At 46.5% G+C, this 72089-nt stretch overlaps 1 protein-coding gene across 4 annotated transcripts; it reads left to right on the plus strand.

Annotated features, from left to right (window-relative positions):
* Positions 1-3978: 3978 nt before the first annotated feature.
* On the plus strand, positions 3979-53500 carry RAB11FIP5 (RAB11 family interacting protein 5). 4 transcript variants are annotated; one of them, XM_044294460.1, is made up of 8 exons: positions 13973-14087; positions 14801-15196; positions 29944-30398; positions 32795-33440; positions 39046-39434; positions 41352-41436; positions 47700-47901; positions 48902-53500. In XM_044294460.1, exons 2-8 carry the CDS (start codon positions 14841-14843, stop codon positions 49103-49105), a joined length of 2337 nt encoding a protein of 778 aa, XP_044150395.1. In that variant the 5' UTR covers positions 13973-14087; positions 14801-14840; the 3' UTR covers positions 49106-53500. The 4 variants fall into 4 exon arrangements, with proteins under 4 accessions (XP_044150379.1, XP_044150395.1, XP_044150370.1 ...); XM_044294444.1 differs by lacking the exon at positions 13973-14087 and adding an exon at positions 3979-4266 and having other exon boundaries at positions 39046-41436; XM_044294435.1 differs by having other exon boundaries at positions 39046-41436.
* The last annotated feature ends 18589 nt before the right edge of the window (positions 53501-72089 follow it).

Genomic DNA, 72089 nt, shown 5'->3' on the forward strand with positions numbered 1-72089 from the left:
GCTGCAGTTTTGTTGCATTGTGAATAATACTGCATATATCTATGTACAGTAATCTCCTGAGCGCCCTCTAGAGGTGGATGCATATATCTGTTGTGGGGTTTCGCTCTGGTAGATAGGGTAAGCGGGCACGGTACATTGGCAACACACAAGTTCTTAACTGAAAACGTCAGTGTTTATTCACACGAGGCAATTGTACAAAACAGCACGTAACTTTGCAGTCTTGGTGTTAATTCACACACAATGGAAAGTCCATATAACACAAGTCACCTTGCTGGCAGTTCTGCCTCCAGTAGTCCACAGCAGTCTTTAGGGGGCCTGTTTCCCCAGCGTGCAGCTCTCAGCCCTCAAGCAAGGCACAAAGTTGGCCTGGCTCATCCACTTGAGAGGGGAGTAGTCGGTCACCAGGTGGAACTTTCTCCCCAACAAATAGTAGCGGAGAGACTTGAGTGCCCACTTGATGGCCAGGCACTCTCTCTCCACTATACTGTACCGGGTCTCCGCTGTAGTGAGCTTGCGGCTTAGGAAGACAATGGGATGCTCCTCCCCGTTGACTTCCTGAGACAGTACAGCACCAAGGCCTACTTTGGAGGCATCCGTTTGTACTACGAACTACCTCTTGAAGGCGGGCGTAACCAAAGCCGTTGACCCACACAAGGCCAACTTCAAAGCGGCAAAAGCCTCTTCCGCCCAATCATCCCAGCGAGCCATCACTGATTTTCGTCCCTTCAAAAACCCTGTCAAGGGCACGGCTAAAGTAGCAAAGTGGGAAACAGACTTCATGGAATAGCCCACCATTCCAAGGAATGACTTTATTTGCCTAGTGGTGACAGGTCGGGCCAATTCCTTATCGCCTCTATTTTGTTCACTTGGGGTTTGATGACTCTGCACCCAATGACGTACCCCAAATACTAACCCTATCGCACTTTTTTTTGGGTTAGCGGTTAGGCCAGCTTTCCAAGGGGAGTCCACTACAGCCTGCACTTTGGATAGGTGACTTTCCCAGTCGGTACTGTGGATGACAATATCATCCAGGTAAGATGAAGCGTACCGACGATGTGGACGAAGTACGATGTCCATTAGTCGCTGAAAAATGGGAGCACATGCAGACCAAAGGGTAAGACCTTATATTGATACAGCCCCTCAGGCATGATGAAGGCAGTTTTCTCTTTGGCAGCCTCCGTTAATGGCACCTGCTAGTACCCTTTCGTGAGGTCCAAAACAGAAAAATAAGGGGCTTGTCCTAACCTCTCGATGAGCTCATCCACCCAGGACATGGGATACGCATCGAATTTGGAACCCTCGTTAAGTTTTCCGAAAGTCGTTACAAAACCGCAACATCCCGTCCGGCTTCGGTATCAATACTATAGGACTGGCCCATTCACTTTTTGACTCCTGAATGACGTCTAGCTGCAACATTAGCTGCACCTCCTCTGATATGGCTTGTCGCCGAGCCTCGGGTACCTGGTATGGTTTTAATCAGACTTTTGCCTGAGGCTCAGTGACAATTTCGTGCTGGATTATGGAAGTGTGTCCAGGGAGGTCCGAGAACACATCCGTGTTCCAACTAACGAACTCCCTGGCTTCCTGAGTCTGTTTAGAGGAGAGGCTGTCAGCAATTTTTACTGTGGCAGCCGCCTCTCTTGCATCAGATAGAGGGGCTGGTACCTCTTCTCCTAGAAAACCCAGCCGCGGGCTGTTGTCAGTACCAGTCTCCCTATTTTTCCAAGGTTTGAGCAGATTCACATGGTAAACCTGCTCCGGCTTTTGCTGCCCTGGCTGGTGTACCTTGTAGTTTACATCTCAAATTTTTTCGAGTACCTCATAGGGGCCCTGCCACCTAGCCAGGAACTTACTGTCCACGGTTGGCACCAGAACCAAAACCTGATTACCCGGGTTAAATATCCGGACCCGAGCCTGCCGAATATAGACCCGACTCTGGGCTCGCTGAGATGCCTCCATATGCTCCCTAACAAGAGGCAACACTGTCTCTATTCAATCTTGCATCTAGGTAACATACTCAATGACACTTTTATGTGGAGTGGGTTGTTGTTCCCATGCCACTTTGGCCATGTCCAAGAGACCGCAAGGGTGTCTGCCATATACCAGTTCGAAGGGCGAGAACCCAGTAGAGGCCTGGGGTACCTCTTGCACTGCGAACATGAGATAAGGCAGAAGGAGGTCCTAGTCCTTCCCATCTTTAGACACTACCTTTTTCAACACATTTTTTTATGTTTGGTTAAACAGTTCTACCAGACCGTCCGTTTGCAGATGGTAAACAGACATCCGTAGTTGTTTTATTTGCAGCAACTTACAGAGTTCCCTCATCACCTTGGACATAAAAGGGGTCCCTTGGTCGGTCAGAACCTCTTTAGGTAGTCATACTCAGGAAAACATCTCCATTAACTCCTTAGCTATGAGTTTGGCCGAGGTATGTCGCAGTGGCACCGCCTCCGGGTACCGAGTGGCGTAGTCTAAAATGACTAAGATGTGTTGATACCCTCTGGTGGACTTCAGTACTGGGCCTATGAGGTCCATAGCTATTCGGTCAAATGGTACTTCGATAATCGGGAGAGGCACTAGGGGACTATGGAAATGCGGCTGGGGGCTAGTTATCTGGCAGATCGGGCAAGACTTTCAAAACTCTTCCACTTTTTTGAATATGCTGGGCCAGTAAAACCGCTGTAGAATACGATCATGAGTTTTCTGCAGCCCCAGGTGACCCCCGAGAACGTGTTGGTGGGATAGCTCTAACACAAGCTTGTGATAATATCACGGTGGGGAGTGGGGGAAACTCCCCATCATATGATAATGGGAATGCCGGGAAGCAGCTAGGCCAGGATACCGGGATAAGGGAGCAGGTCACCTCCTAAAGGGTCCCTAACCCTCGCCCTAACTCCTCACTGTATGAGCGGACCTGGATGGTAGGACGGCTCATACCCAGGATACCTAGGACCCCGAGTCGCCCTGATAATCCCTCACATAGGAGCAGGGGAGAGACAACCTGTTCTTCCAAGACATGGAAGAGCAGGAATCTCTGCAGGCCTAACAGCAAGGAGAGGAGGCCAAGTGGAATGGCAGGTAAGTATCCAGTGGTGGGGATAACCACTGAACCAAGAACCCAGGATGGCATGCTAACTTACCTGCCGCAGCTGCTGGATGGCACAACAGAAGACCACACCAAGGTAAACTGGAACCCAAACAAACGTACTGCAATCCAAACACCAAACGGATGCAGTACGTACTGACACACAGGAACCAGCATTCCAGCAACAGCTCACAGACTTGAATTCTGGTTCACCCCTCCGGGAAACCACGGAGCCCCCTTCCGGAGGCACAACAAGCGGTACAACTTGCATACATGCCAGACATAACTGCAAAGGAAAAAGGGGGTCAGTCAGCACATCCCAAAGCGCAAGAGCACCAAAGGGGCTTACACTCAGTGCTATGGATGCTGCACTGACTGATAGAAGTGGAATATTTTAATTAATATGGGGGGGGGGTCTCCCCATTTGGGCCCCTTCTGTTACCCAATGCACCAACAGATCTATCAAGGCCCGCTTCATCCTGAGGAGTTTATGTTCAGTCAGCAAACTGTGTCCATATTCAGTGTCACGCATCATAGATGAAGGTCAGCGCACCAAGGATAGGATTAGCATGTACTGACGGATCAATCTGCAAGGAAAGGACAAAGGCTTCAACAACTAGACAGACTGTCCTCACACTGCACAGTACCACTTCTCCTGTCCTGTATACTGGGTGTATTCCTCTGTATCTGCTCTTATGCTGTATATATATACACTGCACAGTACCACTTCTTCTGTCCTGTATACTAGGTGTAATCCTCAGTATCTGCTCTTATTCTGTATATATGGACACTGCACAGTTCCACTTCTCCTGTCCTGTATACTGGGTGTAATCCTCAGTGTGCTGGAGTCAGTCGACGGGTGTGGTTGTGTCTGGAGGAGCTCCTGCTAATTGCTGACAAGTTACCAGGGATTTTTCCATCTATTCCAGCCCAGGCCCTGCCTCTCTCCAGGGAGTTGGTAGGATCCTGGGCAATGAAGTGACTGAAGACCCAGGATCCTGCTTCCCGTGGTAGGCCGGTGGGAGGTAGGGGAGGTGAGCTACCGGCCACAGTTCCATCTTCCACCCCGGGGATCGGAAGATCCAGCAGGAGTCGTGGGGTAGCGGCCCCTGCAGCCCCCGGAGGTGAAGCCGTGTCCATCGCCGGCAGTTCCAGGAGGGCGGACAGTAGCCCTCCAAGAGGTACGCAGAGTGCTCCTGGGGGTGGGCCAGGCTCGGTTGAGGCTGACTGGGGCAGCATTAAGTCCCAGGAACTAATCGCCTACCTCCGGGAGTATGAGGTAGCGAATAGGACCCTCAAGAAGGTTAGGGAGAACTTAAAGCTTGAGAGGGGGAAGGTTGACAAAGCGGCAAGAAAAAACAGGCCAGAAATATCAAATAAAATAAAAGGCTTAAAAGAAATTATTAAAGAACTGCAAGAAAGAAGGGCGACATTCTGGAAAACAGTGGTCCCTTTAAAGAAAAGCTCAAGAACGACGAAAGGTTCAGTGAAATGTTTGGAAGCCGAGAACAGCAAGAAGATGACTCCTCCTAGTGAGGAGGAAGAGTCAGACATGGGGGGGCAACCTGCAGAAACTGGTATTGCCACAGGTATCACCGCAGAGCAGGTATGCCTGCCCCCCACTAGTTCTTATGAGGAAGGCGAGTACAGTGGGAACAGCGGAGTTGGGGGGCAGCTTATGGCTGAAATACGCCACCTGGAGTCCCCCAAAATTGGTAAAGATTTCTGTTTTGGTAATGAATTACCTGAAGATGAGCCAATAGAAAGACAAAGACTGTAAAGCCAGAGGTGAGGTATGTCTATGTGACCCACCAAGCGTGCCCTGGGCCGGCTGCAAAGCTTTAGATCAGGCAAAGTCTTTTGATCGGGTTAACCACGAGTACCTCTGGGCAGTCCTTCTGAAATATGGCCTGCCGGGGGGTTTGTCGATTGGTTAAAGATCTTGTATGCAGGGGCAGAGAGTTTCCCGCTGTGAACGGTTGGTCTGGCAGCCCTTTTGAGGTTGGGTCTGGAGTCCGCCAGGGTTGTCCATTGAGCCCGCTCTTATACGTGTTTGCGATTGATCCTTTTATTAGGAGGATTGATCGAGGACCGTTAGCGGGAGTCAGGATTAGTCTGGAGGAGCCAGAAGCCACTCTGAGGGTGGTGGCGTATGCCGATGATGTCACTGTTTTCGTGTCCTCGGGAGGGGAGGCGGAATATGTGATGTCGGAGGTAGAACGCTACTCGGAAGTAGGGTCCGTGATTAACCGGGATAAGTGTGAGAGTCTCTGGCTGGGAGGGGGTGATCCATCTTTCGGTTTCTTGGACACCCTCCCAGAGCCCCAGTCGTCAGCCAAACTCCTAGGCATTCAATTCGGCCATGGGGATTATCCCACCCAAAATTGGGACAGCAGGCTCACGATCGCCGCTCAGAAGGTTGACCAGTGGAAGGGTTGGTCTTTGACCCTTAGGGAAAGGGTGAACCTGATCAAGACTTACCATCTCCCTTTGCGTATCTATTTGGCCAGTGTATGTGTCTTGCCAGAACCTCTCTGGACTTGGGTTTACAGTCTGTTCTTTCAACTGTTATGGGGGAATAGGCTGAACCTAGTCAAGAGAGAGGTGACATACCGTACGAGGAGATTAGGGGGGTCGGGTATGGTCAACCCAGTGGTGTTCCTTGTGAACACCTTTGTTAAGATCAACCTGGCAAACCTCTGGAAAGAGAGGGCTCCTCCGTGGGTACTCTCTTGCAGGGGTTGGTTTCGGCCTTTCTTCCAGGAGTGGGAGACAGGAGGGCAAGTGAAGGATTTACGTACACCTCACGGATATCTTCCGGCTTATGTCACCCCGATTCTGAAGGTGATCCGCCGGTGGGGTTTGGGAGTGAGGGAAATCAAGGCCCAGTCAAGGAGATCCCTTGACGAGCGGGTCTTGTTGACCCACTTCCAAAAGCCCCTGGCCCTTAAGGATTGCCCAAGCCGGGATCTAGACAAGGGGTTACAGTTGTTAAATTCGGCAAGGATACCCTTGAAGTTTTGGGACTTGGCTTGGCGCTGCTTTCACGGGAAGCTGTATGTAAGGGGCAACTTGAGGTATAGGAACTCTGATGAAAGGCGTTGTCCCCGGGAGGAGTGTGGTGACATACTGGAAAGTATGGAGCACTTCCTGCTTCAGTGTCCCTTTAATACAGAGGTATACAAATGGGTGGGCGAATACATTGACTGGCCTAGGCTAGCCAACCTCTCCTATGCGGAATGGGCTTATGGAGCATTTAAAGGTTTGGGAAGAAGGGACCCATGCACGGCTTTTATAGTTAGCATAGTGGTCAGGTACTTCACATGGAACGCACGGTGTTTAGTTTCAACCCAGCAGAAAGTCCTCCCTGTGGAAGAGGTGTGTAGGAACATTCTAGGTGACCTGGCGAAGGTTCGCTCTCTTGAGTGCGAGAAGGTGGATACGGATGGGGTCTCTTACCTCTGGAGAGGCTTCACCTTTGATGTGCCTTAGCCTCAGTAGCACTTTTCCTGGTGTTGGGCTGAGGCTTTCACACTAGGTTTTTGTTTTGTATTTAAGAAGAGTTTTTGAAGAAAGGTTTGCAAATGACTGAACTTGGGCCTTCGGGTGGATTTTAATATTGGTTTGTATAGATTGATATGGTTGTTATAAGATGTATATATTGTATGATAGGGTAAGTAGGGTGTATATTCATATTTTTTTGTGTGGGGAGGCCTGCATCCAGCCCTGGACTATGCGGACATAGGAGGACATGAGGCGAGGGGCTGGGTGTGGGTGGTGGAGGAAGGGCTGGCCTCATGGAGCGACAAGAGGCGGAGGTTGGCCCTGGGTGAAGGTGATGTGATAGATAGATTGGTAGGGTTAGTATAGGTTTGTGTTTTCTCATATATGTGTGTGTGTAGGCAAAAAGAAAAAAAAGAAAAATATAAAAAAAATATATAAATATAAAAAATAAAAATAAATGTATTGTTATTTGATATTTCTATTATGATTATTTAATTTGTGTTGATTATTATTTATTGTGACAAGTTGTAATTTATTTTCTGTTATAAAGAATTTGTATAAATTTGTATATAGTCGTGGCTCAGCCGGATGTTTTCGTTAGGCTAGGTTTCATTTTCTCTTTTTAGTAAGTATAAATGAGATAGTATGCATGTAGCTGGGCCAGTAGGGTAAGTGTATATAGTTTATACCTTTGTTTAGTATCTTGTTTGGAAATGTTATGGCAAAGTTTTTTTATTTTTGTATAAAATGAAAAAAGAGTTCCTCAGTATCTGCTCTTATTCTGTATATATATATATACAAACCGGATTCCCAAAAAGTTGGGACACTAAACAAATTGTGAATAAAAACTGAATGCAATGATGTGGAGATGGAAAATGTCAATATTTTATTTGTAATAGAACGTAGATGACAGATCAAACGTTTAATCCGAGTAAATGTATCATTTTTAAAGGAAAAATACGTTGATTCAAATTTTCACGGTGTCAACAAATCCCCAAAAAGTTGGGACAAGTAGCAATAAGAGGCTGGAAAAAGTAAGTTTGAGCATAACGAAGAGCTGGAAGACCAATTAACACTAATTAGGTCAATTGGCAACATGATTGGGTATAAAAAGAGCTTCTCCGAGCGGCAGTGTCTCTCAGAAGCCAAGATGGGTAGAGGATCACCAATTCCCACAATGTTGCGCAGAAAGATAGTGGAGCAATATCAGAAAGGTGTTACCCAGCGTAAAATTACAAAGACTTTGCATCTATCATCATCAACTGTGCATAACATCATCCGAAGATTCAGAGAATCTGGAACAATCTCTGTGCTTAAGGGTCAAGGCCGTAAAACCATACTGGATGCCCGTGATCTCCGGGCCCTTAAACGACACTGCACCACAAACAGGAATGCTACTGTAAAGGAAATCACAGAATGGGCTCAGGAATACTTCCAGAAACCATTGTCAGTGACCACAATCCACCGTGCCATCCGCCGTTGCCAGCTGAAACTCTACAGTGCAAAGAAGAAGCCATTTCTAAGCAAGATCCACAAGCTCAGGCGTTTTCACTGGGCCAGGGATCATTTAAAATGGAGTGTGGCAAAATGGAAGACTGTTCTGTGGTCAGACGAGTCACGATTCGAAGTTCTTTTTGGAAATCTGGGACGCCATGTCATCCAGACCAAAGAGGACAAGGACAACCCAAGTTGTTATCAATGCTCAGTTCAGAAGCCTGCATCTCCGATGGTATGGGGTTGCATGAGTGCGTGTGGCATGGGCAGCTTGCATGTCTGGAAAGGCACCATCAATGCAGAAAAATATATTCAGGTTCTAGAACAACATATGCTCCCATCCAGACGTCATCTCTTTCAGGGAAGACCCTGCATTTTTCAACAAGATAATGCCAGACCACATTCTGCATCAGTCACAACATCATGGCTGCGTAGGAGAAGGATCCGGGTACTGAAATGGCCAGTCTGCAGTCCAGATCTGTCACCTATAGAGAACATTTGGTGCATCATAAAGAGGAAGGTGCAACAAAGAAGGCCCAAGACCATTGAACAGTTAGAGGCCTATATTAGACAAGAATGGGAGAGCATTCCTATTTCTAAACTGGAGAAACTGGTCTCCTCGGTCCCCAGACGTCTGTTGAGTGTTGTAAGAAGAAGGGGAGATGCCACACAGTGGTGAAAATGGCCTTGTCCCAACTTTTTGGGGATTTGTTGACACCATGAAATTCTGATTCAACATATTTTTCCCTTAAAATGGTAAATTTTCTCAGTTTAAACTTTTGTTCCGTGATTTATGTTCTATTCTGAATAAAATATTAGAAGTTGGCACCTCCACATCATTGCATTCAGTTTTTATTCACAATTTGTATAGTGTCCCAACTTTTTTGGAATCCGGTTTGTATATATATATATATATATATATATATATATATATATATATATATACACTGCACAGTACCACTTCTCCTGTCCTGTATACTGGGTGTAATCCTCAGTATCTGCTCTTATTGACTTCATGACTATGAAAATTGTAGATTCACACTGAAGGCATCAAAACTATGAAGGCTTTGCACACTCTTGGCATTCTCTTGATGAGCTTCAAGAGGTAGTCACCTGAAATGGTCTTCCAACAGTCTTGAAGGAGTTCCCAGAGATGCTTAGCACTTGTTGGCCCTTTTGCCTTCACTCTGCGGTCAAGCTCACCCTAAACCATCTCGATTGGGTTCAGGTCCGGTGACTGTGGAGGCCAGGTCATATGGCGCAGCACCCCATCACTCTCCTTCATGGTCAAATAGCCCTTACACAGCCTTGAGGTGTGTTTGGGGTCATTGTCCTGTTGAAAAATAAATGATGGTCCAACTAAACGCAAACCGGATGGAATAGCATGCCGCTGCAAGATGCTGTGGTAGCCATGCTGGTTCAGTATGCCTTCAATTTTTGAATAAATCCCCAACAGTGTCACCAGCAAAGCACCCGCACACCATCACACCTCCTCCTCCATGCTTCACGGTGGGAACCAGGCATGTAGAGTCCATCCGTTCACCTTTTCTGCGTCGCACAAAGACACGGTGGTTGGAACCAAAGATCTCAAATTTGGACTCATCAGACCAAAGCACAGATTTCCACTGGTCTAATGTCCATTCCTTGTGTTCTTTAGCCCAAACAAGTCTCTTCTGCTTGTTGCCTGTCCTTAGCAGTGGTTTCCTAGCAGATATTCTACCATGATGGCCTGATTCACACAGTCTCCTCTTAACAGTTGTTCTAGAGATGTGTCTGCTGCTAGAACTCTGTATGGCATTGACCTGGTCTCTAATCTGAGCTGCTGTTAACCTGCGATTTCTGAGGCTGGTGACTCGGATGAACTTACCCTCCGCAGCAGAGGTGACTCTTGGTCCTTTCCTGGGGTGGTCCGCATGTGAGCCAGTTTCTTTGTAGTGCTTGATGGTTTTTGTGACTGCACTTGGGGACACTTTCAAAGTTTTCCCAATTTTTCAGACTGACTGACCTTCATTTCTTAAAGTAATGATGGCCACTCGTTTTTCTTTACTTAGCTGCTTTTTTCTTGCCATAATACAAATTCTAACAGTCTATTCAGTAGGACTATCAGCTGTGTATCCACCCGACTTCTCCACAACGTCACTGATGGTCCCAACCCCATTTATAAGGCAAGAAATCCCACTTATTAAACCTGACAAGGCACACCTGTGAAGTGAAAACCATTTCAGGTGACTACCTCTTGAAGCTCATCAAGAGAATGCCAAGAGTGTGCAAAGCAGTAATCAAAGCAAAAGGTGGCTACTTCGAAGAACCTGAATATGACATATTTTCAGTTGTTTCACACTTTTTTGTTATGTATATAATTCCACATGTGTTAATTCATAGTTTTGATGCCTTCAGTGTGAATCTACAATTTTCATAGTCATGAAAATAAAGAAAACTCTTTGAATGAGAAGGTGTGTCCAAACTTTTGGTCTGTACTGTATATGACATGGATTGATAATACAGCACTGTGCCCAAGGCTGTACAGTATCAAGTATAGATCCACATAATTGTATAGGCACGATATTAATGATACTGGGGTACATGGAGGGGAGGTGTAGTGACTGGGGGTACAAAAGGGGAGGTTCAGTCACTAGGGGTGCAGGGAGGGGGAGGTGCATTGACTGGAGGTGCAGTGATCGGGGGTACATGGAGGGGAGATGCAGTGACAGGGTGTGCAAGGGGTGCAGTGGCTGGGGTGCAGCGAGGGGGAGGTGTAGTGACTGGAGCTACAAGAGGGGAGGTGCAGTGACTGGGGGTGCAGTGCCTGGAGGTGCAGCGAGGGGAGGTCTAGTGACTGGGGGTACATGGAGGGGAGGTGCATTGACTGGGGGTACATGGAGGGGAGGTGCAGTGACAGGGTGTGCAGGAGGTGCAGTGACTGGGGGTGCAGGGAGGGGAGGTGCAGTGACCGGGGGTACAGGAGGGGGAGGTGTAGTGACCGGGGTACAGGAGGGGGAGGTGTAGTGACCGGGGTACAGGAGGGGGAGGTGTAGTGATTGGGGGTACAGGGAGGGGGAGGTGTAGTGACTGGGGGTACAAGAGGGGAGGTGCAGTGACTGGGGGTGCAGGGAGGGGGAGGTGTAGTGACCGGGGTACAGGAGGGGGAGGTGTAGTGACTGGGGGTACAAAAGGGGAGGTTCAGTCACTAGGGGTGCAGGGAGGGGGAGGTGCATTGACTGGAGGTGCAGTGATCGGGGGTACATGGAGGGGAGATGCAGTGACAGGGTGTGCAAGGGGTGCAGTGGCTGGGGTGCAGCGAGGGGGAGGTGTAGTGACTGGGGGTGCAGCGAGGGGGAGGTGTAGTGACTGGGGCTACAAGAGGGGAGGTGCAGTGACTGGGGGTGCGGGGAGGGGAGGTGCAGCGAGGGGAGGTCTAGTGACTGGGGGTACATGGAGGGGAGGTGCATTGACTGGGGGTACATGGAGGGGAGGTGCAGTGACAGGGTGTGCAGTGACTGGGGGTGCAGGGAGGGGAGGTGCAGTGACCGGGGGTACAGGAGGGGGAGGTGTAGTGACCGGGGTACAGGAGGGGGAGGTGTAGTGACCGGGGTACAGGAGGGGGAGGTGTAGTGATTGGGGGTACAGGGAGGGGGAGGTGTAGTGACTGGGGGTACAAGAGGGGAGGTGCAGTGACTGGGGGTGCAGGGAGGGGGAGGTGTAGTGACCGGGGTACAGGAGGGGGAGGTGTAGTGACTGGGGGTGCAGGAGGGGAGGTGTAGTGACTGGGGGTACAGGGAGGGGGAGGTGCAGTGACCGGGGGTACAGGAGGGGAGGTGCAGTGACTGGGGGTGCGGGGAGGGGAGGTGCAGTGCCTGGAGGTGCAGCGAGGGGAGGTCTAGTGACTGGGGTACGAGAGGGGAGGTGCAGTGACTGGGGGTACATGGAGGGGAGGTGCAGTGACAGGGTGTGCAGGAGGTGCAGTGACTGGGGGTGCAGGGAGGGGAGGTGCATTGACCGGGGGTACAGGAGGGGGAGGTGTAGTGACCGGGGTACAGGAGGGGGAGGTGTAGTGACCGGGGTACAGGAGGGGGAGGTGTAGTGACCGGGGTACAGGAGGGGGAGGTGTAGTGATTGGGGGTACAGGGAGGGGGAGGTGTAGTGACTGGGGGTACAAGAGGGGAGGTGCAGTGACTGGGGGTGCAGGGAGGAGGAGGTGTAGTGACTGGGGGTACAAGAGGGGAGGTGTAGTGACCGGGGTACAGGAGGGGAGGTGTATTGACTTGGGTACAGGAGGGGAGGTGTAGTGACCGGGGGTGCAGGGAGGCGAGGTGTAGTGACCGGGGGTGCAGGGAGGGGAGGTGTAGTGACTGGGAGTGCAGGAGGGGAGGTGTAGTGACTGGGGGTACAGGGAGGGGGAGGTGTAGTGACCGGGGTACAGGAGGGGAGGTGTATTGACTTGGGTACAGGAGGGGAGGTGCAGTGACTGGGGGTGCAGGGAGGGGAGGTGTAGTGACTGGGGTACAGGAGGGAAGGTGTAGTGACTGGGGGTACAGGAGGGAAGGTGTAGTGACCGGGGTACAGGAGGGGGAGGTGTAGTGACTGGGGGTGCAGGAGGGGAGGTGTAGTGACTGGGGTACAGGAGGGGAGGTGTATTGACTTGGGTACAGGAGGGGAGGTGTATTGACTTGGGTACAGGAGGGGAGGTGTAGTGACCGGGGGTACAGGAGGGGAGGTGCAGTGACCGGGGGTACAGGAGGGGAGGTGTAGTGACCGGGGTACAGGAGGGAAGGTGTAGTGACCGGGGGTGCAGGAGGGGAGGTGTAGTGACCGGGGTACAGGAGGGGGAGGTGTAGTGACTGGGGGTGCAGGAGGGGAGGTGTAGTGACTTGGGGTACAGGAGGGGAGGTGTAGTGACCGGGGTGCAGGAGGGGAGGTGTAGTGACTGGGGGTGCAGGAGGGGAGGTGTAGTGACTGGGGGTACAGGAGGGGGAGGTGTAGTGACTGGGGGTGCAGGAGGGGAGGTGTAGTGACCGGGGTACAGGAGGGGAGGTGTAGTGACCGGGGTGCAGGAGGGGAGGTGTAGTGACCGGGGGTACAGGAGGGGAGGTGTAGTGACTGGGGGTACAGGAGGGGAGGTGTAGTGACTGGGGGTACAGGAGGGGAGGTGCGGTGACTGGGGTACAGGAGGGGAGGTGCAGTGACCGGGGGTACAGGAGGGGAGGTGCAGTGACCGGGGGTACAGGAGGGGAGGTGTAGTGACCGGGGTACAGGAGGGGAGGTGCGGTGACTGGGGGTACAGGAGGGGAAGTGCGGTGACTGGGGTACAGGAGGGGAGGTGCGGTGACTGGGGTACAGGAGGGGAGGTGCGGTGACTGGGGTGCAGGAGGGGAGGTGCGGTGACTGGGGTACAGGAGGGGAGGTGCGGTGACTGGGGTACAGGAGGGGAGGTGCAGTGACTGGGGGTACAGGAGGGGAGGTGAAGTGACCGGGGTGCAGGAGGGGAGGTGTAGTGACTGGGGGTACAGGAGGGGAGGTGCGGTGACTGGGGTACAGGAGGGGAGGTGCAGTGACTGGGGGTACAGGAGGGGAGGTGCAGTGACTGGGGGTACAGGAGGGGAGGTGCAGTGACTGGGGGTGCAGGGAGGGGAGGTGCAGTGACTGGGGGTACAGGAGGGGAGGTGTAGTGACCGGGGTACAGGAGGGGAGGTGCAGTGACTGGGGGTACAGGAGGGGAGGTGCAGTGACTGGGGTACAGGAGGGGAGGTGCAGTGACCGGGGGTGCAGGGAGGGGGAGGTGCAGTGACTGGGGTGCAGCAGTAATGAGCAGCCCCTCCTGCAGTGAGCTGTGGCCGGCACTGCAGAGCACCCTCCTCTGCTGCAGATCTCCTCCCCTCCCCCTCCCTCTCTCCTCCTCTTCTTCTGAGCAGCAGACACACAACAAAGTTTTGCAGTAGGAGCTGCAGACCCGCCTGCTGTGCCCCCGGACCCCCGCCAGATCGGCGCAATGTGCTGCAACTGAGAGGTGAGCCCCGCCGGCAGGGTGCTGGTGCTGGTGCTGGTGCCGCCTGCGATAAGTGCTGCATCATTCAGTGGGGCTCCGCTATACACACCGTGCACTGGGGGGAGGTGGTGGGGCTCCGCTATACACACCGTGCACTGGGGGGAGGTGGTGGGGCTCCGCTATACACACCGTGCACTGGGGGGAGGTGGTGGGGCTCCGCTATACACACCGTGCACTGGGGGGAGGTGGTGGGGCTCCGCTATACACACAGTGCACTGGGGGGAGGTGGTGGGGCTCCGCTATACACACAGTGCACTGGGGGGAGGTGGTGGGGCTCCACCATGGGGTAGGTGGTGGGGCTCTGCCATACACACCGTGCACTGGAGGTAGGTAGTGAGGCTCTTGCAGTGGTGGACATGGGGGTGGAGTTGGGGTAGGGATGGCATCTGGTCATATGTGAAACCTTACCAAACTTACCATAAACTAGAAGAAAATAGTGGTCATTTTGCCCCATGGACGTTCCAAGGTGGACTTGCCTCCCAGTGGACCTCACATGTTAGTAATATTGTCCCATGTGTCATACGGGGTGGGCTTGTGGACCTTACACACAGACATGTCTCCATAGTGCACTGTGACATGGAGTAACCAAGTGATCTTGCGTAACTTGTGGAGCGATTTTTGGTAAGTCGACATGGTCATCTTGTATGGTTTACCTTAGCCCTCTCTTGTTTCAGGTACATCTGGTTCCAGGACTCGCTTACCCCCATCCTCCAGATGTTTCTACGGCCCGAACCCGAATTGGGTTGGCTCCCCACCCATGTGCAAGTCACTATCCTGCAAGCCCGAGGGCTGCGTGCTAAGGGGAAGCATGGCACCAGTGATGCCTACACCTTGATCCAGGTTGGACGTGAGAAGTACAGCACCTCAGTGGTAGAGAAGACCACAGGATCTCCAGAATGGAAGGAGGAATGTTCCTTCGAGCTTTCCCCCGGAGCCATGGAAAGAGGGGAGAACTGCGAGCTTCAGCTTATCGTCATGCATCGAGCCCTCATTGGTATGGACCAGTTCCTGGGGAAGGTCAGCCTTCCTCTACAGGAGGTGTACCAGGAGGGCCGCTCGCAGAGGAACCAGTAAGTAGCCATTAATCATTGGCGCTCATTTCAGGCGGTATCGACCAGCATCTCTGCCCCTTATAACTCTATCAGGCTACAAGTAACCTCGGCCACCACTTCTGAGGGATGAATGTTCCTCATAGAGACTCCAATATGGTGGTTTACTGCCATCATGTGGTCCATAGTCCTTTCTAGAGGCAGAGTTCAGGTGTGAAGCTGGTCCACGAAACTCAACCGATTTGTGGCAAAATAAAGGGGGTGGAAGTCCTGGCGCTGTATCGGCAAAACCAACCACCACCATGTTGGTCTTTTTAACAGTCAAGAACATTGTGGTCATCTCTGGTCTGGTGACCCTCAAAGGAGCTGTTGCCAAGCCCCATCTACCTTGGTGACATCACTAGAACCAAGTGATTATGAGGTGTCTGTAGGGGTCATCTAACCCAGTGTTTCCCAACCAGTGTGCCTCCAGCTGTTTCAAAACTACAACTCCCAGCATGCCCGCACAGCCAAAGGCTGTCCAGGCATGCTGGGAGTTGTAGTTTTGCAACAGCTGGAGGCACACTGGTTGGGAAACACTGATCTAACCTACATGATACTAGTTACCTGACAACATTTGTCTCCAAATCCAACGGCCTCATGAGGGACAACCTTATTTCTTATCACTCCCATCTGGCCAATATGGCCACTGTCTATAAACACCCCCATCAATCTCCACTAAGTTAACCCTGTGAGGGTTGGGAGATCAGAATAGCCAGATGTTTCAGGTTTATGAAGGGTGGAGTTCCCCTTTAAATGGGTTTTCTATGGACCAGGATGTGCCCTGGAATCTACAGTGTTTCCTTGATCTTTGTGGACTCATGTCAACATGGCCGCTGTTCGTTGCCATCATCTTCCGTAATCGTGAAGGAGGGGCAGTGCGTGACACTGGATCATAGTCTGCGTCAGGGGATGTAGCAGAGTTTCTTATGAAACTAGGATGATCTATGTCTCTTTGATTTCCCCTTCTGGGAATTGTAGTTCGACATCAGATAGGAAATGATCATATCGTTCCAGGTGACGGTCCTCCTGGGCGTCTATAGGCCCTCAGTCAATAATATTTTAATAGTAGTACTCCTGTATCCCATGCAGTGTCTCCATAGAGTCCTGGCTTAAAGGGTTAACTCAGTTTAGCTTTCTAATGTTTATAGGGGTCTCTGTGGAACCCCCTCGACCTAAAATGAAATGATCTGCTGTCCATTTTAGGGCTTATCGCCCTAAATATCTTCAGGCTGCACCTACATAGTAGTACATGTCTGGAGGGGTGACCACCCAGGAGAGGAGAGTGGAGGCTGTGATGCAGGGCGGAGCAGAGGACTCTGTGGGAAACTGGTGTAAAGGGAAACTGGCTTAGTTGCCCAAAGCAACCAATAAGATTCCACCTTTCATTTTTCAGAGCTCCTTTGGAAAATGAAAGGTGGCATCTGATTGGTTGCTAGGGGCAACTAAGCCACTTTTACTTTGCATCGGTTTTAATGAATACCCCTCTGATTTTCATTGGTGCCATGAGTGGCCAGTCCTCGTTTATCAAGACTGGTTGCTGATGGCAACCAGTTTCCTGTGAAAGCGAAAGCTGCACTGTGATTGGTTGCTATGGGTGATGAGATCAGGTTTATTTCTCTCATGAAAACAAGCCCTGACCATATGCCCAATTTGGGGCGTATGGATGTCATGGAGGGAGGGGGCCCATGTTTGAGGCTCGTACCCTGACGAACCAGAATGGAGAGCCCCTGTAAGGAGTGTCGTCTTTTGAGGCAGTCAAAACTGGTGTAAAGCAGAACTGAATTAGTTGCCCATAGCAACCAATCAGATTCCACCTTTCATTTTCCAAAGGAGCTCTGAGAAATGAAAGGTGGAATCCGATTGGTTGCTATAAGTAACTAAGCCAGTTTTGTACATCTCACCCCCATCTCACAAATGCCATCAGTTTGCATACATTTTGACGGATCCGGCGCGGGAACTGCCTGCCGGAATCCTCTGCCGCAAGTGTGAAAGTACTCTACTCTGTTCACATCTGTGTTGTGCCGCAGGATCCCTCATCTTGAGTTTAGGTTTCATGTTGTTGTTTTGAGGTTTCGTTTCGTACCTGAGGCGGGCTGAGCGTAGATTCCAGCGTCCTTCCCAGAATCCTTTGCTCAGGGTTGGTCTGGTCGACCCCCTCATGGCCTCGGTGAGTGGTTTTGGGAAGGGCTCAGGAGATGAGGGAGCCTTGCTTTTCTTGGAGCGCGTCCTTTGTGCTGCCTGCGCCCTGCTCGTATGGGACTGGAGCGGGCAGGAAGCGGAGAGGAGATGCTCTATTTTGGTCTGGTTATTTATTAGGACGGGGCACGGTATGCGGCCAGGAATGTCTGCTGACCGAGGCAGCGCGCTCGCAAAACCAAACCCGTGTGTGTGTCTGCTCCGGGCCCAGCCTGTTCTGACCCCCGGCTTATCTGTGTCTGGGAAAGCTTAGTGACCCCTGATTACAGCCTGCTTTCCCACATCCAGTCCATTAACCCAGCTTTCCCAGATGATGATGCAGTCCATTACCAGCCGCCCACATGACACATACAGAAATAATCCGCACAAACAATCAGTTGTCTGTTCCCTTCTAACCTACTTATGTGATCAGCCGGAGGGCGGCACTTTTACTTCACCGGACGCAGGCCATACACTTATTACCTATCCAAGTTCTTCTGACCGCCAGCAATACTGCAAAGAAAGGGTATACATGTCATACAGGTTATATAATTCTTCATATAGGGCGGTATTATAGTGGTTATATTCTTGTACATAGGAGGCAGTATTATAGTAGTTATATTCTTCTACATAGGAGCAGTATTATAGTAGTTATATTCTTGTACATAGGAGCAGTATTATAGTAGTTATATTCTTGTACATAGGAGCAGTATTATAGTAGTTATATTCCTGTACATAGGAGCAGTATTATAGTAGTTATATTCTTGTACATAGGAGCAGTATTATAGTAGTTATATTCTTGTACATAGGAGCAGTATTATAGTAGTTATATTCTTGTACATAGGAGGCAGTATTATAGTAGTTATATTCTTGTACATAGGAGGCAGTATTATAGTAGTTATATTCTTGTACATAGGAGGCAGTATTATAGTAGTTATATTCTTGTACATAGGAGGCAGTATTATAGTAGTTATATTCTTGAACATAGGAGGCAGTATTATAGTAGTTATATTCTTGTACATAGGGAGCAGTATTATAGTAGTTATATTCTTGTACATAGGGAGCAGTATTATAGTAGTTATATTCTTGTACATAGGGAGCAGCATTATAGTAGTTATATTCTTGTACATAGGGAGCAGCATTATAGTAGTTATATTCTTGTACATAGGGAGCAGCATTATAGTAGTTATATTCTTACACATAGGAGGCAGTATTATAGTAGTTATATTCTTGTACATAGGAGCAGTATTATAGTAGTTATATTCTTGTACATAGGAGCGGTATTATAGTAGTTATATTCTTGTACATAGGAGCAGTATTATAGTAGTTATATTGCTGTACATAGGAGCAGCATTATAGTAGTTATATTCTTGTACATAGGAGCAGTATTATAGTAGTTATATTCTTGTACATAGGGAGCAGTATTATAGTAGTTATATTCTTGTACATAGGGAGCAGTATTATAGTAGTTATATTCTTGTACATAGGGGGCAGTATTATAGTAGTTATATTCTTGTACATAGGGGGCAGTATAATCAGTGATAGATTGTAGAGCTATGCTTTGTTTGTGAGTACGTGGAATTCCTTCCCCCATAGAGACATAATGGGAGGGTCATTGTGATATTAGGACACCCTGTGTTATAGTCCTCCACCGTGTATCTCAGCAGTCACTGGAGGATGACTTTTCTTGTTGGGCCATCCTGATGGAGTTTACAGGGAGGACTCCGCACTTGGGTTTGATCGTTGGGAAGGATTTTCTTGTCTGCTGATTAGTCGGGGGCTTTCCTCCCTGGCGGCGGGGTTTACACGTGACGCTTCCTCGTTTTCTCTCCTTCAGATCTTTATTTACTCAGCTGGTTCTTTCTCTTCTCTATTTTCAAATGCAATGAACAGATGAAAGAGGTCACATTAATCCCCGGGCCCTCCGATCCATGAAGCGGTGACATTCCTGTAATCTGGCATCGATGGGGTCTAAGCGGTGCCGGATTATCAGACGGTCCTGTGTTATGGGCTTCCGGAGTCTCATTTGTGGTCTCTAGAAGGGGGCACTCCACCCAACCTTTAGTCCTGGTTGTGCAATAGCCCATGTTACTGGTGTCGGAGGTTCCCTGCAGGTTGTCAGTCTTTCTGCACTCGGCTGGAATTTTCCAGTCCATCTCTCGTCTCGTCCTCCTGAGACATTCCACACTGTGCTCCCAGCTCTCGCTCCTGCGCGGCGCCTTCCCGCTCCCTATGTTTAGACTGTTCCCGACCTGTAAAGACACGTCTCGGGGGCTGTAGTTCTTGGGACTAAATTCTAATTTCAACCATTTAACTCCCTTCGAGGTACCTGGTGCCTCACGCCTCAATAATGTTCATGGGTTTCAGAATCCTCCGCATTCTGGCCTTGCCACCTCCTGAAGGTCTGCAGAGAGCCTGATAATCCGGCACTTAGCATTCAGCTGCATGATGATTCAGGATGTCACATGACCTGGACCGAGCAGAACTAATGTGACTCCCCCTGATGGCCACACGGGGGTTAAAGGGGTATCCCGACCACCGACTGTTATGGCAGATGTGACGCCTGCGTTCGTTGCACCCCCGTTCTCCCTATACTAGGGTTGTGCTGTCAACGTCAGTGGGTGGAATACCCCGTTAATTCACAAAAGTTTTTATTTTATTTTTTTATGGTGGTCTGATAATCCGCAATGTCCGATAATCCGGCATCTGACAGGTCTGATGATATATCCAATGCGGCGGTCATCTCCCCCCCCCCCCCCCACGGTGAAGTAGGAGGTGGCAGTATGGGTTCTGTGGACTCTAGTGGTTCAGATGTAGCAGAGCTGACAGTGTCCTTTTTACTATTATGGTCCAGGTCATGTTGCACTGGTATCGCCTTGTCTTACATGGGACTGCAGCTGTGTGCTATGTGGTGTTACACAGGACTGCACGTCAGCCTAGTAAACAAGTTCCATGACAAACAACGCTCTGCTACAACGGTGCGTACATTGTGTCGTATAGGGCGCTGGATTAACCCTGACTGTGGATGACACCCTGCGCCCTTGGGCTCTGCGTGTACCGGATCCATGCATCAGAGGACACGGTGCTCGTCCTTACACGCTGCGGGCCCATGACATGTCCGCCCCGGGACTACAACCCTCATGTGAGCACACCCCCCTCCCCCGCTGCTGATCACTTTGGATTTTCTGGCAGCTGCAGGGTGAAATGTGGGAATTTCTGGTAAATCCATGCGCCCCCGCCCCGCGGCCGGGTGTTGGGGGCTGATAGGTTAGGAGGGGCGCGCTCCCTTTTGTTTCCAGCTGTCTCCGCAGGTTTTTCCTATTTTCTTTCCCTTTTAAGTTCCAGCGCTCGTAAAGCGTTCCCAGGCCCCGTGTCGCATACCTGCTGCTTCCAGCCAAGAAACGCGTGTGAGCTCTGCCTAAAACACGAAACAAACAGGCCTGGGGGCGAAATACCCCACCCTACACCCATCGCCTGCCAGATTATCAGATGATCCGGATTATCAGACGTCATCGAAAAGCACAAAAACCTCCGGGGAGGCGAAGCAAAGTAAAGTCTAATGCACTGGACCGTCAGATGATGGGACTTTAGTACGGTCTACCAGGTGGGCGGGAGGGGGGGGCTCCGACAACTGCCGTCAGTTCCTCTCTCCGGCTATTGCTGTACTGAATTAAGAGTGGGGATTTTATGGAAAGTAACTGCTAATAAAGCTGTGGGGAGAGTATGAGTTTCGGGTGGAGTTGCCCTTTAAGATGGACTGGGGGGAGGGGGAGGAATTCGCACCGTTCATGTTTCCTTGCCCGTTATTTTGCTGTGTGTGGAGGACTACAAGTCTAAGCATGTCTTCCCAGACCTTTACCTGGACTCTCATAGCCAGCAGAGCTTAGCCGCTGATTAAGGGGGTCCACAGGAGCGGGGGCGTGCCCCCTGGAAATATTTTTTGCAAAGATGCTGGAAACCTTGCTGGACAGCAAGCGGAGATCTTACAAATGGTGCCGAGCCTTTTAGCTCCTGCGGTCTGATGGCGATGGTCTCATGCGTCATGGTGTCTAATGAACTGAATGTCTGCCAAAATTCCTTTTAATCCGGGAATCCTGCTGATCCAGTATACGGGGGGCCGCTCCGGGGTGCACGCGCAGAAGTCAGCAGTGGGCGTCATACCACAAGAATTGTCAAGTCATTTTGCTTACATTTTTTATTTATTTTTTTCCTGAATTATTAGTTATTTATTTTATTTCCTCCAGTCACTCATAGAGCTGCATTGAAAATGTCTTCTGGTTGCCCATGGAAACAGACAGCGGTTTAGCTCTGCCCTGATGTCAGACACATCACCTGATGGCTCAGCTCTAAACTGTCTTCTCAGCTTCCACCAGGTGCTTCTCTCTAGTAACAGGAAGGTGGATGAAATGTTGCTGCAGCTCTAGATGTGTCTGGAGTGTAAGGCAGCAAATCAGTCTGTGTTTTGTCTATTTTCCCCCATGCTCTACACTGCAGCTCCTCTTGTTTAGATTTGTTGTGTAGCAGTGCAAGTACGGGAACTGCAGAATCTATGGAGGTACCTTCCTATTGGAACGTTCTGCACATAGGCGAGTGCCGGCTTAGCGATTTCCGGAACTTTCATGGAGGTGAATTGAGAGGAGGCTGCGCTTGCGCAGTGAGATCCACATTTACCTTTATTGCTCGTGCACACGGCCGTGTCCTTATTGCAGCCTGCAAACATTGGGTCCACAGCACACGGGCAGCAGCAGTGTGCACCCCTCACGGGTCCGAAATCGCGAAGGTCAGTGCGGAACGGAGGCACGGAAGCACTACGCAGTGCTTCCGTGGGGTTTGTGTCCGTACCTCCGCACCACAAAGTAGTGCATGCTGCGAGTGGGTCCGAGCTCCGCATGTGGCAGCCCTACCGTCAGTGCCTGTGCAATGCGGACTAAAATTTGTGGGCCGCACCACGGGCCCGGCCGGCACCCGAGCGCTGATAGAAGTGACTGGAGAGCATGGCATGCATGTGCGGTATGTTCTCCTTCGCTTTCTAGAGAGAGACGCCGGTCCCACCTCTTGTTTGCACCTATCTGACACTGGTGGCATGTCCTAGCGATACGCCACCCATGTGTGAGATCGGCCTACCCCTTTAACCCCTGACATCACACATCTTGCCATGTCCCTCATGGATGCGGATGTTGCTCCTTGTGCTCTGGGTCATAGGAAGCTGTAGTACAAGGAGAGATACTACGTGCAGTTTGGGCTCTTTAGTCACATGGTGATAATGTCATAGTTATTTGGCGGTGGTCCATGGCCACCTCTGTTTCCTAGCGGCTCAAACCCACCGGTGTTCTCCTCCTCCTCCATGGTGGGCCTGTCTGCCAGCGTTCCTCTCATCCTCACAGGCAAAGGCCTGTCTCTGCTGTGCCTATTAGGTGCACACACCCTTTGCACCAGTGAGGGCACACCTTAATCTTCCCAGGAGTGCTTAAAGCATCTTTCCTTGTGGGAAGGTGCCTGAACAATAGCTTCTAGTCCTCTAGTGTCCTGCAAAGGTGCACTTTCTACATTTCTCTGCCCAAATTCTGCCAGTTTCCCAGATTTGATCCTTTGCTACCCCTGACCTGACCTTTGCCTGATCTCCATCCTAACCCTGGGCTGGCCACCCTGACCTTGGCCTGTTTATCGGATTGCTCATACTTTGCCTGCCAGGATCTCAGCCTGTGACTGCGATTTTTGCCTGATCCCTTGATGCTCTGCACCAGTGTCTCTTGGCCCACGTTGTTCTCCAGTCAGTTAAGCAGACACTTCTCCAGAAAGTAATGTCCTGGTGGTTCCCCTGCAGAAGTCTCCAGGTCACTGTACAGGGGAGAAAGGATGAAGACGAGAAAGCCGCACGGATAACGTTCTTAGGATTAACCCCAAGTCAAATCTGGTGACACAACGGATTCGTTTCAGGTGACATCTCTTCTTTCTCCAGGCCTGGACTTGTGTCGTGGACATGGATCAGGTTATTTGATTGTCCTCGGGGCAGAAAGTGCATCACGTAGCAGTGGACATTATCTTGCTTTGTTCTCCCTCCCCCATCCCATTGGTGACCCCCTGGTCACTTACCTCTGTACCCGTCCTGGTCGTGCTGCTTTACTGGTTTGTGCTAAATTACAAAATGTTATTAAAGGAACATTTGAAGGTATGAATGATAAAGGTGTGTGGTGTGTGACTGCTGGGGATCGTCCGTGGCTTCTTTTTAGGTATTTTTTTTGTTGTTCTGGGCACATGTTCAGAGAGTGAGTTCTCCCAGTCTTCCCCATCTGCTATCTATAGGATCCTATTTTTAGGTTGCAGATCTTCCTGTTACAGGCGACCACAGGAAGCGACCAAACCTAAACATCAGCCAGAGGACGGTGGATGGGGTGAACGTATCTCACTGCAGTCAGATCTGACCGCTGGTCGACGAGCGGCCGCACAGCATTTACAGCGGCCAGGAGGATCTTCATGGGAATAAATTGAAGAATCGGGCATGTTGGATTTCAACATGTCTATTCCTTCGTTCCTGCAGGAGGTAAACCGCTTCCCGTTGAAAACGCATGCCAGCCGGGAAGTTAGGAGGAATAGCTGCGGGTCAAAATGAGCAGGCAGCAATCAAATTTGTAGTCGGTAATTACTACGGGTAGGATGTCCACGGCATAATATTGGCTTGGTTAATATGGTGCTCACAGGTCCAGATGGTGACCCCTTATGTGTTCTCTTCTGTACGGGGTGACCCCCGATATCCTGGGACACGACTGATATATTGACCCTTATGGAGCAGGTGACATCAGTTCGGTCCATGTATGTTGTATTGTCCAGTGGTGACATCACCGGTCCTCTTGGATTGCTGATTGGCAGAGAGGATTATGGAGGGAGTTATGTTGCTGCCTTGTTCCCTCATCATTCTGCACTCAGTCCCCCATAATGAAAAAGTGAAAACATAATGTTATTTCTATAATCTATTAAAAAAACAAAAAACAAAAATTTCTCATGGACATAAGTTTTCAGACCCTTTGCTATGTCACTTGACATTTCACTCTGGGGCCTCCCATTTCTCTGGATCATCTTTGAGATGTTTCTACACCTTTTGATCTGGAGTCACCTGTGGTACATTCAGTAGACTGGACATGATTTGGGAAGACAGCCCTGTCTAGCAGCTGACAATACATATCAGAGCAAACACCAAGCCATGAGAAGGGATTGTGTGGAGACACCGATCTGGAGAAGGGGACAAAAACTGCACTGAAAGTTCCAAAGAACACAGTGGCCTTCATGATTCTTACATGGAAGTTCGGAACAACCGTGACTTTACTTAGTTTGGTGGGCAGCCAGCTCTAGGAAATCGGGGGAGAAGGGTCTTTGTAAAAGAGGTGAACAAGAACTCAATGGTCACTCTGGCTGAGCTCCAAAGATCCTGTGTGTAGATGGGAGTAACTTCCAGAAGGTCAACCATTGCTGCAGCATTCCACCAATCTAGGCTTTGACAGAGTGGCCTTTCCTCAGTAAAAACACATGAAAGCCGCCTGGAGTTTGCAAAAAGCACTTAAAGGACCTCCTATGAGAAAACAGATTCTCTGGTCTGATGAAACCAAGATTGAACTTTTTGGCCTCAAATCTAAACGTCACTTCTGGAGGAAATCAGGTCCCTACAGTGAGGAATGGTGGTGGTTGCATAATATTGTGGGGGTGTATTTCAGCAGCTTGGACAGGGAGACTGGTCAGAGTTGAGGGAAAGCTGAATGGAGATATTCTTAATGAAAACCTGATGCAGAGTGCTCTGGACCTCAGACTAGGTCAAAGGTTCACCGTCCTACAAGACAATGACCCTAATCGCACACCCAAGACAACTCTGACTGTCCTTGAGTGGCCCAGCCAGAGCCCTGATGGTCTGATGTTTGGTTTGATATGGATGCTGTCCCTGTTTACTATGGTTACTGCCAAGGAGATTACCATCATGATCTTTGAGGGAAGTTACAATAAATCCTTTTACTAGTAATAGCTCTGCAGAAGAAGCACCCATCACATGAATTGTGACATATGGGTCATTGCTTCTTGCAGAGGTTTCCTGTGCAGTGTCATTAGTAGTTGTGTAAGTGTGCTGTGAAGGAAGTGTCTAATGCCACCCTCTGACCACATAGTGAAAGCTGTGTGACCCAGATAGAACGAGTGGGAGCTGCGTCATGCATGGGTCTGGATGCTCGCTCTTGTTGATGCCGTTTGTTTGGGAAGGATCGTGTGTGGAAGTAATCATGGTGTTGTGTTCTATTGCTACCTGTTATCAGCCATATGAGGCTGAATAAGAGTTCTTTGAGTCTACTATAGGGTCCATCAGCTTCTCCAGAGGCAAGCTGAGCTTGGTCCTTGTTTTCCTAAAATGTTAGGCATCCATTGATATCATGTGTGGAGACATCTTCATGGGATTGCCTGTGGTGGAAGGTTATGGAGGGAAGGCTGGTGCAAGAAAGAGGGGCGTAGAGTAGTCCCTACTTTATCATGAAGATGAGCCCAATACCTATCTCCAGTCTTCCTAGCCCAGCACACTGGCTGTATTAAAGGCCCTGCCACTTCTTAACCATCTCTTAGCTTCTAAAATGAAAAATAAAACAACTTTGCAAATAGTCTTTATTAGAAATGTCCTACCGTTTTGTGATTTGTCTCCATGGTAACAGACTACAAACAAACCCGTGTAGTCTGATCCAGCAGTCAAATTGCCTTCTAACTGATGCCTTTTCCTCCTGCTAACAGACCAGTTGTATGTTGGGGACCTTTTACAAGGGCCAATGATCGTCCGGGTGATTATCCATAGCAATGCTCTTTCCCAATCGTTGCCCAGTGTAAAGTGTCATACTAACGATCGTGTTTTCACCTGTTCAAAAAGATCCCTTACACGGGTGCCATTCGACTTGTTATACCGTTCTGGCCTGAAATCAGCTCATCTAAAGGTTTGGTCCTACACATTGGATGGCTTGCTCTGACGGCTGTCCCTGGGGTGAGCAGCTCACAAAAGCTTTCCTAGGTGTTGTCACATGCAGAATATACAATCAGTGATACAGTCCTAACCTCAGTATCTGAGGAAAGGGATTTAGGGATCATTATTTCAGAAGACTTAAAGGTAGGCAGACCATGTCACAGAGCAGCAGGAGATGCTAGCAGAATGCTTGGATGTATAGGGAGAGGCATTACCAGTAGAAAGAGGGAGGTGCTCATGCCGCTCTACAGAGCACTAGTGAGAACTCATCTGGAGTATTGTGCTGAGTACTGGAGACCATATCTCCAGAAGGATATTGATACTTTGGAGAGAGTTCAGAGAAGAGCTACTAAACTGGTACATGGATTGCTGGATAAAACTTACCAGGAAAGATTAAAGGACCTTGACATGTATAGCTTGGAAGAAAGACGAGACAGAGGGGATATGATAGAAACTGCTAAATACATAAAGGGAGTCAACAAGGTAAAAGAGGAGAGAATATTTAAAAGAAGAGAAACTGCTACAAGAGGACATAGTTTTAAATTGGAGGGGCAAAGGTTTAAAAGTAATATCAGGAAGTATTACTTTACTGAGGGAGTAGTGGATGCATGGAATAGCCTTCCTGCAGAAGTGGCAGCTGCAAATACAGTGGAGGAGTTTAGGCATGCATGGGATAGGCATAAGGCCATCCTTCATATAAGATAGGGCCAAGGGCTATTCATAGTATTTAGTATATTGGGCAGACTAGATGGGCCAAATGGTTCTTATCTGCCGACACATTCTAGGTAAATGTTTTCAAATGTATTGCCTGATGATTAGCGGCCGGATATTAGAATTTTATTTGCACAAAGATGTGTTGCAATCATAAACCGTATCTTTACTGCAGCGCCAAAAACTACCCCTATGATGGTGCCTCATCAGATGCTGGCTGCGAGGGTGGGAGGTCCCTGGATGCCGCTTGTCGGGGTGGAGGAGCCGAATGCTGGCTGCGAGGGTGGGAGGTCCCTGGATGCTTCTTGTCGGGGTGAAGGAGCCGAATGCTGGCTGCGAGGGTGGGAGGTCCCTGAATGCCGCTTGTCGGGGTGGAGGAGCCGAATGCTGGGTGGGAGGTCCCTGGATGACGCTTGTCAGGGTGGAGGAGCCGAATGCTGTCTGTGAGGGTGGGAGGTCCCTGGATGCTGCTTGTCGGGGTGGAGGAGCCGAATGCTGGCTGCGAGGGTGGGAGGTCCCTGGATGCTGCTTGTCTGGGTGAAGGAGCCGGATGCTGGCTGCGAGGGTGGGAGGTCCCTGAATGACGCTTGTCAGGGTGGAGGAGCCGAATGCTGTCTGCGAGGGTGGGAGGTCCCTGGATGCCGCTTGTCGGGGTGGGAGGTCCCTGGATGCCGCTTGTCGGGGTGGGAGGTCCCTGGATGCCGCTTGTCGGGGTGGAGGAGCCGAATGCTGTCTGCGAGGGTGGGAGGTCCCTGGATGCTGCTGGTCGGGGTGGGATGTCCCTGGATGCCGCTTGTCGGGGTGGAGGAGCCGGATGCTGGCTGCGAGGGTGGGACCACCGGATGCCGCTTGTCGGGGTGGGGGGTCCCTGGATGCCGCTTGTCGGGGTGGGGGGTCCCTGGATGCCGCTTGTCGGGTTGGGGGGTCCCTGGATGCCGCTTGTCGGGGTGGGAGGTCCCTGGATGCCGCTTGTCGGGGTGGGAAACACTGTGAGGGCATAGGTTCAGTGCTGATCATGAAGGAACTGACTACTAAACCATGGACGGCTGGACGGACATTGTATCTGGAAACTGGTGATCAGAGCCAGGAATAAATCGGGCTCCTCTAAGATCTTCCTGCAGCAGCGCTATCCCTATGACAACACTCCCTGCCCCATGTTTTGGCAGTCCACTATTGTAGCAGGAACCTGATCTATCACCATTGTACAGTATATGCGCCCCCCCCCATAACCTGATGTAAATGCCCTGCACCCATTACATTACCCCCCCCCCCCCCATGGCTTTACTGCGGTCTTCTGGGTCCCCCTTCATGTTATCATCCTGGCTGCAGCTCACCATCTGGGCGGGCTGATTCAGCAAGAAGTCACTGTTATCTCCTGTGCTGTCAGCAGTTGTGGCCACATGTGACCGACCTGTCATCAGGATAGTCGTCATCATTAATTGTATAGAAATATTAACTCCTTCACCCAGTGGCATCAGCAGTTTCATGGAGCAGCTGCTGCTTCTGACGGCCCAGAATGCTGTGTGAATGCCCCTCCTGCTCCTCTTTGTGGGGGCCCCCTGGCTAAGTAGACTGCGGTGTATGCACCCACCTCAGGACCCTCACCTTATTTAATACTTACAGATTTTGTGGACCTTTTGCATACGTGGTGAATTTGCAGTTTAACCCTTTATTGGTTATTGGCACACAGCATGCGCCATTTACCTGGGGATTCTTGTGCTTGTCTTGGCTCAGTCTTTAAAAGCCTTTGACATGAAGTGGACTAAAAGTAAATACGGGCGTTCCCGAATTATGAGCCTGATCCAGCAACCCTGCCCGATCTGTGGCCTGTATAATCCGGTACTGCTGTGTGACTGGGGTATCTATAGTATAAATCTGTAGCTGGTGTACAGTACTGCTGTGTGACCGGCGTATCCATAGTATAAATCTATAGCTGGTGTACGGTACTGCTGTGTGACCGGCGTATCCATAGTATAAATCTATAGTTGGTGTACGGTACTGCTGTGTGACCGGGGTATCCATAGTATAAATCTATAGCTGGTGTACGGTACTGCTGTGTGACTGGGGTATCTATAGTATAAATCTATAGCTGGTGTACGGTACTGCTGTGTGACCGGGGTATAAATCTATAGCTGGTGTACAGTACTGCTGTGTGACCGGGGTATCTATAGTATAAATCTATAGTTGGTGTACGGTACTGCTGTGTGACCGGGGTATCCATAGTATAAATCTATAGCTGGTGTACGGTACTGCTGTGTGACCGGCGTATCCATAGTATAAATCTATAGCTGGTGTACGGTACTGCTGTGTGACCGGGGTATCCATAGTATAAATCTATAGCTGGTGTACGGTACTGCTGTGTGACTGAGGTATCTACAGTATAAATCTATATAGCTGGTGTACGGTACTGCTGTGTGACTGGGGTATCTATAGTATAAATCTATAGCTGGTGTACGGTACTGCTGTGTGACTGGGGTATCTGTAGTATAAATCTATAGCTGGTGTACGGTACTGCTGTGTGACCGGGGTATCCATAGTATAAATCTATAGCTGGTGTACGGTACTGCTGTGTGACCGGGGTATCCATAGTATAAATCTATAGCTGGTGTACGGTACTGCTGTGTGACTGAGGTAACTATCTTTGTAACAGTCGTTAACCTTTTGTTATTTGATGCCATAGGATTTTTCCTGATAACTCGGCCTCTAGGTGGCTCTGTTGTGTCAGTGTCGTCCAGGTTACAGTGGGCCGGTTTTTTGTTTTGTAAATTGAGACTAACACTAGTTTGCCAAGATTTGGCGACATCTTCTGGAGAGCTGGTGTTCCCTTCCAACCGCTGACCTTTTTGTTTCCTTCTTATCGCAGGTGGTACAAGCTCCGTTCAAAGCCCGGAAAAAAAGAAAAGGAACGTGGAGAGATCCAGGTGTCCATTCAGTTCACCAGGAACAATCTGACCGCCAGCATGTTTGACCTTTCCATCAAAGACAAACCCAAGACTCCTTTTGGGAAACTGAAGGACAAGTTGAAAGTCAAGAAACTTTCCCAAATGGAATCCTCTTCAGCCATCGTGCCAAGCAGCATCGGCCGGTTGGACAGTGACGAGGAGGATGAGAAGAAGCCAAAGTCCAAGGCAGCTGCCTTCTTTAAAGGACGGCTAAGGAAAAGCTCTCTAACAAGGTCCAATACTTCTCTGGGGTCAGATAGCACCATCTCCTCAACAAGTGGCACGATTCCCACCAGTGCTGGAATCTCTATAGTTCTTCCAGATATCGTCAAAAAACCTGCTTCCAGAAACGGCAGCCTTTCCAACGAACCAACTGGTAAATGTCCTTGTGTGAAGAAAAATCTGATTAATAGTGCACGCAACTGCTGTTTCTAGCTAGACCCCTGTCCGACATGATGGGCTTTAGCTTGATCCTGTTAAAGGGGTTATCCAAGAGTTTAAAGTGTCGGGCCCCCCACATGGAATATATTCCCCCCTCCCTCCCTGCGGCCGTCCTTGTCGCGGCACTGCCGTTGCTGCTGCTTCTCCCTGTACACAGATGAAAAGATCCGATGTCTGGGGAGGGGGAGCAGCCAATGGCAGGCGGGATGGGGACGAGCCTCTCTAGCGTCACCCGCGATGCTAGGGAGGTTCGTCCCCGCCTGCCATTAGCTGCTCCCCCCGACACCAGATGTTTTCATCTGTGTACAGGGAGAAGCAAAAAGTAGACTTGTCACGGATCCACCTCGGTGTGTTCACATACAAGATTTCTCAAAATCCAGAAAGAGATCCAGAGAGTGGCATAAAAACCGTTCTTGAATTCCACCGCTTCAAGAAGGTGTGTGTTTTTTTTTTTTTTTTTTTTTTTTTTTTTTTAATATGTTTTTATGTTACTTGCTGGATCTCTTTCTGGTTTTGAGGTGGCTTTGGAATCCTGTTTTTCTAAAGTCCTTTTTGCCATATTAATCCGATTTTAATCAGTTTGAGAACCTCGGTATTGTAAATCTGTTTTCATAATGACTATGCATTTTACGCATTGATGAGATCTGTGGAGAAGGACCACTTATGGTATTTAATCTGTGGCATTAGGAGACTTCTAGCAGAAGAGCTGCTAGGCACTGTTGTACTGTCCGTGGCCCTCTAACTGCAGGTATGGGTATGGCAGTCTTCTTTTCTGCAGTCCAAAATGTAAGTATTACATAGTAATGGAGCTGCTGCTTGGAGTCAGTCTTGGATCCTCTGTCGACCTGTTTTTTATTTTTTAACATCATTTGGCTATTTCCTGGAGCTGTCTTAATTTCCTAAGAAGAACTGATGACCATTTAGTATTGATCCTATGTGTTTTTGTTTTTTTTGTGGAAATTTTTTTCCGCAAATGGTACATGTGTTCTTCATGCATTAGATGGAGGATCCACGTGGTGTCCTATAAGCCCTGCCATATATGGCACTATATATACACCAACCGGCCATAACGTTAAAACCACTAGTTTAGACGAGTGAAGGAAATTACATTGATTATCTGGAGACAATGGCTTCTGTCGGGGTGGGGGAGGCTGGTTGGGATTAGTCAGCAGGCGAACAGGCACTTCTTGAAGTTGAAATGGGCAAGCTTGAGGATCTGAGGGATTCTTACCAGGGCCAAATTGTGATCTGTACAGTAGACCAGAGTTCCTCAACTCCAGTCCTCAGGACCCACCTGTCAGTCCAGATTTGAGAATATCTCACAGAATGAATACCTGGGTTAAGTCCGGATGCATTGACACTAATTATAACGCCTGCCCAATACTAAGGACATCCTGAAAACATGACCAGCAGGTGGGCCCTGAGGACTGGAGCTGAGGAACACTACTGTAGACAGTGGTGTCAGATCACCTCTAGGACAGCTAGTCTTGTGGGGCGTTCCCTGTATGTAGTTGTTGGTGCCTACCAAAGGAGAGCTCATGGACTCAAAGGCATGTGTGGGGTAAAGAAGGCTAGCCCAGCTGCACCGATCCCACTGTAGAGGAAGTTCCTGACAATGTTACTGCTGTCTGAGAGCAAGGTGTCAAGACACTGCAGCTTGCTGTATAATGGGCAATGTTGCCCCAGAGCGATCAGAGGGACCCTGCTTATCCCTACCTATGTCCAAAATCACCTATAATAAGCACCAGAACTGGAGCAATGGAAGATGGTTGCCTGGTCTGGTAACTCAAGTTCACATCATGTGGACGGTTGCGTGTGCATCACTTACCTTGGGGATTTCATGACCGTACACTATGGGAAAATTTAAAAACGGCAGAGGCAGTGTGATGCTCTGGACAACGTGCTGCTGGAAACCTTGAGTCTGGGCCTTATATGGAGATGATATGCACCACCTGCCTTGGTATCCCTCTTCATAGCACTGGTGCCCCCTAATGGTAGTGGCCTCTTTCAGCAGGATAATGCCCTGGCCACACTGCAAAAACTGTCCATGAATAAGCAACATCACAAATAGATCAAGGTGATGACTCAATCTGGTTGTCATCTGTGGGATGTAGTGGAAAAGAGTCTGATCCATGGAGGCCGCATTGAGCTACTTACAGGACTTGGAGAACTTGGTGTCAGATGCCACAGGGCTCCTCATAGGTCTTGTGGAGTCCATGTCTAATTGGCTGCTAGCTGATCGGTGTATATGTACTGGCGTTGTAGAAATTGATAGGAATGTAAAAATTACTTAACCAATGGTATAATTCTCCTGATGTATTTATATCTTAGTTAAAGATCATGAAGCTTCACCCAGGATGAAGCACAAGAGAGCATTCAGTGACGAAGTGAGCCAATTAAAGCTGTTCCCAGAACCAAAGTCTGTGCAGAACCTAAAGCCAAAGGGTAGCCCCATCTCCAAGTCTTCTGTATGCATCAACGGAAGCCATGTCTACACAGAAGTGCCTTCTCCAAAGCCAGTCCATTCTCTAGAGAAATCTTCCCCTGCATCCATGTCATTTCAGAATATAGCGAAGAAAGCAGAGGAGGTGACAGAAGTTATCAGAGGACCAAGCCATAGCTCAGAGAAACTGGAGCATAAACAAACAGGTCCTACTGCAGAGGGGCAAAATGTCTCCTCAAAACCGTTGCCTCAACCAAAGCCAACGGATGAGCCATTACGAGTGGAGACCAAACCAATTCAAATTACGACCCCTATGGTGTTTTCCGAGGATGTGTCAAAGAATAAAAGTCAAGAAACAAAGGCTAAAGAAGAGAAAACCAAGATCGGTCTTCAGCCCGGAATTGGGAAGAACGATCCTGGTAACAAGAGTCTCGCTGAACCAAATCCTTATGTGTCCTCAAGCTCTGAGGAAAGAGGCAAGGTCGGCTCCTGGTTTGGATCAAAAGATGCCAAGGAGACTCAACAGAAACCAAGGTGGGTAGTTCTTATTCTTTTTATTCTTTCCACCTTCTGTCTAGAGACACTTTAAAAGACTAAAGCCTATATGGGTCCTTGTGATACGATGTTCACCGGTTTCTTTTAACAAACGGGTTGCACCATTTTTTAAAGCTTCTATACCCCATGGACATTGGTTTGGTATTTTCAACTCCCACTTCAATGTGAAAGCATTGAAGAACCTTTATTCTGGAAATTGGTGGGGTAGTTGACAAGTGAAAAGGTCAAAACTGTCCTCTAACTTCTAGAGCTGGCAGAGGATCTTAATCACCAAATTCACATCAGATTTTGCTGCAGGTTTCTCTTGTGTGGAACGTCATTGAAGCTATGTGCCCTCCTGGTGCTCCCGTGGTGATGTTTCTGTGGTCCCCTGCCTATTTTTGTCTCCTGGACCCCAGCGACAATGTGTCGACACGTGACTGTGTGTGTGTGCGCGGACACATTTCTGTTGGCATTCGGGAAACAAAAACTGACCGAGGACCATGGAGATGTCACCTCGGAGCTCCTGAGGATTGGTGGGTGAGGAGATATCTCTTTATTTTGCTATGGACACACCGGTGATGCGCATCAAGATCTGCAAGATCTTGTCAAAGTCTTCTGCAGCCAATCGGTCAGAAATGGACCTGCTACCAATTTTTTAATTCAATGAAGTCATTTGTAGTGCGGAAATTTTTGATGACGTTTATAGAAATGTCATCGGCTTTGCTGCTGCTGTGTTCCACCACAGTTTTTCTTCCTGAAATCTACAGTGATCTGGAACGTTTGGACATGCCTTACCTGTATAGCTGGGTTGTTTTCTATTGGCTTGGTCTGTTTGGCGGAGATATTTCCATGGATCCAGAATTACTTCTTGCTACTCGGGCTGGCAAACCCTAAATCGGTGGGAATGAGTCGGCTTTCCTTGCGTTTGCTGTGAAATGACAATTCCGGAGCGTCTTTTCTTAGAGCTTTGCATTAGGCCGTTCCTCTGTTATTCCTCTTAGCAGTTTATAAATGTTTGCGTGTTTAGTCAGTGCTGAGAATGGATTCTGCTATTCAGATAAATGTCCGTCTATTGGCGGCTTCAGTCCGCTAGAGTACGTGCCGCTGTGGGGTCATAGGGGCAGGCTCCAGGAAAGTCATCCGTATATCCCAGGCATCCTCAAACTGCGCACCTCCAGCTGTTGTAAAACTACAACTCCCACAATGCCCTGCTGTATGTTGATACCTGTAGGCTGCTCGGGCATGCTGGGAGTTGTAGTTTTTCAACAGCTGGAGGGCTGCAGTTTGAGGATGCCTGGTATATCCTAATAAGACGTCTCCTGCGGATATGTTGCACAGCAAACTGTCACTCCGGCTGTTGTGAAACTACAACTCCCATGGTGCTCCATTCACTATTATATAAGTTCCGAGAACGGCTGGGTGTTGTAGTGTCACAGCAGCTGGAGCGCTAAAGACTAAAACCCTTTAGTCAGGTGATGAAGATTTTGGACTCTGTTCTGGTCCGCACCCCGCTACCTGCTGGTTACCACTCCCGCAATGATGTCACTTCCCCTCTATTACTCACATCCTCCTCCTGCCCCGTTTTCCAGCTCATTAACCCTTCAGTAGCCTCACAAATGTCGGCACATTGATTACACTGAGCCCCTCCGCAGAGCGCGCACAGTGTTAATTGATCGATATGGTGAAAAAATGGTATTGATAAAAACTGTGCAAAAAAACGAGCCCTCACACAGGTCCGTGGACACGACTATAAAAAGTTATGGGGGTCACAATATGGCGATGCAAAGAAAAAAAACTATGCGTTTTTCACTTCTGTGGGGCCGGGGCTGGGTGAAAAACGCAGAATATAGTACTAGGCGATTCTAGGCAACGCAGAACTGATACGTGATTTTGCACATTAGGATGCATCCGTTCCGTTAGGATGCTGTTGTGTGCAATCAAAACGGGAGGGGGGGGGAAACGCATCCGTCACTAAATACATTAAAAGTCAATGGGTGACGGCTTCTAAAAAACAAAACAAAAAAAACTGATCCTTCACCATATGGACATAGTTCTTATTCTTCCACTTTTCCAAAAGCTTCTCCCACTGAAAACTGCAGCTTTTGGAAAGTAGAGCGACACTTTAGGGGCCGTTCACACAGCAGATTTGACAGCACGGTTTTGGTGCCGAAAACTTGCCCGCTGCCTCCTATACATCTCAATGGGAAGCAGTGCTGAAAGGACACGACCCTTCACAGCTTTAATCCTCAGCGCCGCCCCCCATTGAGATGTATGGGAGGCAGAAAGTTACTCTGTAAAACCCGCCATGTGAACGGACCCTTAGAAGTAGCAACACTTAGCACAAGCGAGGCTTTTCTTCAGACACAAGATTGGCGTAAATGTTCTTGTGATGCTGCACCGCGGCTTTACTGCAGGCCTGGTGTACGCGGGAAGCTGCTGTGGAATAGTCGGATTATCAGTAACAATTGTGTAATTGCAGGGTTCAGTCACACAAAGCAGGGCCATTAAGGGAGGATGTAATTACCGGATTAGAACGCGGCATCCGCTTCCTTTATTAACGCACATTTGAATACACTTAGGATCGGGCCTGTTTTAATACGTCTTCCAGATCGAGACGGCACGAGTGTATACGGTGAAGGTGTCCAGGATTAGGAGATCTGAGTCACGGTCCGTGGGCTTTGTCTGGTGGTCTACATCATCCCCGTTCAGGCTGAGGCAGGACAGTCCATGGACAAATACGGTGCTTTGTATGGGTGGAAGAAAACCGCCTCTATTATGTGGAGACTTCTCTGCAGTCCTGGTGCTGAAGTGGGTGGAAGCGTTGTAATGGACCCCACGTATTGAGTGCAGTTATATCCACTAGTTCAGCCTCGACTAGGAAACAACACATTTCTTAAATTGTAAGGGTCCAGTTGTGAATCCATTTCGGCCATTGATTTCCGCAGTCTTCGATCTGGTCAATAGTTGCCTGTACATATTAGATGAGTTGTCCAAGCCCTCTGTGTATGGGGATGTCCTCTCTGTCCCTCATGAAAATGCTCAATCCTCTTTGTGGGTGGTATTCCACTGTCTAATAGCTTAAGGTGTCCATACACATTGGATAAAAGTTGTTGGAACCCTCTGGCAATGTGTTTTGGGGTGTTCTCTCTCGCTCTCTCTGTCTGTCTTTCCATGCAGTTGATTAGTCACAGCTTAAAGGCTATTTACACCTTTTGGAGGCATTTTATTTTATTATTGCATTGTACTCATTTTGAACTCAAAATCATTTTTTGAATTGGTCTTTAGAAAAAAAAAAATATGGAGCCCTTTTTTCTGTACACAGCTGAGATGCTCTACTAGCAGCCTCTGGATTTTCTGTCTTTTCTGGGGCTGAGGGTCTCCTTATCTCTTCTTTATGACATTAGAAATATTCATTATAGTTCAGTTATTATCTTACAGATAAGAATGTGGCTTATATAGGTGTTTATGACCTCTCAGTAGTTTAGAGATGGAGTTACTAGATGACACAAAGTGGAAGTATCAGGCACACTAATAGAAAAGGCCAATATTATATAAAAATGAGTAAAATGCAATCTTAAACAAAAATTTCCTCCGAAGGTATACATGGCCTTTAAGGTAGCCATACACGGAAGTACATAGATGATTCAGATGTACAACCATAATGAAGGATCATCGGGTGAAATTTAGCAGCCAGCAATCTTTTTAGCCGACCGATGGTCATCACCTGAAGGCAGCCGTGGTTGAAATTTTCGTTTTGGTAGTTGCTCGTGGTTGACTGTATTCAGGTCACTCGGCCGATATACAAATGATTATTTGTGAAGGAACATTCATCCTTCTATAACAAATGTCTCTTCTAACAAAGATGACCATATTCATCATTCACTAGTCAATTGTTGAAAAGAAGATAATTGTTGCCCAATAGTTGGGCAAAAGATCTGTCTGTCAAAGAGAGACTGGTAGTTCACCTGGTCCTTCACCTGGTGTGTATGGTCAATGTAAACGGCTGTAGTGGTAGCATGGACTAGAATATGTCTGTCTAAATCTACAAAACGATCGTTCACCAGACCATTGCTCCTTCAGTAATTGGTCAACCATCAGCCTACGTCTAATGTGTATCTCCACCTTTACTTACCAGGGATAGCTCTGTGTTTTAAATGTCACCAAGTATATTGTCTGCTGAACTGACCAGGAAGAGTGGGGTCAGCTGACAATGTAATGTGTACGGGGAGCTCCCAATTATCTACCGACAGATGATATGTCAGTGCAGAGAAGAAGCGGGCAAACTGAATATTTTCTACTGATTCTTATGTTCTCCTAGGAGATAAGTCACCACCAGTAGTGTCTGGCCAGCACTTTCTCCTCTTCCATTAACATGTACACACTTTGCCAAACCAAACGTGTACAGGGTGAGTCAGGAGATATTGCTGTTGAGCCAACAGCTATTGAATGTGTATGGCCGGCTAACTGTGTTAGTGTAACAATTGTATGTTGAACATTCAACTAACTTCTGTCTAATGTGTGTGGCACCTGTTATTCCCAGTTTTGAGCCTGCATGTTTGTGGTAGAGACAAGAGGAATAGCTTTACTAACAGCCTTCTGTGTATTCATGAGATCTTTACAGTAGCATCAACCAGCTTCTAAAAGTGTCCATACAACTTCAATAGTGGTCAGCCAAAAGAGAGCCATTTCCCCCAACTCTGCTGTACATACTTGGCTCAGCTAAGAGTGTATGTGTCTTCAACCTCTGGTGGCACTTTTCTTCTGAGAAAACAAAAGGATTGGGTGTTGACGTTCTCTCTGCTGACTATTTATGTCAGATTGGAGATTTGGAGCATAAGATTAAAATTTTTGGCTAACAATAGTCTAATGTGTATGGTGTCCTTAACGATTGATTACCAGACAAAAGATCTATCAACTAATTTCTAATGTGTATGGTGCCTCTATTCCCCCTGCATATTTATGGTGGAGACAGCTGTTCTAGCTATTCCTGCCATCTATAGCGTATGGGCCCCTTTACATTGGCACAAAGAGAATTATAATGTTACCATGGTATTTCATGTTGCTGCTGTTGTATGTGATTTTTTTTTTTCATGCTTAATCAAGATTTGTCTTCTAGTAGAGTATATACTGTACTTGAAGGCACATTTGTATGAGGCATCTGATTGGCTTGCACTGTTAATTGCACTATACCCCAACCACTCATGTTCAGACACCCGACTACACTCCCTACTCTTCAGAACCTGTTACATACTTCCAATCAAACATACGTTTGTGCAAGCGTAACGTAGTCCATGTTGTTGTTTGGCACTAACCCGGAGGACTGTTTTGTCTTCCTCCACAGCCTGGATGTGTCTCCTCAGGTAGAAACCAGCTCCTCTGCTTCTTCCCAGTATTCCCAATGCCTTTTTGCCCAACCTACATCTTTATTAGATGCATCTGCTTTGCCTAGAACTAACCTTCATAGAGCTTCTCCTAGTGGTGTCTTTGGGAGCCTGTCTGCTAGCAACCCATTTCTGAACTCTCTACAGAGCAACCCTTTCTTTGAGGACTTCCTTTCTGACCAGTTACTAAATACTTCTTCACCTACTCACTTTTTCTCTAGTTTTCCCTCTGGGTCTATTGCTACCTCAGAAGCTGCTGAATGGGGCTCTTCTCTTGTGGAGGAACACAGTCCATTGACCACCTCCTGCTCTACAGAAGATATGAATATATACTCATACCAAGTAAAAAGTGGCAACTTCGAAGTGGACGTTGATCACCCTGAATTGCGTCTCACCCAAAGCTCTTCATCAGAACCGCCAATATTCACAGGATGGGAAGAACAATTTGATGCTCTTGCTTCAAGTCGATTGCAGCCTTCATCTAGCAGTTGCCAACAGTCCCCAGAACCTGAAGACCCTAACATCACCATCACAAGTGCCTCCGAGAACTATTCATTGTCTTCTTTTGGCAAACTGGAAACCATGACTGGCATGTTAACACCCCCCAATGGTAATGAATGGCATAAACTGAAGTCTACTAACTCTAATTTTGAGACATGTTGGCGAGACATATTGAAAGATGATGCAAAAAAAGATAGTGAACTCGAACCATCTCCCCTTTTAACCAATTTCTCTCCAACAAATATTCCATTTACCAGGTCGATAGGACTTAAAGAATATGATAATTTGCCTACAGAAACATGTAAAGATCAGAATACATTTAACCATTCTTGTCAGCATGTAGATACTTCACTACCTGCCTCTTCCAAGAACAGGGTAGCCTCTGTCCAACCTCTTCTACAGATGGGGCAGAATATAGTTGGTGTGGAAGAGATGGCAAGGCAAGAATCTCCGATCCTAACAAAGAACACCGTTGCCATGGCTCTCATAGGTGAACATGTTCTAGAAGTGGCAGAAAGTGGTATTGACGTATATAGCACGCAGGTGTCCAAAGAGGCAGTTGAACAATTCTCAACCGTACACAATCCCGAAAGGATAAGGGATGAGCCAGAAGTCATGGTTACTGAAAAGGTTGAGGGGATAATTAAAGAACAGGCCATTAGTGTCAATGTAGGGTCTGTAGCACCACTCAAGCCCCCTCGGCTCATGCTGTCATCTTCTGTTGAACAGATAGAGACTGAAGATTATAATTACCAACAAACAAGCCATCAGGACACCACTGGAAAACAAACGGAGAACCCAGAGGAACATATGCAAGAGCAAAACATGGGGGTTAGCAAACAAATGGTCTCTCCAGTGGCCTGTTGTCCTGTAATTGAGATAAGGAGCCCAGTGTTAGGAGCTTTTACTGAAGACACTGAATCCACCACTGAGGGCCTTTTGACTAATCTAAGGGAAGAAAATAATGATTTGGGTGCTCTTAATGGGGAACACCTGTTAGATGTAAATGAAATAACGCCAACAGAGCAGTTCAGGACTTGCCCATCGAGTGTCTCACTAGGCACAGACCTTTCAAGTGTTCATGAAGGCTCTGATAAATTGGAGTTTATTAACCATAGTTCATCCAAGCCATTAAACTTAACATTGGGGGACACCAAACAGAATGACAATGACTTCAACTTCCAAAAACCGATGCCATCGTCAAAAATACAAAAAGGATGTAGGTCTGAATTGTCTAGTCTCTCTAAAAAGGGTGACCAGTCTGACTTTGTGTTTTGGTCTGCCCTAGAGGAACAGATACCTTCACGTATGATAGAACTGGGCACCAAACAGAATGTGCCAACGAGTCAGGGTGATATTGCCCTTTCAGATGGCAGAAATCTAAGCAATATGAATACTGGAGAAAGAACTGAGCCAGAACAGAATAATAACGAAGATGTACTAGTCCTAATGGGGGTAGAATCTAATAGTCTACCACCAATTGAGTTACAAGATGCTAGGCTTGAGTATGAAGCTAAAGCTTTAAGAGATGATAGCCAACATGGTTATTCTTTGAGTCAACACTCTTCTTGGTCAGCAGATATCATTGTAGACTTTAAGAATGAGGACTTCTGGAGAACAAATTCTGACCAGTTAGACCAAAATCATGTAGAAAATTTGCCATCACCAGGAAATCCCTTTACCCCAGTTGACAGAACACCTTTAAGTTACAAAAACCCATTTACTATTGAACGCCCTCAAAGTAGTCAGAGTTCCGAGTCTTCACTACAAGAAGATACAAGCTTCAAAGACCTTCATGCTCATGCAGCTCTTAGAAATTTTCCACCTGCTGTTCCCCCATCTAATAGGAAAGCTCCTTACCTGCATGGCAGTCCACCTCTGGCCTTCTCCACTCCTTCCCTAGCAATAGCCCCAAACCCTAAGCCATCAAACTTCCCCTCTCCAATCATGCTTCTGACAACCTCTGGTGCCACTACAACAACCAATACCCACACAGCAACTTTGTCGGGCTTGCTCTCTCCTGTAGCCGGTGGTGTGACAACAGCTGCCCCTCCGATTCTGCCTCTGGAGACACAGAAAGCTGACAATCCATTTATGCCACTAAAGACCAGGTGAGCTATCGGGAAACTTGGATTGTGTTGTGTGTGTGTGTGTGTGATGAGAATGTGGACTGTGCAAAGCGTGGCGGAGTATGTGGCGAGCATGCAAGTAGTCTTAGCCAGGAATTGCTGTGTATATTTTCCTTCAGTGAAGATGGTTAATTATCTACATGCCTGCGCTTGGTCAATGTGACTACACCAGGATTAAATATTGAACCATATAAAAATTGCAGTAATTCCAGGTTCCCACAGCTTGGTGTTAAGTAACAGCTAGCCACTCTGTAATTAAAAGGCAACAATTAAAGTGAACCTTTACAGGCTAAACCTGTTGATGGCACATGTATAGTCAACATACCTTTTTGCCCTTTGGTGCTACCATGTGGCTTTCGTTCTTACATTCTGGTGCCCATCTGATTCCTTTCAAGATGGCCACCACCATCTCGGACATCAACAGCTAAAGCTTTGTAGGAAAGTCAAATACACCCCCTCTTCACTACCCTTGGACAGACAGGCAACGATGATGGACACTAGCTATGTTGACTATAAGTTTGTCATGAATAGTCACAAATTTGCCTTATGTACATAACTAGTTGAGAAGGAGATCTTTCACCTTGTTGTTCCTGCAAGCATGCACTGTTTCTGTACCCATACTTTTTTTAGAGGATCTGTGTACTTGTCTATTTATTTTATTTCTAGGGAATTAAGAACTTTTGTATGATCCAGCAGTTATGGCATGAATATGGCCATTTATGGCACAGATATATACATACGGTATACCTTAAATGTCTTATCAGTGGGGGTTTAACTACCGTGACCACCACCACCGATCAAGTAAAATTAGAAAGATGGCACCAGTACTTTACTGAGAGTGACTTCCCAATGATATTTAGCACTTGGTGTACTCTTCTAATATGGAGCTGGCTCCTCTGCTGCTATCTTTTTGATTCAAGAGCATCAGTGAGGTGGGCAAGTGATGTTGGATATGAAGTCCTGGATCATGGTAGGTGTTCCATTTCATTCAAAAGGTTTTGATTGGGTTGAAATAAAGCTTTGTCATGCGCTTGTACGAATATAACCAACGTAGTTACTCATAGACCTTGCTGTTTGTCCAGTGCAAATTGTTTTGGTGAACCATGAAAGCACTTTCTGTAAACTGCGGCCAGAAAGTTGGATATTTGGACACACGTCTCTAGGTAGTCATTGTTTGGTGGAGCTGAATATGTGCTCAACCTGTGTGTCTGGGGTGGACACGTAGTGTACAAATTGATGAAACTTTGATGGTTTGTCAACCTGGATTCACTGAAAGAAAGTAATACAATTTTACGTTCCTCTAATATAATATCACAGCCCAAGGAAACATTGTGAAGGAGATAAACTCTAACTTTATTATATATTAAAAGTAGGAAGGACCTATGAGTCTTCAAAATACATTGGGCGTTAGATATAGTATTGGCATCTGAACATATATAAATAATAGCTGAAAGACTGGTCCTGTGTGCGCTTTATGTAATATCCAGTGGCTACCATGTATAATGGCCTGCAGGGTATAGCTGCACAGACAGAGTCCACTAACGCTGTAGCGCAGAGTGATAATGGGATGGTATCAGCCACTATATGTACAGATGTTCAAATAGCAAGAGTTCCCAGAGTGCTCTGAGCTATGGAGCAGGGACACTCAAACACCTGAAGGACCTTAATCGCCGTACTGCCATTCATGGTCTTCACGTTCCTTCTTCATGTGCTCAGACACCCGACTCGCTCTGGCAACAAACGAAACGACTAATTGCCCTATATCTGCCCTAAAAGGTGCGCTATGTCTGCAATGAGGATCCTTTTCTGCGCTCTACGCGTTTTGCCTTTGGGCTCATCAGGAGCTTTGGATCACGAAAGACGGGACAGACAAACATGTAACGGCATCGGCGCTAGGGTGGCACACAGAGAATTATTTTATTCTTGGGTGTTAATTTGCATCTCACCCTACGTTCTTCAAATGAAATAACATGAGGCACCAAGGCCACACTGAGACATTTATTAAGGGGTGTGTGGCTTTTAATGAATTTGACGTAAATCACATCAACTATATTGTTTACGTAAATATGGTCCAGCAAACTTGTTTCATCATTCTGCCAATAGCCTCACAATCGGATACACAATCTGTAAGCCTTCAGTCCCATAGGGACATTCGTCTTGGTAGCTTGTACTGCAGTGTAGTTGATCCAACCGATAAAATTCACCTCAAAATGTAGCTCTGTGTGCGGTGATGACTTATTATGGAGGACATAGTAATAACACCTACGACCAAAGGTCCCCAATGCATCTTTTTAGCTCATGTCCACCTCTAAACACCATTTTAAAGTTTACATTTAGAAATTCATAATTTTATAGTCTTCTCGGCTAAAATCTTCCCAGAAACCTGCTTGTACCTGGTGTGTATATGTGTGTGTGTGTGTGTATATATATATATATATATATATATATATATATATTTATTTTTCTTGGTGTGTCTAAAACGAACAGTGATGCAACTTTGAAATAGGTGTTAGTTATAAATTCACTACAGTTTTTTGTTTCTACTACTTCTGGAGACACCTGATGCATCTCCATGGTAACAGACAACTTCTGGAGACACCTGATGCATCTCCATGGTAACAGACAACAAACAAACTCTGTGTAGTCTGATTCTTCAGTTACAGTCCGATCTATTTGCCATCTTCTTGCTAATGTACAGTATATGCGTAAATTATCCTTAGCATAAAGTAGGGGGCAACTGGAAATAATTGTCTGTTACCATGGAGACACACAGTTCTGTTGTATGGGAGCTGTGGAAGCAAACCAGTAGAACATTTTTAATTGGGATCTATTGCCAAGTTGCTTCATTATTCATCTTAGATGTTTTCCGACAATCAAAGAATTTGGTTGTAAAGATGTAGGTTGTCTTTAAGGGTGGACATTACTATGGGTTTCTCTCATCAAGCTTGTTTGCTGCATCTGTAAATGATCGATGCGAAGAAAACTCTTTAGGAGTGAGAGCGTATTGGTCCAAGAGGATTCAAGCTGTGACGGATCTGTCACATGACAGACACCAACAAAGTTTGACGGACCTTATTGATTTAGTCAATCTGGATCTGTCATGGTTTCCGTCATTTATACTGAAAAAAAAATAGTGTTGCGTGCTGTGCAAAGTTTTATTTTTTTTCTTGGTTGAATCTTTGGAGGCTCCAAATGGTACCTGAGATGCAGAGAAGTGAATAAAGCCTTAGGCCTCTTTCAGATAAGTTGGTAGCAAACTTATCTATGTTCTGCAAAGCGAGCACAGGTGACTTATAAAATCGACCACACACAGATGGAGTCCGTGTACGGTCAGTCTTTCCCCCAGACCTGTTCATTTGACTGAATTAGTCTTGCAGGGGAAAAAAATGGGCAAATATAGACTTAAGTGATTTTTATTTTATTTTTTACACTCAGAAACCGAATGGGTCAGTGTTCAGTCTGGGTGCTGTTAGTTCTAAACTCAGAAAATACTCGGATGGTAAGCCCATGTGAAATTGGCCTTACTGTTGTAGCCAGTGGCTCACAGCCGACATCTTCTGTGATTGCAGATGTTTCTTTCCTTTTCCAACCACAATGGTCAGACTGCCAAGATGACATCTTCTGATGAGTGCAGAGTTTTCTGGCCAAAGTTCTTTGGCCTTGTTTTTGCATTAATCCCTACCCTTTATAGGCAGACAGATCAATTCAGTCCCCAGACTGGACCCGTAAATCAATTCAGACCCAGATCACGACATGTAAATCAATAAAATCTTAGACCAGACCCGTAAATCGGTTCAGACACCAGACCAGACCCGTAAGTCAATTCAGACCCCAGACCAGTAAATCGGTTCAGACCTTAGCCCAGACCAGACCCATAAATCGGTTTAGACCCCCAGACGTAAATCGGTTCAGACCCCCAGACCCGTAAATCTGTTCAGACCCCCCCCCAGACCAGACCAGTAAATTATTAAAAAAATTTTAATTGAAATTTATCTAATAGGATTTGCTTCACTAAGAACTAAAGGGCCCTTTACACAGGCTGAGAATCTTAAAGATGATCACTAACGAGCGTTCATAGGAACGCTCATTAGCGATCTGGCGGTGTGAATGTACGAATGATTGATTATCTGATAAACGAGCAAAAAACACTCGTTCATCGGCAAATCATTTGCTGGCAGCAGATGGAGCTGTGTGAACACTATCTGCTGTCGGCAAACGACGAGTCAGTATGGGGAAGAGCCATGGCGTAGTGATCGCCGCATGTAATGGCAGCGGTCTACTCCACCAGCGAGCAGCAGATTGTCAGAAAGGAACCATGATCTGCTGCTCTTTTGTCCCATGTAAAGGGACCTTTAGTGATACTTCAGTTTGCCCACACTGCTGCCACTTGTCGTCGGGTTCACCTACTGAAAATGCTACTTTCACAGGGATCACAAGCTGACGGTGTGCTCCGAGACTGAGAACCAATAGTAAGGGGCAGGCATGGGTTTAAACTTCCAAAAAAATATAAAAATCACTTGCCTGTTCAGAGCATCCCAGCACCAACCTTTGGTCTCCATCACTTAGACTGGAAGTGTGATCTGTCACGACTTCGAACCCGTCGGTGGCCTCGGCAGTGATCTTTGTAATGTGCTGTTCCTTCGCAGGTCAGTATTTTCATACCATGCCTGCCCCCTCCAACTATTGGTTCCCAGTCTTGGAGAACCCCTTTAAATATCAGAATGTCATGTTCTAGAGCAGGGTTGGCCAACCTGTGGTTCTCCAGATGTTGTAAAACTACAACTCCCACCATTCCCTGCTGTAGGCAGACTGGGAATGTGGGAGTTGTAGTTTTGCAATAGCTGGAGAGCCACATGTTGGCCAGCCCTGTGCTAGAGGCAATGTTTGGTCAGTTTTTGACCTCAGCCCGACATCCACTGCACATGTAAGGCGGAAGTCAGGCGCTTACACATGGAGCTGAGCCTGTGCCATGGCCAGTGAGTGACTGCTGTTTTATACAGTCGAAAACAGCGGGCAGTGTCCGTGATCCAGAGACTACTCTGATCATGGACTTTTAATTCCTTGTTGTGGAGTAGTCCGCTGCGATTGGACAGCGTCACAGCCAGGGTGAAGGAGACTCCCACTGAGAAGAGGCGAGGTCTCCTCCCATGCTAGTAATTAGAAAAATTCCGGTGAATTCAAATCCTGACTGTTGTCTATGGCATAAACGGGTCAACAATCGCATGTTCAAGGCTCCTAGGGGCTATAAAAATAAAGTTAAAACAAAAGTTCGTTTTATTTCACTTTTTTTTTTAAATAAAAATTTTATCAAATTGCCCCCTTTTTACCTATTTCAAAAATACAAATAAAGAAAAAACAAACATTGGTATCCACACATCCAAAAATACCTGTCACCAAGCAATGTTTCGTTCAATTTTATTCTTTTGGCGCATCTCAAGAACCATAATTTTTTTTTTCTATGGAGCTGTGTGAGGACTTGATTTTTGCAGGACTGGTACTGTTTTGGGGTACATATCACTTTTTGATCCCCTTTCTTTTTTTATTTTACAGCATTTTTTTCTAAGGAAAATGCATTATTTATTTATTTTTTACTTGAAGAGGCACAGCCTGATGGGCTTACACTGTAGGCAGGCCTGGGGCAATCTCATTTTGTGGGGGTGCCGATGCCTTACTGAGGGATCTCAATCCCTCTGAACTGCTTAGATGCCGCACTCACTGTTTGGGTCAAGCGGTCCAGATTGGTGCTTCTGCCATTTAATGTCATTAGAGCAGGAGCCCGGCTTTCATGTGTGAGTAGCATTTAGACTAGGACCTCATAAAAAGATAGCGGCTTAGCCTAAGACCCATTAGTGACTGCTGTAAAAAGGCGTATTGGCGGTCAATAAGGGTTTAAAATGTTTATTCTGTGCGGTGAATTGCGCGGTCTTTGTGGTGGCGGCCCTTCCCACGGTCTCCTTTTGGTGGCCCTACCAGTTATGATAGCATAGTTCAATATACAATTAAAGAAATGTGCACTTACCCTGTATATCTGTAGTGAGGACTCCCGCTGAGCCCTGTGACTTCAGTAGAATTACCTGGAGATATATTTTAGTGGCCCCTATTTTCATGTCCTCGTGTGTGAGATGTTGTTGGAAAGTCATGAATGTGTGTTCAGCAGATCTTCATCACCAGAAGGAGATGTATAAATATGTGACATCTCTCCATAGGAAATCACATTAAACCTCTGCGGTTCTTCTCTCTTGCAGTCCCCACCCGGTGAAACCAATCAGCGCCACTCACTCCGAATCAACGGCAGAAAAGAAGACGCAGCGACCAACTATCACCACCGCGCTGAGCAGCGGGCTGGAGATGTTAAAGTCTGTGACCGGCGGACAGAACGCCACACCTAAGAAACAAGAGCAGGAGCGTCTGAAGGTGCACACTCGCCACATACATCATATCATGGAGGTAGATAGAGAGGCCCTGACTGCATATATCATGTCATGGAGGTAGATAGAGAGGCCCTGACTGTATATATCATATGGAGGTAGATAGAGAGGCCCTGACTGTATATATCATATGGAGGTAAATAGAGGCCCTGACTGTATATATCATGTCATGGAGGTAGATGGAGAGGCCCTGACTGTATATATCATATCATGGAGGTAGATGGAGAGGCCCTGACTGTATATATCATGTCATGGAGGTAGATAGAGAGGCCCTGACTGTATATATCATATGGAGGTAAATAGAGGCCCTGACTGTATATATCATGTCATGGAGGTAGATGGAGAGGCCCTGACTGTATATATCATATCATGGAGGTAAATAGAGAGGCCCTGACTGTATATATCATGTCATGGAGGTAGATAGAGGGACCTTGGCCGTATATATCATGTTGTGGAGCAGCAGTATTGGGTGGCTCTGTTTTTGTTTTAATTTACATAGAGGGGTCCTGTTCCCATCTCTTTGACATCATTATTCTGTCCTTTTTCTCAGAACCCAATATCTCTAAGATGAGCCAGAGTCCACCAGTGCTTATCTACAGGTGATGTGGGGTGGTACTCCACCCAGTGTCATCTTTAACATAGCTTCTAAGGCTCAGATAAGACATGTTACTATCTGTCCATCCAGTTCGGCCTGTTAGCCTCAAGTTGATCCAGAGGAAGGCAAAATACCCCATGTGTTGGAAGCCAATTTTCCTCACTTTAGGGGAAAAAATTCCATCGCGACTCCAATCAGGCATCAGAATAACTCCCTGGATCAACGACCCCTCTCTAGTAGCTATAGCCTGTAATATTATTACACTCCAGAAATATATCCAGGCCCCTCTTGAATTCCTTTATTGTACTCACCATCACCACCTCCTCAGGCAGAGAGCTCCATAGTCTCACCGCTCTTACTGTTAAGAATCTTGTATCTTTGGTTCCCTCTGGTAATCACATTTTTCTTTTTAACTTCTCTTCAGGATCTTTGTCTACCAGACCAAGCGGCCAAGTACTACCACCTTACCCACGATGAGCTGATCCAAATGCTGCTCCAACGTGAGTCTGAGTTGTCGAAAAAGGACCACCATGTACAAGAGTTAGAAGACTACATTGATAAGCTGCTGGTGCGAATAATGGACCAGGCACCTGCTCTGCTCCAAGCCCCGCTGGAAACGAAAAAGTAGACTCCATCCGTGTTCAATGTTGGGACAATCTGGGACATGTTTCCTTGCTCTTGGTGTAAATCTTGGGTATAGAGAGGACAAATAGCTCTGTAGTCTTGACATGAACCCTTTTCCCAACGTACGTCTTAACTTTTTCTGATGCTGGGCATCTTAGAATATGACAAAAGAACCTTCCAGGAATGACTTGCCATTGATATCTTAATTTTAGCAGCTAATGCACGTTGGGTGCAGTGATTGTAGCAGCTCCTTATTCTCCACAGGCCAAAGACAGTGGGAACCGTTCTGCGTCCACAAAGGTGTGAAGGCGACGTCGTAAACACTCCATATCTCGGTATACACTCATTGCTTCACTGCTATCATCGTTGCAAGATCATCCATTGTGTTTGCAGTAACTTTCTCAAGTGTGACGTAGTTGTCTGGGATTCAGTCCAGGCAGTTGACAGTACAACAAGTATGAAGAGTGTCAACACTTCTCACAGTTTTCTCTGTTACTCGGGTAAATATTCTGTGCCGTAGTAAATAGCAGAGTTGTCATTCAAAGGGGTTGAAAACAATACAAGAAATGTTACAGCAGCAGGCAGCCATCTTGGAGGACAATGCAGGTTCATCTACCATAGTTCATGGGCTCCAAAAACTAGGTATTTGGAGGTTTTCCTAAGAAATGTATTACAGCATCTTCAGTGCACGAGTGACTGTGGCTTCATTGATAGATCTTATTGGCAATGGAGGAGAGGAGCTTTCGCCAAATCCATTATGTACCCTGTGGGATCTACTGTAGCTCCACCTATGGACCTCAGTTGACATTCACAGTACACACAATGTTGGGTTATTTTGCAGATATATCTCATAATCATCCATTATACCATGATATTCTACTCCCTTCCAGAGCTGCATTCAGTCTTCTACTGGTGCCCTGTTGACTCTCGGGCTATAGGACCTTACAGCATCTCCCCACTGCCACCAGCTGGTCCAGTGTCTGTACTATGCATGCTTTGCTGTGGTGCTTTCTGGGAGATGTAGTTATTATATAAATGTAAATGATCTGATATAGCAAAAAAAATTCAACCAGCTGCCAGCAGAATTGTAAATGCAGCTCTGGAGGTGATTTGGAGCAGAAGCTACAAGGCAACTCAAGATCCATATGAAATCCTGAGCTATGCTCAAAAGTTTTATGAACGTGTCCAGAAATTGGGGACTGAATTCGTTCTTGAGGACATTGGGGATTCGGAATAAGAAGTTCCTTGAGTGTTTTAGTTGCACAAAGCAAACACTATTTACAAAGTCACTGTAGTTTCTTCTAACGATGTAGTGTATATTGGGCGGTATACGAATATCTCTTGCCTTCTTTTTATACCTTTTTGTATAAAGGAGACTGTCATTTCTCCTGAGTTCTTCTTATTTTAAGGTTTGTTTCTTTCCTTTAGGCTGTAGATATCTAATATGTAAGATGTTTACAGATGTTTAAAAGTGTCTGCTTAACAATAAATTCAAGTTTTTGTTCCCCAGTTAGGTCCTTGGCTATGTTATGCAATTGTATGTTTGAGCCCATATGGGTAAATTCATATAGGCCACTATAAAATTGTAAGCCATAGTCTATTTTTTGAAGCCTCTTGCAAAATCGAGTTATTGACTATGGGCCAAAAAGTCCCTTCTGTTTGGGATGATGGTGGTGGATCCACTAGGAAGTCCCCATGTGGAGTGTCTTCAGTTTTTCAATGGAGTGTATTTCTTTTCGACAGTGGTTCTGTCTTGAAGCCCACTTCCACTCGGCCCAGCCCACATGTTCTCCATTACACTACTTTGGTTTCTCTTGGATATTCAACAGCAAACGCCATCGTTGTATAGAAACTGTTGTCTTTCACTATAGATACTGTTTAGATTAAGGGCTCATACACACAACCGTTTGCCCTCAGACATACGGTCCATGAGCGGGGCATATGTCCCGGAGCGGCATACATCGTGCGCACAGCATCGTAGTAACCTATGATGCTGTGCGCATGATGTATGCTACTCCGGGACATATGTCCCACTCACGGACCGTATGTCTCGGAGGGCATATGGCCGTGTGCATGAGCCCTAACTCTGTGACTGGAGACCTCTTGCAGTCTTTTTTTTTTTTTTTGGACTGTCTTTCAGAAATTGATACTAACTCTGATACAATAGGATAACGAGAACTTCAGTTGGTTGATGTGAGGCTTTGGTGAAATGGTTGAAGGATTCGCGTAGTGTCTTCTTCATAGATGGTCCTTATTTATGGTGATCGAAAACACCAGTGCATTCGTACGAAAAGGATGATCGGTGTGCACCACTGTGGGTGTTCTTGCTATCCATCCATGATTAGAAGAAATCCACAGGGTTTCTTAGATCTCTAAGTAGTCACGAACATGATAAAGTTGGATTTCATTTTCAGTCTGTTTTGAGATCAGAGGACAGGAAGACTTGGCAGTATGTTGACAGTTTGTATTCCTTGAGGATTGTTTATGATCACTTGAAGAGTGAATCTTTTTATATATTTATTTTCTTCGCTAAAACCTAATGAATTGATGATCTGAACAAAAATACTAGCTCCAGCATGGCTCATGTCCCAACAAAGTGGTAGCCTGGGATTTTAGGAAGCTTGATTTAAAGGAATGGCCTAACATAACTCACCCTTTAAATCCCCCCTTACTCACCTCTGCTTCAGTGCATATCTACTCTGGTGGTTTCTACTGGTCCTGCAGCGATGACATCATGCACATCATTCACGTAGCCACTTAGTAGTGATGATCGGCTTGTGACCTATTTCTTGCTTTTTTCTTTATAATCCTGGACAACTCCTTTTTAAGAATCTTGTCTGTATAAAAGTATACTTAGTTGCATTTTGCACTACCTACTTTCTAGAAGTTGTAGAAGCTCTTGTAGATTGACATTTTGGGGTATCTGATATGGTTCCAGTTCTTAACCATTTTTCGACTCTATATACAAACCTAGTCGTGGAAACTGATCAGTGCCGCATAGGCTTCTCTGTACCACATGATCAATTTTTAGTCGACTTCTCCTACTTCATGGTAACTTCTTGTAGAAAGTATTTTAATGTTATAACCATTGACATTGAATCAAGACCTCATAATGTAGTAGATCAAAGAAAGAAGCTGTTTCCAAGTAGCTCATTTATTTGACAGAACTAAATAGTATTTTTGTCCATAAAGCGGTCACGTCTGTTCTGAATGTAGCTTTGTGTTCTCATGCTATTGTAAGATTTTTTGCAAAATTGATTTGTAATGAAACCCAAGTTTAACAAGATAAGCTAAGGGCAGAAGAAAACTGCAGAGAAGCTCATTAAAGAAGTTCTCCCAAAAATCTGATCAGCACCCCAGACTGTTGCAAGAACTGGCCCAGTGTAACTTTTGACAACTTCTTTACCTCTACCTAACAACTAAAGCTTTTTTATAGGGTTGTCAGGCCATGTCTCCATAGCAACCATTCTGACTAGTCAAGTCTTCTGCTCAAAGCCAAATTAGCACTGGGATGTGGGCACATGGAAGCTTGGTAGCGGTACAACTCATCCCAAGCTTTTCTCCATTTCATAAATCTTGGGGGTAGAACCTATTTAAGACTTAGATGTGTATTGGCCAAACCTGGCTGACCATCTAATGTGTATGGAGACTCCCCCTCCCCAGTGGCTGACTTCGGGTAAGATGAGGATCGGGCATGTTTGTATTCAGTTTCCCAGTTCCTTTGTTGGCATTGGTGACCCTCTCCCCATTCAGAACAGATGCATACATATGTATGGGAGGATACGGTTAGAATGAGTGTTAGGCCATCAGCTAGCATGCTAGTAAGCCATTACCATACTACTCTAGAAGAGATCGGTCATGTTGAATATACAACTACCAGATCCATCTCATCTGTCTGCCAGCAGAGGAGTGGAGAGGCCTCCATAGACATTAGATGCTCTGCAGGTTCCACCAAAATTTGTGGATTTGGCCATCGTTAATCTGATGTAAACAGCCAGACGTAGGTATAAGGTACAAGACGAGATTGAGACCATATAGTGGTCATCCACTAGTCAGCGTGGAGATCTGCAGAACATCCTCATTTTCAGCATTTTACTCCTTGCGATGCAATGTTGGGAGTCATCTGAGAGGTCATGAATTGAAAACTGCAAAAGCCCAATTTCTGCCAGTATTTGAACTTACACGAGTCGTCAATGATTCCTTATGTGTGGATTCTGTTTTTAGGGGGGAGGGGGGGTCGAGTATTGGGTATGTCATGTTCTCGAGTCCAGGTATATATATTAATTTTGCTCTACCAAATATGTAGATCTATATTTTATAAGTGTTGCTTATGTTTACGAATGTTCATGAACTGTTCCTATGTTTTTAAGCACTTACAAATAAAAGTCAACTGAACGTCTCTCGTCTGTTGCACTTCCATAAAATCCATTACTGCACTGTGTGAACCTGACCTTCCAATCACATCCCTCTGCTGGACACTACCTACCTGTCATAGTTACATATTGCGCAGTTCAGGACCAGACACAGATTACTTATTTTCTGCACACGTTAACGGTTTTAACTTTATTTGTTGGTTTAGTGACAAAAAAAAAACCTTATTTTTTTTTCGTGAATTATGGTGATGCCAAAATACTTTTGTTTGCTGTTTTGCCACAAGTCAGTCAAAGCAACAAAAAATAAAGAAAAAGCCAATAAATTTATATATATATATATTTTTTTTTTTAAGACTGACTTTATTTTTATTTTTTAACACAGCAAGTTTGAGGTTTTTGGCATCTTTTCTAACCCCCCCCCCCCCCCCCCCCCCCTTTACAGAGGAATAAAACACATGAACAAAAAAAAAATTGTTCTTGAACAAAAGCCGCAAAAACTGCAAGCAATTTCTATGGTGTTTTTTCATTGGTGAAAATAAACACTAGAGCAAAGTTATGCCTATAGGGGCCCTATTGCAGGTTATTTTTTTTCCCCCAGCAGCAGCCCTTAAAGGGGTTGGACACCTTATGGGGGGGGTTTGGTGTTCCTGGCCAGACCTGCAAATGGAAGCATACTAAAGTGCTCCACACCACTTGGCCCCTTAACAACCGTGCAACTACTCGACTGCATGTCTGAAATGAGGAGAAGCCTATAGTGATCTATATTTTGGAGACTTCAAAAAAAACTACAGAAAAACAGGAAAAAACAGTTTTTTAAGGAAGGTACTCCTTGTCCATCACCAACATTACCCAATAACCTGGATACAACCTGCTCCCTACCCTTGTGTTGATACAGTAATGCAACCTCATTGCTCAGACCACCGAGAACTTTGACCTCAATTTTCACAAAAATGTGGAGCAGCTTGAGGACTCAAAAAAAATCTGTGAAAAATGATGATCTATTAAAATAACGAGATCATTGTCCTTGTCTCCAGCAGCTGCCGCCCAACGCACGATGGTAATCTCCACTATTATCAGCCATAAAGCGGAGTAATGTCAGATGTAATCGCGTAGAATCCCGGCAGCTGTTTCCTAGCATCAGGATCACGTTGTGTTTTGCTAAGACGTCTAAAATCCCATTAATGTTATGAAAATGAAGAAAAAAAAAGTGGAGTCTTCTTACAAGCCTATAAAGTTGCGTCCTTGTTTTCTCAGCGTGAGACGAGTGTCTTAGCCTCAGACACCACAGATTGTAATCTGTCGGTGCAGAGATCACAAAGGCCCCCCCGTCATTAGGAAGTTATATGTACTTGTATTCTAATAGCAACTCTGGAGGTGTATTGGTTCTTATTGATGAGACCCATTGGTTGTACTGTGACTTATTTTCAGGGCAATGCTATATGGGGGGAAAAAGTATGCAAATTAACTAGTCAGCCAAATCCAGACTCTCCCATCTGTAGACAGCTGTTTTGGGGGTTCTTGTACTGACCAGGGGCACGTTTCTCACAAGAGCTAAAGATGCTTCCCTCTTCCTTTTGGAGAAGTCTCTGGTTTGGCTGAAGTACAGTATGTTCTCCCTATGTTTGTGTGGGTTTCCTCCTGGTTCTCCGGTTTCTTCCCACACTCCAAAAGACATACTGATGGGGAACTTAGATTGTGAGCCCAATTGGGGACAGTTGGATGCTGATGTCTGTAAAGCGTTGCAGAATATAGCAGCGCTGTATAAGTGCATAAAATAAATACATGTTAATTTGCCTACTTTTCCTCAAAGGAAAATCATAAGGATTTATGATGCTGTGAGTTTGGGGTAAGTTAAACCTGCTGTTGGCCGGAGACACATCCAAAATCTGGAGGCACCTGGACCAGGCCTAAACTTCCATGTGAGTTTCTTCAATAGGAATCTGTAACCCCGAGCTCAATCTAAAGTTGGCCATGCACATTGGGTAGTTGGTTGATGGTTGACAACCAGTTGAACAAACATCTGGTGAACATGCGTTTTGCAGACTTGGCAATACACACTTTAGTCCTTACAGTTGTTCAAACTGCCCGTATATGCTCAATGGAATCTGGTGTTGGATGTCAAATCTTTCTGGGAACGTTCTTTCAAAGACAAATCTTTCCTTCACAAAAGATCTTTCGTCTATCGGACAAAAATATTAAACATGGATGACTTAGATGATTGTTTGATATTTAAATTTCAACAAACAAATGTTTGTTTTGGTTGAAATGGTCAGTTTCGATTAACTTTAGTCTAATGTGTGTGGCCACCTTAAGTCATCTCATCCAATATCCTGCCGTGTACTTACGAGAGGCTATACGTGGGTTTTCCTTCCTTTTGAAGGAGTCTATTGTTTGGACGATGAGCTAATTTGCATTCTGACGCCAAAGAAGTCTACAGTTAAGGAAAGTCCATAATGGGAGGGTAATTAAAAATCAAAATTCTTAAGATGGACAGTAATGGACAACCGGTCGATCAAAATCAGACAATTTTCCTATGCCAAATAGATTTAAGAATATGCTTTAGCTTTCCCCAGAACAACCAGTCGTTTCAGATTAGGTGAAAGTCCAGATACACTGTCTATACTGACTAAAAGAAGTAATTAGTATAGATAAAAAATAATAATCCAAATTATCCTATATAACAAACCTTGCCACTAAAAAACTTCAGCCATGAGTGTCACTGAATGTTTATGGATGGACATTATCAATCGATGGACCCTTAAAGTCATCCTCTAGTTCAAGAACATAACAAATTCACATAAACTGGGGAATGAACAGAACACTTCCATGGTGATCCCCTTATTCTTGGGCCCCTCCTCTGCCATCCAAGGTGGCCGCACCACTTCTCAGACTATCTGTTGCATACTGTCCATTTTGCAGTCCAAGACACTTTCTGCTGCCATTGGATTGGCCAGTGCTGCTCACTTGAACAATGCTGACCAATCCAAGAGCAGGATGGGAAAAGTAGGAAGGATCTTGGGCTACCAATGCATAGTGTGCAGTCGTGGCCAAAAGTTTTGAGAATTACATAAATATTGGAAATTAGAAAAGTTTCTGCTTAAATTTTTATAATAGCAATTTGCATATACTCCAGAATGTTATGAAGAGTGATCAGATGATTTGCATAGTCCTTCTTTCCCATGAAAATTAACTTAATCCCCAAAAAACCTTTTCACTGCATTTCATTGCTGTCATTAAAGGACCTGCTGAGATCATTTCAGTAATCGTCTTGTTAACTCAGGTGAGAATGTTGACGAGCACAAGGCTGGAGATCATTATATCAGGCTGATTGGGTTAAAATGGCAGACTTGACCTGTTAAAAGGAGGGTGATGCTTGAAATCCTTGTTCTTCCATTGTTAACCATGGTGACCTGCAAAGAAACGCGTGCAGCCATCATTGCGTTGCAAAAAAATGGCTTCACAGGCAAGGATATTGTGGCTACTAAGATTGCACCTCAATCAACAATTTATAGGATCATCAAGAACTTCAAGGAAAGAGGTTCAATTCTTGTTAAGAAAGGCTTCAGGGCGTCCAAGAAAGTCCAGCAAGCGCCAGGATCGTCTCCTAAAGAGGATTCAGCTGCGGGATCAGAGTGCCACCAGTGCAGAGCTTGCTCAGGAATGGCAGCAGGCAGGTGTGAGCGCATCTGCACACACAGTGAGGCAAAGACTTTTGGCAGATGGCCTGGTGTCAAGAAGGGCAGCAAAGAAGCCACTTCTCTCCCAAAAAAACATCAGGGACAGATTGATCTTCGCAAAAACACAAATGCAATCGCACTCTGCAACCAGCACTCTGCCCTGCCTCTATGCTGGATGTTGAATAAGGCATTGGTGTACATTTTGGCCAAAGCGTAATAAGCCACTCACCACGTCAAGGTTGCCTTCATGAGTGGTCCCTAACACTAGTTTCTACCTGTTATGGGCCATGACAGCCACACAAAGTCCAGGGAGCGCAGGTACAGCATGCACGCCAAGCACACTCTGCTTTTAACCCCATCCGGTGCCATTACAGCTTTCATCGGATCCAGGGATGCAAGTACCAACATGCATGCTGAGCCCACTATATACTTCTCCTAGAGCCAAATGGCTACTGGTAGGTGCTATATAACCACTCCCCTAGCTTAAACACCCTTAATGACCAGACCACTTTTTACACTTCTGCACTACACTACTTTCACCGTTTATTGCTCGGTCATGCAACTTACCACCCAAATGAATTTTACCTCCTTTTCTTCTCACTAATAGAGCTTTCATTTGGTGGTATTTCATTGCTGCTGACATTTTTACTTTTTTTGTTATTAATCGAAATTTAACGAAATCTTTTCAAAGAAATGAAATTTTTTCACTTTCAGTTGTAATTTTTTTTTTTTTTAAAACGACATCTATATATACATTTTTCTCTAAATTTATTGTCCTACATGTCTTTGATAAAAAAAGTTTGGGTAAAAAAATAATGGTTTAGATAAAAGTTATAGCTTTTACAAACTATGGTACAAAAATGTGAATTTCCACTTTTTGAAGCAGCTCTGACTTTCTGAACACCTGTCATGTTTCCTGAGTTTCTACAATGCCCAGACAGTAGAAAACCCCCACAAATAACCCCATTTCAGAAAGTAGACACCCTAAGGTATTCGCTGATGGGCATAGTGAGTTCATAGAACTTTTTATTTTTTGTCACAAGTTAGCGGAAAATGATGAATTATTATTTTTTTTTCCTTACAAAGTCTCATATTCCACTAACTTGTGACAAAAAATAAAAACTTCCATGAACCCACTATGCCCATCATGAAATACCTTGGGGTGTCTTCTTTCCAAAATGGGGTCACTTGTGGGGTAGTTATACTGCCCTGGCATTTTAGGGGCCCAAATGCGTGCAAAGTAGTTTGAAATCAAAATCTGTAAAAAATGGCCTGTGAAATCCGAAAGGTGCTCTTTGGAATTTGGGCCCCTTTGCCCACCTAGGCTGCAAAAAAAGTGTCACACATGTGGTATCGCCGTACTCAGGAGAAGTTGGGAAATGTGTTTTGGGGTGTCATTTTACATATACCCATGCTGGGTGAGAGAAATATCTCGGTCAAATGCCAACTTTGTATAAAAAAAATGGGAAAAGTTGTCTTTTGCCGAGATATTTATCTCACCCAGCATGGGTATATGTAAAATGACACCCCAAAACACATTGCCCAACTTCTCCTGAGTACGGCGATACCACATGTGTGGCACTTTTTTGCAGCCTAGGTGGGCAAAGGGGCCCACATTCCAAAGAGCACCTTTCGGATTTCACCGGCCATTTTTGTACAGATTTTGATTTCAAACTACTTCTCACGCATTTGGGCCCCTAAAATGCCAGGGCAGTATAACTACCCCACAAGTGACCCCATTTTGGAAAGAAGACACCCCAAGGTATTTTGTGATGGGCATAGTGAGTTCATGGAAGTTTTTATTTTTTGTCACACGTTAGTGGAATATGAGACTTTGTAAGAAAAAAAAAAAAAAAAAAAATCATCATTTTCCACTAACTTGTGACAAAAAATAAAAAATTCTAGGAACTCGCCATGCCCCTCACGGAATACCTTGGGGTGTCTTCTTTCCAAAATGGGGTCACTTGTGGGGTAGTTATACTGCCCTGGCATTTTAGGGGGCCCTAATGCGTGAGAAGTAGTTTGAAATCAAAATCTGTAAAAAAGTGGCCTGTGAAATCCGAAAGGTGCTCTTTGGAATGTGGGCCCATTTTCCCACCTAGGCTGCAAAAAAGTGTCACATCTGGTATCGCCGTACTCAGGAGAAGTTGGGCAATGTGTTTTGGGGTGTCTTTTTACATATACCCATGCTGGGTGAGAGAAATATCTCGGCAAAAGACAACTTTTCCCATTTTTTTTATACAAAGTTGGCATTTGACCAAGATATTTATCTCACCCAGCATGGGTATATGTAAAATGACACCCCAAAACACATTGCCCAACTTCTCCTGAGTACGGCGATACCACATGTGTGACACATTTTTGCAGCCTAGATGCGCAAAGGGGCCCAAATTCCTTTTAGGAGGGCATTTTTAGACATTTGGATCCCAGACTTCTTCTCACGCTTTAGGGCCCCTAAAATGCCAGGGCAGTATAAATACCCCACATGTGACCCCATTTTGGAAAGAAGACACCCCAAGGTATTCAATGAGGGGCATGGCGAGTTCATAGAATTTTTTTTTTTTTTGGCACAAGTTAGCGGAAATTGAGTTTATTTTTTTCCTCACAAAGTCTCCCTTTCCGCTAACTTGGGACAAAAATTTCAATCTTTCATGGGCTCAATATGCCCCTCACGGAATACCTTGGGGTGTCTTCTCTCCGAAATGGGGTCACATGTGGGGTATTTATACTGCCCTGGCATTTTGGGGGCCCTAAAGCGTGAGAAGTCTGGAATATAAATGTCTAAAAAAAAAATTACGCATTTTGGATTCCGTGAGGGGTATGGTGAGTTCATGTGAGATTTCTTTTTTGACACAAGTTAGTGGAATATGAGACTTTGTAAGACAAAAAAAAACAATTTCCGCTAACTTGTGCCAAAAAAATGTCTGAATGGAGCCTTGCAGGGGGGTGATCAATGACAGGGGGGGTGATCAAGGAGTCTATATGGGGTGATCACCACCCTGTCATTGATCACCCCCCCCTGTAAGGCTCCATTCAGACGTCCGTATGTGTTTTGCGGATCCGCTGTGTCCGTGTTTTGCGGATCCACAAAACACATACGGACGTCTGAATGGAGCCTTACAGGGGGGTGATCAATGACAGGGGGGTGATCACCCCATATAGACTCCCTGATCACCCCCCTGTCATTGATCACCCCCCTGTAAGGCTCCATTCAGACATCCGTATTTTTTTTTCACGGATCCACGCATCCATGGATCGGATCCGCAAAACACATACGGACGTCTGAATGGAGCCTTACAGGGGGGTGATCAATGACAGGGGTTGATCAGGGAGTGTATATGGGGTGATCACGCCCCCGTCATTGATCACCCCCCCTGTAAGGCTCCATTCAGACGTCCTTATGTGTTTTGCGGATCTGATCCGTGGATCCGTAAAACACATAAGGACGTCTGAATGGAGCCTTACGGGGGGGGTGATCAATGACAGGGGTGTGATCAGGGGTTAATAAGTGACGGGGGGGGGGGGGTGTAGTGTAGTGCTGTGCTTGGTGCTACTTATTACTGAGCTGCCTGTGTCCTCTGGTGGTCGATCCAAGCAAAAGGGACCACCAGAGGACCAGGTAGCAGGTATATTAGACGCTGTTATCAAAACAGCGTCTAATATACCTGTTAGGGGTTAAAAAAAAATCGCATCTACAGCCTGCCAGCGAGCGATCGCCGCCGGCAGGCTGTAGATCCACTCGCTTACCGGCCGATCCTGTGAACGCGCGCGCCTGTGTGCACGCGTTCACAGGAAATATCACGTCTCGCGAGATGACGCGCCGATGCCTCAAGGAAGAATGAATCGACCGCCTCCAGAATGCATCCCTGCGTTAGGTGGTCCGGAGGCGGATAAGCAGACTCAGTTTTATACTGACTTTAAAACCAGTCTGCCCTGGAGGCTGGTTTTAAAGTCAGTATAAAACTAACAGGTCAGGTGTGCATGACTGCTTGGAGATCGCCACGCCTCCAATATATACTACAAAGAAAAAAAATGTGGGGGGGTTCAGCCAGCACAACCCTATGCAGGTGCACATTGCTATGGCGAAATACAGATACAAACGCAAAAACACAAATGCAATCGCACTCTGCAAACCAGCACTCTGCCCTGCCTCTATGCTGGATGTTGAATAAGGCATTCGTGTACATTTTGGCCAAAGCGTAATAAGCCACTCACCACGTCAAGGTCGCCTTCATGAGTGATCCCTAACACTAGTTCCCTGTTATGGGCCATGACTGAATCCCCCACATTTTTTTCTTTGTAGTATATATTGGAGGCGTGGCGATCTCCAAGCAGTCATGCACACCTGACCAGTTAGTCTGCCCTGGAGGCTGGTTTTAAAGTCAGTATAAAACTGAGTCTGCTTATATAGCACCTACCAGTAGCCATTTGGCTCCAGGAGAAGTATATAGTGGGCTCAGCATGCATGTTGGTACTTGCATCCCTGGATCCGATGAAAGCTGTAATGCCACCGGACGGGGTTAAAAGCAGTGTGCTTGGCGTGCATGCTGTACCTGCGCTCCCTGGACTTTGTGTGGCTGTCATGGCCCATAACAGGTAGAAACTAGTGTTAGGGACCACTCATGAAGGCGACCTTGACGTGGTGAGTGGCTTATTACGCTTTGGCCAAAATGTACACCAATGCCTTATTCAACATCCAGCATAGAGGCAGGGCAGAGTGCGATTGCATTTGTATCTGTGTTTTTCGCCATAGCAATGTGCACCTGCATACAGGGTTGTGCTGACTAAACCCCCCCCAGATTGATCTTCTGCAGAAAATATGGTGAATGGACTGCTGAGGACTGGGGCAAAGTCATATTCTCCGATGAAGCCTCTTTCCGATTGTTTGGGGCATCTGGAAAAAGGCTTGTCTGGAGAAGAAAAGGTGAGCGCTACCATCAGTCCTGTGTCATGCCAACAGTAAAGCATCCTGAGACCATTCATGTGTGGGGTTGCTTCTCATCCAAGAGAGTGGGCTCACTCACAATTTTGACCCAAAACACAGCCATGAATAAAGAATGGTACCAAAACACCCTCCAACAGCAACTTCTTCCAACAACAGTTTGGTGAAGAACAATGCATTTTCCAGCACGATGGAGCATCGTGCCATAAGGCAAAAGTGATAACTAAGTGGCTCGGGGACCAAAACGTTGACATTTTGGGTCCATGGCCTGGAAACTCCCCAGATCTTAATCCCATTGAGAACTAATAGTCAATCCTCACGAGGCAGGTGGACAAACAAAACCCCACTAATTCTGACAAACTCCAAGAAGTGATTATGAAAGAATGGGTTGCTATCAGTCAGGAATTGGCCCAGAAGTTGATTGAGAGCATGCCCAGTCGAATTGCAGAGGTCCTGAAAAAGAAGGGCCAACACTGCAAATACTGACTCATGTAATTGTCGATAAAAGCCTTTGAAACGTATGAAGTGCGTGTAATTATATTTCACTACATCACAGAAACAACTGAAACAAAGATCTAAAAGCAGTTTAGCAGCAAACCACAACTGTACACCAGGTAGTCTGAAAAGTGGCGTGGCCATCTTGGATGACCGAAGAGGAGCGCAAGAATGGATCTGCAGCTGAAAATGAGGGCAAGAGGGAAGTGTTCTGCTGGTTCCCTAGTTAAAGTGATTTTATTTTTATTTTTTCTTGAACCAGAGGGTAACTTTAAAGCTAAGGTCCCAATGATGATCACAGGTGGACAAAAGAATTCAGCCTAGTTGACCTATGCTTCACTCAGTGCCTTTAAAGTGTTGGTCTTTGGAAAAATTTCACAAGAAGGCTGATCCTGCAATTTTTTATTTTTGTTTTGTTTTTACATCTCATCTCCATATTCTGAGAGCTCTAACGTTTAAAAAAAAAAAATTATTTTTTACCACCCCTGTTTTATGGCTTTTTGTGGCACGAGTTATATTATTCGTGAGAAAGGTGAGAGTGAGAAGCCGGGAGCCATAGGACTTTTGGGGTTCAACATGACTGCCGCCTTTAACCCTATGGAAATTTATTGCCTGGAATGGATGACAGTCTACTTTGAGTACTTCACCACGGGAGGTTCCACAGGAGGAGTTTAGAGGGGGGGTGAGAACCCCCCTTGCCTGCCGGCAACAGTATAGACCTCTTTCAACGCAATGTGCTAGAGGGAATTAAAGCCCTGGTTTACCCTCAGGCACACAAAAATATAGATGAGAGGGAAGAAAAAGCTCTAAAATGGCTACAAAGCCAAAATAACATAGTTGTCAAACCGGCTGAAAAGGGGGGCAACGCGGTTCTCATGACCAGGGAGTACTACCTTGGTGAAGCTCACAGACAGTTGGGGAATGCGCAAACATATGAAGAATTGCGATCTGACCCCCACTTAATGAGTCTCCTAGCTAAATATGTAGAGCTAAACGTCTTGTCACGCAAGGTAGCTGAAAAACTAATACCCCTCTTTCCGAAAAAACCTACTTGGTATTTTGTACCCAAGGTGCACAAGTCGTTGACCCGGCCCCCAGGCAGACCCATTGTCTCGGGGATTGGGTCAGTGACCAGTTTGGAGGCCTGCAGCTCGAATTTTTGGACGTACTTCTATTTGCTAGGGACGGCGAATTGGTGACTGAGGGATACCGTAAACCTAGAGCCACCAACTCGCTGCTACATTACTCCAGTTACCATCCGGTAAGCGTGAAGAAAGTGGTCCTTTATGGGCAATTTATCAGGTTGAGACGCATCAACAAAAGGGATGAGGATTACAGGAAGCAGGCTTTGGATTTAAGAAATCGCCTATTATCTAGAGGATACCCTAGTAGTCTATTGAGTGACGCAATGATGAGAGTCACTCATTTAGACTTTAAAAAGAAACCGAAAATAGAACAGGCTGAAGAAAAGATAGTAGTACAGAGGAACAAAAATCCTTTTGTGTTTTGCTTTAAGTTTAGGTCTTTAGCTGACCAAATTGAGAAGAATATAAAGGACAACTGGCATCTGTTGGAGGGTGACGAGAGTTTAAATGACATCAGAGGCACTCGTCCTATAGTAACATTCAGAAAGTGCCATACACTAAAAGACCGACTAGTCCGTAGTCGTTTTTTAGAGAAACCTGGTTGCGGGGTGGCGTCCCACGGGAAATCGCTGTTGTGGAAATTGCCCCTGCTGCAGGTTTAATCCACAATGGGAAACCTTGGTATTCGAGGGTCTACAACATACGGTGGACACCCTGATTACCAGCAAAAGTAAACTCGTAGTCTATCTCATACTGTGCATATGTGGCAGGGTCTACATTGGTAAAACAATAAGGAGTCTCAATGAGAGAATAAAAGAACATCTGGTCTCACTCACCTCTGAGAAGAGCTGCCCGCGCCTCATACATCATGTAAAACATGATCATGAAGGAAGAAGTGAAGTACTTAGGTTTACAGGTATTGAGATCGTCAAGAACCCGCCCCAGGGCGGATATAGGGCTCCCATATTCGTGACCTATCCTCTAGATAGGTCATTAATATCTGATCGTTGGGGGGGGTCCCACTTCCAGCACTCCCGCTGATCAGCTGTTTGACTAAGCTGCGGCGCTCCGGTGAGCATTGCGGCCGTTAGGCCAGTGACATCACATTCATTGGTCACATGGTCTAGTTACTGCTCAGTCCTATTCAAGTGAATGGACCTGGACTGCGATACCAAGCACAGCCGCTATACAATGTACAGGGCTCCTGGTATGCTGTGAGGAGACCACAAAGCTCACCGCCTCAGCCTCTTCAAACAGCTGATCGATGGGAGTGCCTGGTGTTGGACTGCCAACAATCAGATACTGATGGCATATCCTGTGGGTTGACATCAATATCAAACACTTGAAAGAACCCTTTAAGACTATTTTATGAGCTTACATCTATTTTTCTTAATTTCACTATTTTTGCAATGTATGAGCTTTTCATGGAAAACATGGTTGTTATAGTGTGATGTTGAAGGTTAAGGTAACATCTGCTACTAATCTTATGCGTGTGACCACCAAGCCAACACCAACTTTTAAGCAGCCATACACCTTAGAAGACATGGTGGCTCCGTGGTTATCACTGGTGCCTTGCAGAGCTGGAGTCTTGGGTCTGAACATCTGCATGGACTTTGTATGTTCTCCCTGTGTTTGGGTGGGTTTCCTTACGAGTTCTTCGGTTTCCTCCCACACTCCAAAGACATACCATAGATTGAGAGCTCCATTGGGGACAGTTAGTAATGATAATGTCTGTAAAGTGGTACGGAATAGGTCAGTGCTATAGCCATCCATCAGGTGAAAGATCGTTCAGCCATTTTATTTTATTTTTGTACATACTACTCCAAGTGTTCCCAATAGAGCAAGGAATGAGACTCTCAGATTCTTGGCAACATGCCTGATCGTTCTTACCTCTTCCATTTTGGGACATCTTCATACACATGACATGATCTGCTGGGTTTGCCCAAAATTTGTATAATGTATATGGCCACCTGTCTGTAGATAAATATCTCATGTCTATATCTGCCCATACTTTGAGGATTTTAGATGCCATTTTCTGGGTTACTGGTCATCCATGGCTTTGGCCTTAAAAAGTCTTCTTGGATGACGATGGCTTGGTTTGGGCTGCACAACTAGGATGCAGGTCAACTTTTTCATAGAAGTCTGGCATCTCTCAGTCTTATCCATGTTATAAAAAAAGGCCACTGATAGCAGAAAATGGTCCAAATATGCTTTTCTGGGTGTCCAAAATGACTACTGTATGGTAGGGCTGGAAATTGTGGGCACTGCAGCAGTCCCTTCGATATCTACCGTACATACCTCTAAATTATCAGGCACTTATTGTGGATTGTGTGCTCTTGCGATGCATCCTGGAAAGCCAGAAGGCCCGCTCTTATAGATAGAAGACTAGCCGGGGGTAGGAGATGTTCTGTACTTTAAGCGATTTCACTCTGGTACCAAATCACCTTCAATCGTTTTCATTACTTGGGTGCTGGTTCAGCAAGTACTAGAGTCAATAATGACTTCCCATCATCCCTGCAGGATTACTGTGTGCATAGGTCAGGAAATGCCGCTATAATAAATGACCCTATTTCTCTGTCTCCTGGTGAAGCATTGTTCTAATTACCTCCACACTGCTGGCCCGGTATAAATATTCCCAGCCGGAGGAATAGGGCGACGGCTGCGCAGGAAGCCTTTATATGTAGATGACTGAAGTCACATACTGTGATATTAGGACCTGGATACGGTCCGTGGGAAGAAGGATATCCCCAATATGAAGCTGAGGATAGGTAATAGTATACTAAACATTACTGTATAACCTCAGTCACTGGTGATACCCCCACATCACTGCAGTATAACCTCAGTCACTGGTGATACCCCCCACATCACTGCAGTATAACCTCAGTCACTGGTGATACCCCCCACATCACTGCAGTATAACCTCAGTCACTGGTGATACCCCCCACATCACTGCAGTATAACCTCAGTCACTGGTGATACCCCCACATCACTGCAGTATAACCTCAGTCACTGGTGATACCCCCACATCACTGCAGTATAACCTCAGTCACTGGTGATACCCCCCACATCACTGCAGTATAACCTCAGTCACTGGTGATACCCCCACATCACTGCAGTATAACCTCAGTCACTGGTGATACCCCCACATCACTGCAGTATAACCTCAGTCACTGGTGATACCCCCACATCACTGCAGTATAACCTCAGTCACTGGTGATACCCCACATCAATGCAGTGTAACCTCAGTCACTGGTAATACCCCCCACATCACTGCAGTATAACCTCAGTCACTGGTGATACCCCCCACATCACTGCAGTATAACCTCAGTCACTGGTGATACCCCCACATCACTGCAGTATAACCTCAGTCACTGGTGATACCCCCACATCACTGCAGTATAACCTCAGTCACTGGTGATACCCCCCACAACACTGCAGTATAACCTCAGTCACTGGTGATACCCCCACATCACTGCAGTATAACCTCAGTCACTGGTTAAACCCCCACATCACTGCAGTATACCCCCACATCACTGCAGTATAACCTCAGTCACTGGTGATACCCCCACATCACTGCAGTATAACCTCAGTCACTGGTGATACCCCACATCACTGCAGTATAACCTCAGTCACTGGTGATACCCCCCACAACACTGCAGTATAACCTCAGTCACTGGTGATACCCCCACATCACTGCAGTATAACCTCAGTCACTGGTTAAACCCCCACATCACTGCAGTATACCCCCACATCACTGCAGTATAACCTCAGTCACTGGTGATACCCCCACATCACTGCAGTATAACCTCAGTCACTGGTGATACCCCACATCACTGCAGTATAACCTCAGTTACTGGTGATACCCCACATCACTGCAGTATAACCTCAGTCACTGGTGATACCCCCCACATCACTGCAGTATAACCTCAGTCACTGGTGATACCCCCACATCACTGCAGTATAACCTCAGTCACTGGTGATACCCCCACATCACTGCAGTATAACCTCAGTCACTGGTGATACCCCACATCACTGCAGTATAACCTCAGTTACTGGTGATACCCCCACATCACTGCAGTATAACCTCAGTTACTGGTGATACCCCCACATCACGGCAGTATAACCTCAGTCACTGGTGATACCCCCCACATCACTGCAGTATAACCTCAGTCACTGGTGATACCCCCACATCACTGCAGTATAACTTCAGTCACTGGTGATACCCCCACATCACTGCAGTATAACCTCAGTCACTGGTGATACCCCCACATCACTGCAGTATACCCTTACATCACTGCAGTATAGCCTCAGTCACTGGTAATACCCCACATCACTGCAGTGTAACCTCAGTCACTGGTGATACCCCCACATCACTGCAGTATAACCTCAGTCACTGGTGATACCCCCACATCACTGCAGTATAACCTCAGTCACTGGTGATACCCCCACATCACTGCAGTATAACCTCAGTCACTGGTGATACCCCCACATCACTGCAGTATAATCTCAGTCACTGGTAATACCCCACATCACTGCAGTATAACCTCAGTCACTGGTAATACCCCACATCACTGCAGTATAACCTCAGTCACTGGTGATACCCCACATCACTGCAGTATAACCTCAGTCACTGGTGATACCCCCACATCACTGCAGTATAACCTCAGTCACTGGTGATACCCCCCACATCACTGCAGTATAACCTCAGTCACTGGTGATACCCCACATCACTGCAGTATAACCTAAGTCACAGGTGATAGCCCCACATCACTGCAATAAAACCTCAGTCATTGGGGATACCCCATATCACTGCAGTATAACCTCAGTCACTGGTGATACCCCACATCACTGCAGTATAACCTCAGTCACTGGTGATACCCCCACATCACTGCAGTATAGCCTCAGTCACTGGTAATACCCCCACATCACTGCAGTATAACCTCAGTCACTGGTGATACCCCACATCACTGCAGTATAACCTAAGTCACTGGTAATACCCCCACATCACTGCAGTATAACCTCAGTCACTGGTGATACCCCCACATCACTGCAGTATAACCTCAGTCACTGATCATACCCCACATCACTGCAGTATAACCTCAATCACTGGTGATATCCCCACATCACTGCAGTATAACCTCAATCACTGGTGATATCCCCACATCACTGCAGTATAACCTCAGTCACTGGTGATACCCCCACATCACTGCAGTATAACCTCAGTCACTGGTGATACCCCCACATCACTGCAGTATAGCCTCAGTCACTGGTAATACCCCACATCACTGCAGTATAACCTCAGTCACTGGTAATACCCCACATCACTGCAGTATAACCTCAGTCATTGGGGATACCTCATATCATTGCAGTATAACCTCAGTCACTGGTGATACCTCCACATCACTACAGTATAACCTCAGTTACTGGTAATACCCCCACATCACTGCAGTATAACCTCAGTCACTGGTGATACCCCACATCACTGCAGTATAGCCTCAGTCACTGGTAATACCCCCACATCACTGCAGTATAACCTCAGTCACTGGTGATACCCCACATCACTGCAGTATAACCTCAGTCACTGGTAAAACCCCCACATCACTGCAGTATACCCCTACATCACTGCAGTATAACCTCAGTCACTGGTAATACCCCACATCACTGCAATATAACCTCAGTCACTAGTGATACCTTGACATTACTGCAGTATAACCTCAGTCACTGGAAATACCCCTACATCACTGCAGTATAACCTCAGTCACTGCTGATACCCCCACATCACTGCAGTATAACCTCAATCAATGGTGATACCCCACATCACTGCAGTATAACCTCAGTCACTGGTAATACCCCACATCACTGCAGTATAGCCTCAGTCACTGGTGATACCCCCACATCACTGCAGTATACCCCCACATCACTGCAGTATAGCCTCAGTCACTGGTGATACCTCCACATCACTGCAATATAACCTCAGTCACTGGTGATACCCCCACATAACTGCAGTATACCCCTACATCACTGCAGTATAGCCTCAGTCACTGGTGATACCCCCACATCACTGCAGTATAACCTCAGTCACGGGTGATACCCCACAACACTGCAGTATAACCTCAGTCACTGGTAATACCCCCACATCACTGCAGTATAACCTCAGTCACTGGTGATACCGCCACATCACTACAGTATAACCTCAGTTACTGGTAATACCCCCACATCACTGCAATATAACCTCAGTCACTGGTGATACCCCACATCACTGCAGTATAGCCTCAGTCACTGGTAATACCCCACATCACTGCAGTATAACCTCAGTCACTGGTGATACCTTGACATTACTGCAGTATAACCTCAGTCACTGGTAATACCCCACATCACTGCAGTATAACCTCAGTAACTGGTAATACCCCACATCACTGCAGTATAACCTCAGTCACTGGTGATACCCCCACATCACTGCAGTATAACCTCAGTCACTGGTAATACATCCACATCACTGCAGTATAACCTCAGTAACTGGTAATACCCCACATCACTGCAGTATAACCTCAGTCACTGGTGATACCCCCACATCACTGCAGTATAACCTCAATCAATGGTGATACCCCCACATCACTGCAGTATAACCTCAGTCACTGGTGATACATCCACATCACTGCAGTATAGCCTCAGTCACTGGTGATAGCACCACATCACTTCAGTATAACCTCAGTCACTGATAATACCCCACATCACTGCAGTATAGCCTCAGTCACTGGTGATACCCCACATCACTGCAGTATAACCTCAGTCACTGGTGATACCCCCACATCACTGCAGTATAACCTCAGTCACTGGTGATACCCCCACATCACTGCAGTATAACCTCAGTCACTGGTGATACCCCCACATCACTGCAGTATAACCTCAGTCACTGGTGATACCCCCACATCACTGCAGTATAACCTCAGTCACTGGTAATACCCCACATCACTGCAGTATAACCTCAGTCACTGGTAATACCCCACATCACTGCAGTATAACCTCAGTCACTGGTGATACCCCACATCACTGCAGTATAACCTCAGTCACTGGTGATACCCCCACATCACTGCAGTATAACCTCAGTCACTGGTGATACCCCACATCACTGCAGTATAACCTAAGTCACTGGTGATACCCCCACATCACTGCAATAAAACCTCAGTCATTGGGGATACCCCATATCACTGCAGTATAACCTCATTTACTGGTAATACCCCACATCACTGCAGTATAGCCTCAGTCACTAGTGATACCCCTACATCACTGCAGTATACCCCTACATCACTGCACTATAGCCTCAGTCACTGGTAATACCCCACATCACTGCAATATAACCTCAGTCACTGGTGATACCTTGACATTACTGCAGTATAACCTCAGTCACTGGTAATACCCCTACATCACTGCAGTATAACCTCAGTCACTGGTGATACCCCCACATCACTGCAGTATAACCTCAATCAATGGTGATACCCCACATCACTGCAGTATAACCTCATTCACTGGTAATACCCCACATCACTGCAGTATAATCTCAGTCACTGGTGATACATCCACATCACTGCAGTATAACCTCAGTCACTGGTAATACCCCACATCACTGCAGTATAACCTCAGTCACTGGTGATACCCCCACTTCACTGCAGTATAACCTCAATCAATGGTGATACCCCCACATCACTGCAGTATAACCTCAGTCACTGGTAATACCCCACATCACTGCAGTATAGCCTCAGTCACTGGTGATAGCACCACATCACTTCAGTATAACCTCAGTCACTGGTAATACCCCACATCACTGCAGTATAGCCTCAGTCACTGGTGATACCTCCACATCACTGCAGTATAACCTCAGTCACTAATAATACCTCCACATCACTGCAGTATAACCTCAGTCACTGGTAATACCCCACATTACTGCAGTATAACCTTAGTCACTGGTGATACCCCCAAATCACTGCAGTATAGCCTCAGTCACTGGTAATACCCCACATCACTGCATTATAACCTCAGTCACTGATGATACCCCCACATCCCTGCAGTATAACCTCAGTCACTGGTAATACGCCACATCACTGCAGTATAACCTCAGTCACTGGTGATACCCCCACATCACTGCAGTATAGCCTCAGTCACTGGTAATACCCCACATCACTGCAGTATAACCTCAGTCACTGGTGATACCCCACATCACTGCAGTATAACCTCAGTCACTGGTGATACCCCCACATCACTGCAGTATAACCTCAGTCACTGGTGATACCCCACATCACTGCAGTATAACCTAAGTCACTGGTGATACCCCCACATCACTGCAATAAAACCTCAGTCATTGGGGATACCCCATATCACTGCAGTATAACCTCATTTACTGGTAATACCCCACATCACT

This window comes from Bufo gargarizans, chromosome 1 (genome assembly GCF_014858855.1).
Source record: "Bufo gargarizans isolate SCDJY-AF-19 chromosome 1, ASM1485885v1, whole genome shotgun sequence".
NCBI lineage: Eukaryota > Metazoa > Chordata > Amphibia > Anura > Bufonidae > Bufo > Bufo gargarizans.

Coding starts and splice junctions, on each gene's coding strand:
- RAB11FIP5 (XM_044294444.1), top strand. CDS start 14,841: ATGTTTCTACGGCCCGAACCCGAATTGGGTTGGCTCCCCACCCATGTG. Junction 15,197..29,943: donor GGCCGCTCGCAGAGGAACCA/GTAAGTAGCCAT, acceptor TTCTTATCGCAG/GTGGTACAAGCTCCGTTCAA. Junction 41,437..47,699: donor TTTATGCCACTAAAGACCAG/GTGAGCTATCGG, acceptor TCTCTCTTGCAG/TCCCCACCCGGTGAAACCAA.